This window comes from Myotis nattereri (assembly GCF_964212035.1).
Source record: "Myotis nattereri genome assembly, chromosome: 1".
Taxonomy (NCBI): domain Eukaryota; kingdom Metazoa; phylum Chordata; class Mammalia; order Chiroptera; family Vespertilionidae; genus Myotis; species Myotis nattereri.
In genome coordinates, this window is record NC_138075.1 from 183573539 (window position 1) to 183645627 (window position 72089).

The 72089-nt window shown below is 40.0% G+C and overlaps 1 protein-coding gene across 1 annotated transcript; it reads right to left on the reverse strand.

Annotated features, from left to right (window-relative positions):
- Window positions 1–17985: 17985 nt before the first annotated feature.
- BTC (betacellulin) lies at window positions 17986–58472 on the reverse strand (the record flags this gene model as incomplete). Its single annotated transcript, XM_081087051.1, has 5 exons — window positions 58100–58472; window positions 36448–36546; window positions 27198–27315; window positions 20872–21018; window positions 17986–18079 (listed from the first exon to the last, which is right to left on the reverse strand). The coding sequence occupies exons 1-5, from the start codon at window positions 58155–58157 to the stop codon at window positions 17986–17988; spliced, it is 516 nt and encodes a 171-aa protein (XP_080943177.1). The 5' UTR covers window positions 58158–58472.
- Window positions 58473–72089: the final 13617 nt, after the last annotated feature.

A 72089-nucleotide genomic window follows, 5' to 3' on the forward strand; every position in this document is an offset into this window, starting at 1 on the left:
GTCACACTCACCAAGTGACTGCCTAACTTTTATACTAAGATTAGTTCATCTATACTAGGAAGGTAAATGGAATTAATATCTCAATACATTAGCTCTCTCAGATAATAATTTTGAGTTTTATGTAAGTGTCTCTAGGAACTTTACTCAAGAAGGAAAATAATTTAATGAATGAGAGTTTTAGCAAACCACAGAAAGGCATTTCAGTGTTTATGTTGGGGGCCCTAAAGTAACACAGCTGAGGCACCAGCCACTCTGCTGAAACACTGCTGGCCCCAGACTAGAGGACATTGAGGAGTTTATAGTTTTGAGTCCAAAATACCATGTTTTATCTAACATGAAATGCCATTGATAAGATGCACCATTATTTTATGAGAATTAAGAAAGATTATTTTTAATTAAAAAAACAACTATGACCACTGTTTACTCGATTTTAATTTTAGTCTAGCTGAAAGAAATAGTTTAGATTATTTAGACAGGTTCTTATCATACACATGTATCTATTAAACAAAAACCGTCCAGATCAAAAATTGTCCTAAGAAAGGATGCGTTGAGTCACATGTTAGCCAGAAAAAGGACCAGGTCCTGGGGCATGCAGTCTAAACCACCAGCAGCAGGGCTGGATGGAGAAGACAAGCATGTCTGCTGTCCTAGAGTTGGGGGGTGGGGACTCTTTCATACAATTAGTTTAGGAAGAAAGATGTAATTCATTGTGAAATAATTTAGATTGGTGATAGAGAAGGAGGGTGGAAGATGGTGAAGTTCTGGAATAGGTAAAGCACCCACAAGGAAGAAGTACTTTTGCTGCTGGATTGGTGGTGGGCAACAGGTTAGCAAACTCACGCATAAGCAGGACGCAGTGGCATCTGGTCGTCAGCTATTCTTCCTAGACAATGACTGAAATAGCCGCCTGGAAATTGATTCCGTTTCACTATGGGAATGTGAGCGGTCTCGTGTTGTTTTGTCTCTTCCTCCTTCTCTCTGGCCTGCTATAATTTAACTTAGGACATCTCAGAATTTTTATCTTAGCATTTGCCCCTTTTCATCAAGATCTTTTGCAGAAAGCATCACTGATGAACATCTACATGATTTTTAATTTATGCTTAAATGGCTGCTTTATGTTCAGGGAATTGTCGCACATTACTAGGAAGCCTAATCCTAGAAGGTCGTGTCCCACAGAGGGAAACCTGAGGGTTACAGCAGGTGATGAGATATTTTAGGCCAGTTAGGAATAACAAGAGGGTGAGAAAGAGAAAGAGGTGTCACCAGTCAACCACCAAGGAAGATCTTTAATTTGCTTTGAAGAATAGCTCCTTCTGGAAATGTTTAGGTGGCTAGTTCAATCTGTTGAACAAGCATAATGTTAGCTGGAGTCTGATCCATGGGTTCACATAACTGGAGAAACAACAGATGTAACACTTAAAGACTATAACGATAAAAAAAAAAGTAAAGTAGAATTATTAAACCAACGTATAATGTTTTAAAAAATAATGAACTCATCCCTGCTGGCAGCCAACTAAAAAGCCACTAAATACATTAAATCCTGGTCCTTTGGTAGTGACTTAGAACCAAGGCAAGTAGCTTCTTTCTGACGCTGTATAATAGGTTTATACTTCATGGGGGGTGTTTATGTACACACAGCAAGATGTAGTAATTCTCATGCATATGCCTCACTGTTCTGTTGATATATATTCTAGAGAAATTCTATTGTCTAATACAATTTAAATAAATGAATCTGAAGATTTTTTCCTGGTTGGCTATTTCTTTGGCAGTAATTTCAGCAATTTACCTTGAGTTTTTTCTAGTAAGTTTATAATTATGTATTCATTTATTGCAATGCCTGCCCTTTTCTGGGGTTGGTGCCAAGCATTGAATACTCTTGACTCTGTGGACTACCAGTTACACATTTTGACATTTGAAGTGGGATTAAAGATGATGTCCAATACTGAGTTATCGTTCCAGACAGAAATTAAATAGAAAAAATAAAACAATAAATATGGTGAGTAATTGGTCTCTCATGTTATTTGTGAGATGGGAAGGAACTAAGATAAGTCAAAAAGGAAAAAGGAAAGTGTGGATTACACGGACCTGGTCTGGGATCTTGGGCTAGCTGTCTATAACAGATTTCATCTGCCCTCTTCCTAATAATTTTTTTAAATTTCAAATCCTCTGTTGCTGCACATGGATTGGTTAGAGTACTTGATATGGACCTCTTTATTTCGGTGGTAAAGAATTTTTATGAAGGTGTGTTTTCCAGTATACATAATCTCCTAGTTAGAAATTGTGGTGTTTTAAGTCCTTTATCTCCTTTAATTAATTAATTGGATATTAAAAGCAGAGAAAGATTAGTGCAAAGTTAAGGTAAGGCTGCTGGGAACCCTGTAAGCAAGGTATCAGGCTGTTTCCCATGAAGACTTTTGTCAGTCAATGTGTGTTCCTTAAAGCTGCCTGGTCATATCTAAGACTATGCATGTCTTTTTCAAACATTCCAGTCAAAGCCTTGATAACATAAACAGTTTCCAATTTCCTGTTACAAGGAGAACAGATTCTTATTGAACTTATGTTAATAATTATAGGAGAGTTTTTATATTCTTACACAGGTAAGCTCATATTCAAGTGGTGTAGAAATAGGTTCCACCTCTTGATGAGAAGAAGTACTAAATATGGTGGCTATTTATTTAAGTCTACCACAGCAGACTTAATTATTTATTTGCACATAATATGTGCTACATGAATGTTAGCTTGTATTAAGAATAAGAATCCCTAGCCCAGCTGGTGTGGTTCAGTGGTTGAGCATCAACCTATGAACCAGGAGGGCAGGGTTCAATTCCTGCTCAGGGCACATGTCTGGGTTGTGGGCTCAATCTCCAGTAGGGGCCATGCAGGATTCTCTCTCACCTTTGATGTTTCCATCTCTCTCTCTTCTTCTCCCTTCCTCTTGGAAATCAATTAAAATATTTAAAAAAAGAATAAGAAAATCTCACAACAGTCCAATTAGGCATTTATAAATTATTTTCTGGCTTTTAAGTAAATTGAGACCCAAAAAGTGTAAGTAGCTGTCCAACTTCACTTAACTAACAAATTCCATAATCTAAAACTCAAACACAGAATTTCTGATTCTAACCTCACTCCCTCCCTGCACTGCAGTAAAAATTGCTTTCTTGGAAATTTAAGGTATGATTTTTGGCTAAGTGACATAATGGTGCTACCTTTGCTAATAATGTCCCTTGGTCCTTTCCAAATCAGTGAAGATGACTTTCCTGAGAAGTTTCTGAGCTAGGGGAAACAGGTGGGAATTCTTGTCACTCTGAATTACTTGTGTCAGAATATTTTAACTATAGCACTAATCAATGTATGTTTATTAACAGGAAATAAGTCTCAGATTTGAACATGAGCTATAAGAAGTGCAGAAAAACATTCACTCATCCTTGAAGCACTCTTTATCTTTTAAGAACAAAATGAGACCTTTTGAACATACAAAATAAATGTTAAGATACCGTTATGTAATAAGAATCTCCCATATCAAATGCCAATGGAGAATTACCACCCAGAGCTGAGCTGCACACCCAGATCCGTCTGACTCCAAATCTCTTGTCCTGTCCACCAATGCATGCTACCACCAGAGGTCATTTGCAATTGCTCTTTTATGAGCTTCAGGAAGAGAGAAAAAGAGTTAGAGGAGGGGCTGGTGAAAAAGCACTAACGTGCACAGAAGCCTAGGGTTAGGCATAGCTTTAGGACTCACCTGGTGTATCTCCGAAAGGGAACTGTGGTTCACATTGTCATAGACCAAAGAATTTCAGATCTGAAAATGTAGTCACTAAGGCCAAACAAATCCTTAATATTTAGCCTTATCTTTCTAGTCTCTTTTGGTTTGGTTTCCATGACAACCTACTGGGTAATTTTGTGTATTTTCTGAAGGCAGGTGATTGTTTTTGCTTAGCCAAAGTGGGAGAAAGCAGTCTGAGAGAGGTCATTTAGAAGAAGAAATCTCATTTTATTGTGTAGGAACTCATAAGCTAAGATCTTTAAAAATAACTGAGTTAATTTCTCAGACTTTGTCATAAGCATTAACTGAAACTTAAATTGAAATTAATTATAAGAAGAGGAGGAGGAAGAAGAGGAGAAGGAGGAGGAGGAGGAGGAGGAGAAGGAGGAGGAGGAGGAGGAGAAGGAGGAGGAGGAGGAGAGAGAAGGGAGAGAAAATAAGAGAGCGGGAGGGGTGGAAAGGAAGACAGGAATAAACACAACTGTGCTGTGTGGATATTCTCAGAGGAACTAGCTAAATTCTAGCCTTTTTCCCTGCTTGCCTTCATACTCCCAGGGTATTCATCTATTTCCACTCCTCTCTCCTCCTCTCTCATCCTTCTGCTCCCTGACTTCTGCTCTGTCACTTCAGTGAAGCAGAAGAGATAGGCTGGTGGACTTGCAGGGCCTTTTCCCTCATCACCCCCTCTAAACCCCTCCTGCCAGAGGTCAGTTCCACAGATCTAGAAAGTCTACCTTCCATCTGAGGTGCCTCCCATTGTCTGCTTCTCTGTCTGAGGGCTTTCTTCACATTGAAGTGGATTGCTCTGTCTGTGAGCAGTACATGCCAAAAAAAAGTACAGGTGCTTTAACGTCACCCCAGAAATGTCTGTGGATAAAAGTTCCCTTTTGACACAAATCTTGATGGAACACTTCTAAGGGGGGCTCTACATGGTTCCTCAAATGGATCCCAGTGGGAATCAGCTCAGCTGTCCAAAGCCATAATTCTCTCAGTAATCTACCTTTCTGGAGCTCCTCCCCTTCTCTGTGTTATTTTTCCTACTTTCTTAACTTGTGTATCCTAACTAAATAGTTGCTCCCAAGTCTTCATTTTAAATGAATGAGACTGAGGACACCAAGGTATCTCCTTCTTGGCGTCAACATAGGCAAGAAATAATATTAATAATCATTAACACTAATAATTAAAGCAAAGCAAGTAATATTTTTTAGGGTGGCCACTGCCCCAATGCCTCACTCTGAGATCCATCAGGGAAATAGAACCTCCCTGTGTTTTCATGTAGAATAGTTTGTACAACCACCGGAAGAGCTTAGGAATGAAAGGTCAGGAGAGCTACAGCCAGAAGCAGGTGGTTCTCAGGAACACACATGGAAACCACTGAGAACTTTATCTGCCATCTGTTCAGACATCAGCTTACAAGTGTCCTTAGAGAATAACAGCTTCTGTTTCCTCCCACCTCCCAAATTTTGTGCAGATTCTCATCTGTAAGCAGAAAAGGACAGTAGGGTCCCAGGTATGTGCCCTAAAATGCAGATGAGCATGTAGGAAAGAAGGTTGTCAGGCTAAGGGTATAGCAGATAGTTCAGCACACAGGCACATGCTCTCCAGGATGCCCTGGAGATGCCAGAGCTGGTGGCCGGCAGTGCTGGATAAACACTGACAAACTCTTGCTACCCAATAACTTCTTTTTTAGTCTCCATAAGGACCACCATATCGTTTGACATAATATAACTAAGTAGAGAGGTTGCAGCCAACCAGTTAAATCAAGAGATTTCTACAACAAGCCTGTGTGAAACTTTTATACCAGTCACCTTGATTTCTCCCATGTCCCTACCTAGGGTTCTCCATTAAGTATTTACAAAACATCTCCTAAATTTAAGTCTTTTTCATCACCTTGTCCCACTGTGGCCACCATCACCACTAATGCCTGCACCCTGCTCCTTCTCCCAGTTCTCTATTTAAGTGAAACTAGGATAATAGCTTAAGTCAAATACTAGTATAAAGAGCTGTTTCTACAAGCTTAACTCAAAAGAGCCCACCTGCAATGGGTGAGAAACTGCACCTTTCTATATTTTCTAGAAACTGGATCGTTGCTTCTGACCCATTGAAACCTCTGACTTTTTCTTAGTGCCATCCCTGTGGCATATGCTACCACAGGTCACCCTCTCTGTTCACTCCTTTTCTCTTTTTCTGTAGTTTGTCTTACAATTCACTTTCTTTGTTCCCCTCCCATCTCTGGCCTTTCTTTTGGTCCTTGGCTGGCCCCTCTTTCTTCTCATTAGGTTGCTCCTTTCAAGGGGGCACCTAAACTCTTCTATCTTTATTTCTGTAGAGGTTTTTAAGACTTGGGGGAGTAACATCACCTTGAGAGTCTGATAAACCTAAAGATCCTCAACTCAGCAACATGCACATGATATGTATGGCAGGGGGGGTGTTGATTTTAAATTTAATTTTCTCTTTTGGTTTAATTGAGTATACAATCCTGCCCTAGTCTTCCCTGCCATGACAGTCAGCTACCTTCAACCAGGAAGCTAGATTTCTTGCCTTCATCTGTTTCTTTGTGGTCTGGACACCGAGTTGAGAACGATACACCCTGCCAGTGGCCTGCCACCCTGGTCAGAGGCCAGTTAGAGGCTGAGAGGATAGAAGCCAATAAAGTATGAGAAGTCAAGTCAGAGGGACAGGATGGTCACTGATCCCTAGGATCATGCCTGGGCCAGAAAGATGGAAACATAAGGTCACCTACCTCAGAACTCAGCATGGAAGGCCAGCAGAACACAACAGGTTGGCCAGGAGGCATGCTTCTTGATAACAGTGGGTGCCTGCCAGAACTATCCAAGGGCCCACATGAGGCCTAAGCCCCTTTCCTCATCCCTGCACAGCACCTCAGTGAGAGAAACAGGAAGAAATGGAGACTCTCAGAGAGCCTAGGCTTTGTATTCCAAGGGATCCAGGGAATTTTTGGAAGGGACTCTTAACATTAGTTTAAACCAAATTGGACATTTAATTAGTTTGTTTTCACACTTCCTAGCATATAAATATTCGGGCGAGAAAAACTAATTAGTAGTGGACCACATTAATTTATTAAATATTTTTTCTGCACAACCAATTTGGAGTGTGAGTTGCATTTTTTTACTGAAACATGCACTGATTTGCATTCCTTTTCAAGGACTTCAGAGCATCTCTGAGGGTGAAGATTTCTACTCTATATTCATACATTTGGAAATAAAATACATTTGTGGTTCCACTTCTTTGCAAAATCTGTATTTTCATCCTGTGTGTATAATATATCTATTGCAACCACTAGCAAGACATCTTAACTTAGATGTTCTATGAGCAGCCTGCAACTTGGTGAATGTACAGTGGAACCTATCTTGTCTCCTCCCTAAAGTCAGCTCTCATCTCACCTTGCTCTTGCTGTCATGACAACAGCATTTCTGTGTCCCAGTCTTTCTTGCTCACAAATCAAAGGTACGTTTATTTCCTCCATTTCTCATTTATTCACAATAGTACTGGCTATTCACTCTTTGAAGTGGATCTAGTTTTACTCCTTATCTCTCCATTCCCCCTTTTTCATTATTGCACATCAAGGTATTACTAATCAGGATACAAGCTTCTCCTCATGACCTCATCCATGGCCCATTAGTCCATCACCAGTACTCTTTTTAAAAATTTTATTTTACTAAAAAAAAAAACTTTATTGTTGGACCATTGCCCGTACTCTTCACGATTCTTTTTAAAGGTGTCATCTCATTGTGTCTTTCCCCTGCTCAAGGCTCTTGTTTTCTTGACCTGGACTTTTCTTGAACTCCAGTTTTACATTCCTAATTGCTTGCTGAACCATCTACATAAGGAGATTGAGATTTGATAAAAAAAGAAATAGATTTCAGGGAACAGTGAGGAACAGGGTACCTAAAGGGAGGATGGTGTGAGGGAGAAAGTAGAGAGAGAAATAGTTAGGGCTTGGGAATCCCACTGAAGGCCTGGGATGACCCTGATTGGGTTCAAATTTCTCCCTACTTGTTCTTACCTTAAACAATTTAGAAACAATCCCCAAAATCTTTCCAGAGATGAAATGGGTATACTATAGATGTGTCTATTAAAAATTCACTTTTAGGAAAAGTAAGGGAGTCAGCATCTGAACCAGGAAGTGATGACTAAACTTTATCACCTGGTCACACGCCCATGGGCCACCTATTCAAGGTGGGCTACTGAATTACTAGGGACATCTCCATACAGATAGTGGCCCAGCAGGGAAAGGGTTGGTGTGACATCAGCTTGGACCTTGGAATATCTTCTGGCAAATACTTGCCTATCATGTCCCACCCATTCTTCCAGGCCTCTTCTGAGAAATCCTCCCTAATCCCTTCAATCCCTAGTCCATACTGTCAAGGTATTATTTGTACAGGAAAATGCTCATCTTTACTAAAGAACAAAATTCTTGGGGACATGGACTAAGTCTAGTTCATTCTTCATTCTTTTATTCTGAGTTCTTGGCACCATGCTATGCATTTAGTAAATGCTAAGTATACATTTGATAGATGTATGAACGTATGAAGCTTTTTATTATAGTTATTGTGTATATGTCTCTTACTTGAAAACATTCACTGTCTCCAGTTTTTCTCTCCCCCACCTTGTACTTTGAACACTTTTGTGTGTGTGTGCTCATTGTCAGCTTTTGGAAATATTTAATCAGTTGAATTAGAATCTGAAGGTAGTTTGCAAGAATGTGTTTTATTTAAGCATGTACCTGATGTCACATGAGGTGATGATACTACCATGAAAAAACGATGCTGCTTCTGCAGTGTAATTTTCAATGGATTAGAAAGGTTTAACATTGATATTTCTCCTATGATTAAAAAAATACTATTTCTTAGTTATTGTGAAGGTAAGCATCTGCCTAGTCTATTCTTGAATGGTGACAGATTCTAGAATAGTGGGATTTACTTTCATGAACTTCTGTGGAATTCAAGAGACTCAAGCAATGTGTAGTTAATTTTGCTCATCAGAAAAATATTTTTTTTAAATGACATCAATTTGTATAAAACTTCAGAAACACCCAAACTGTTACCTTTTCGTATCTTGAGTTTGAAGACTTATTTTGGTTTCACCAAGTAAAATATTCTCGAATAAGAGCATGCTATTAAGTTAGTGTGCATGCCATATTGTTCACTCAGTATGTTTTACTCGATATTTCTAATCAGGATACACAAGTTTTTATTCCTATTTTTAGATATTTTAACTTTTTAAAAAAAGAGCTAAGCCTTTAAATTTGGCAGAAAGTTTCAATTTTAAAAACAATTAAATAGCCCTGGCCAGTATGGCTCAGTTGGTTGGGCATCCTCCTGTGTACCAAATGGTTATAGGTTCAATTCCTGGTCAGGGCACATACCCATAGTGTAGGTTTGGTCCTCGTTGGAGTGTAACCAGTTTCTCTCTCACATTGATGTTTTTCTCTCCCTCTCCCTTCATCTCTCTCTTAAAAATAAATAAAAACATATTTTTAAAAATCTATACTAATAAAAGGGTAATATGCTAATTAGACTGGGTTGACTGGACATCTTATGGACGTCCGACTTTCTTCTGGACAAAGCCATGGTGGCAGGGGCTGAGGCAGAGGCGGTTAGGGGCGATCAGGCCGGCAGGGGAGCAAGCAGTTAGGGGCAAGATCAGGCCAGTGTGGGGGAGCGAGCAGTTAGGAGGCAATCAGGCTGGCAGGGGAGGACAGTTGGGAGTGATAAGACTGGCAGGGAGGGCAGTTGGGGGCAATCAAGCCGGCAGGGGAGTGGTTAGGAGGCAATCAGGCTGGCAGGCAGGTGAGTCGTTAGGAGCCAGCGGTTCCAGATTGTGAGAGGGATGTCCAACTGCCGGTTTAGGCCCGATCCTGCAGGCCTAACATCCCCCACAGTTGGACATCCCCCAAGGGGTCCCAGATTGGAGAGGGTGCAGGCCAGGCTGAGGGATGCCCCTCCCCCCTGCGTGAATTTCATGCACTGGGCCTCTAGTAAATAAATAAAAACAATCAAAAAAACAAAAAACCCCACCACTAATTAGGTGGTTGCTATGCAATGTTTTTATTTTATCCCAGTGTTTTAATTTTTAAAATGTTTTAAAACTTGTCAACTACTTAGCTTTAGTAATCATTTATTTACCCAATTGGTTGAGTCCAAAACAATACATTTCTGTTTCTTTCCATTTGGAAAGTGTATAATTTTAGTGCACTTTTATTTCAAAGTCTGAGAGAGCAAAGTTAAGAAGCAGATGACAATGATTTTCTAGTAATTTGATGTGTCAGGGTACTTAAGCTTCCTGAACCTTAGGTTTATCAACCAGTAAATGGATAAAATAATTCTTACTGTGCAAGCTCACCATCAATAACAAATAGGAGAGGTTATTCCTAGTTTCTGGCCTAAGCTACTCTTAATACAACCAATAATTTTGAGTCTACAAGTAGTAAAGTCCAACTCCACCTCCAAAAATAACTAACTTATCTCAGCATAATTTAAAAATGACTAGGCTTTTATTTATTCTTAATAGCCACATAATAATTGTTCCTTAATTTTCTCATTGGGTACTTTCAAGGGGGGAGTTGGGAAGGGAGCAAGAGAGAATATATAGAGAGAAATGAGCCAATTCTATAGGGCCTGTCCCTGAGTTGGAATTCTTCACCTCACCATGGCTTGTTCAGATAAGAGTAGGAAGACATTCTTTCCACAGGGATCATCAATCCCTAAAAATACACAGAACTTTCACTGTGTCAGTGCAATGACTGAACATAAAAATAAATTCCTTGTTTTTAATAAGACTTATTAGAGAATATCAGTATTATCATCACCATCTTCTTCATCACTCTTATTATTGATCTTACTAATAGTAGCTAACATTAATTGAAATCTTATCTTGAGAGTGTGTCAAATATTCCAGGTGCTGGCTAAGCATTTCTTTTTTGGCATTATCTCATCTAATCCACTTAGCCCACACTCTATTATTTTCTTCAACCCGTTGATGAGAATGGCAGAGGGGTTAAGTGACTTGCCCAGGGCCTCCCAGTAAGTGACAGACCTGGGATTGATTCCCAGATCTGTTTGAATAAAGGTCCTGTGCTCATGTAGCCTTTGTATTATAATAGTTCAGCAGCCAGTTTCCCATCCCTATGCCATTTATAGAATGATCAGCAGCACTGGTTTGGTTAAGGGTTCAGATACTTTGACATGTAGTTGGAGTTAGGAGGCAGCAGGGTGGCAGTACAGCCCAAGGCTAGATTAACATTAGAAATAAAACCAACCAACAAACAAAACATACTGGGTAAGTGACTTTTTTAGAATTGTTAGTTCCAGTTCATGGAGTAAACAGTGTTCCTAGGTTGTAAAAAAAAAGAACATTCTAGAAATAGGTTTATTAAAATTAGTTGATACTTTTCAGTATTTCAAATGGTTTTGCAGAGCAATTCAGATAATGGTTCTCTCTCATTTCTTACTAAAAATGAGCATATTACAAATTGCCTAGTTTGGATAATAGAAATATTTTATATTGTGCATACATCCTATAAGAATAATTATATGTGTCACAAAAAGCAATTTTAAGGAGTTCTGTGTTGAAGAATTTTGTTTGACTTCTTTTAAGTAAACTGAAGAAGAATGAAGAAAAAAAAAAACAACTCTTAAAGTACTTCGGTCACACCTTTATTATTTTGTAACTTAAACTTGTGTAAGAATAATAATACATGAAAGAAAAAGTCTTTAAAAACACATCTGATTAGCATTTCTTTTATAATACAAGTACTGACTATAATGATAAATTACACATACCTATATACCCACATTTTAATTTTTCAATAACAAACATTCCTAACAATTTATCTCTTGAGTATAATTACTGAAGTTGTTTTTGGAGCCATATAGTTTATTTAGTTTCTGAATATGGTATTTCAGACTGCTTCAAACATCAATGGCTTTCAGGTCCTTGGGAAGAAGGAGTTTGCAGAAGTGCCAACTAGATATTACTGTAAGATACACATTCCCAGGAGCAGCAGCATTAGCAAACAGGCAGGAATAGACTAATGCACGTTATGTTCCAGCATTATTGCTCAGCTGCCAACACTGATCACATTGAACAGGTTCTTTTGCAGAAAAATGCTTTGAAGCATGAAGGATTCTTTGAAGAAGAACAGATGCCCAAAGGCATTACCCATACGCATCAACCATAGTACAAAAACAAAAACAAAAAACACCCTAAAGTATAAACCAAGATTTTTACACCGAAGACATAGTTATAATTTCTTGCCCTTGAGAACCATTATTAAAATATATAAGTTATTTTGGGTCAAGGAAAATCTGCTGATCCCTCCATATACTGACTTCTGTGAGTGCCCAGCTTGAGTTCTATTCTCCAAGACAGTGGGACAGATTAAAAGTCTGATGACAAAGTCCGCTGGGTAATATACCGTCTTGGATAAGCCTTGTTTAAATTCCATTCTATGAAATATTATACCCACTAGAATATGAGCTCTATGAGGTGACATATTTTTTTAAAGCATTTTTTCATTGATATAGCCCCAGCACCTATGGTCCTTGGCACTTAATAGGTACAAAATAAATATTTTTAATAAATTCATAACAAAATGAATTTCTTTTTTATTCATAACAAAATGCAAGCAGAAAATACTAAAATAAAGATCATGTTAAGGCAATAGTTTGGTCTTAAAGCCATGGGCACTGAAATATGTACTGAACATCTTTCACTGAATTTTGCCCCAACCAGGGCCTTAGCCAAGCAGCAAATTATCTGACCCAGAACATTTTACTCCACACTTTATGTCACTTGCTTATATCATAAGCAATGATATAAAGTGGAAAATGTGAAAGGCCCAAATAATTTACTTTAAGAAAGAAATATAAAGCTCTCTCCCATCACAACTCATCACTTAATAATGTAACGTCATAGGAACCAGGAACATCTCACCTCACAACTCACAGGCCTGTATACTTTACCCCATCATGCCTGGGGTATTCTGGAACAAGGTATGAAACCTTGCTTCCTTCAATTTTTTTATTCCCTTGTAACAACATCTGTTGGTCCTTCCACTGCTAGAATTAAAGAGAGATTCTGAGGAATTTGACAAGGATCCAAGAAATATCTGCCCTTACCCAGAAACTGGGGAGAGACCTTTATCTCCTGGAGCCAGCCCAGTTCAGATGTAATCGCCTTCAGGAGCCTTCACTGACTCCTTCCAAGCTGCCTTAATCATTCTCCTCTCTGATCCCATAATACCTTCCACCTCTTTTTTTTCTATGCTTTTATCTTTATTGCTGAAAGTATTATAGAGGTCCCTCCTTTCCCCCCTCACTGACCCCCTCCACCTGCTCCTGCCCCCTCCCCAGGGCTTCAGCCCCTTTAAGAGAACCAAGTTGAATGGAGATGATCAGTGAGTAGCTGTTCCTCCCACTAAACTGTAAGCTTCCTAAGGGGTCATGTCATTTCTCCTTAGCATTTGTCATCGTGGGGAGCACAGTGCCTAGGATATAGTAGGTGCCCAGTCAATGTTTGCTGAGCTCCCTGCTCCCTCTCTATGTTCTGCAATTATCATCTTGAATGCTGTGTGTGAAAGTAGAATATTGTTGCTAGAAATGTTCCTCTAATACAATTGAAAGCACTATGTGAAAACCATAATTTGATATTCTGTTTGATAGAGGATGTTATTTCTGCTTTAAGAAACTATTGTCCACAGCCCCATGATGCACTAAAATTAGGATCTCTGTTCCAGGTTACAGAAACCCAAATAGCAAGTCAAATGAGGAATTTATTATAAAGATAACATGTCTCATAGAGGCCACAGACAGGAACAGAATGAGGCTAAACTTTGGGAATACATGTCCTAGGGACTCAGACTCTCAGGAAAGTTGAATCTTATATCTCTGGTCTCTCTAATCAGCTTCCTTTGCTTTTCTGATCCACATGAGGAAAAACAGGACTGCCCATAGCTTCAAAATGGGAATGACTCCAACTGGCCCAACTTCATTAAGTATTCCCCTTTGACCAGCCAAATGCTGGAAGTGGGGTCAAAAATATGGGCAGGTTGTTGGGCAGAAAATCCCATAGGTATGTCCACCACACTTCCAAGTTCTTAGTTTCTAAGGAAAACATCTGGTCAGAATGGACTATCTCAAATTTAATAATGGTAGTCCTTATAAAATATAAAGTTTTTCAAAGCATAATATTCAAATGTATTTCTCTTAATAATACATGGTACCAATAGAAAATTCCTGAGTATATATGTGTTTTCTTTGTTTTAAAAATAAATTAATTTTATTATTTGATAATATTGACAATTTATATCCAAGTTCATTTAATATATGCAAAACAATTATAAATACATTTTGAAAAGATACGAAAATCCTCAGTTCTTTCTTGACATCAGACCTACTAATTTTCAAAAGACACGATGAACATCTTAGGGTCAAAACAAAATCCCCCAGTCTGAATTGTCTTGAGAGATTCCTTTGGTCAACCAACATCAGTTCAGGAAAGAAGAAACATTTACGCCTTCTTTTTTGTTTTAAATGCTCAAATAAGCATTGTTTCAAGTGTTCTCAGTATCAGAGAAGACTGAGAAAGAGAAAGGGCATGAACTGAGTCCAGAAGACTTGAAAAGAAAACATATACAACATAAATCAGCTGTATATAATCCTGTTGTAAGAATGTCTAAGTCAGGAGAAAAAAATAGAATTAGAAACATCAGTTGTTGACTTAGCTCTCATTGATATTTGAGCTAAGTCTGTATTACACAGAAGCACAGCCTCAGTCTCTCCCCAAACACAATGTGTAATAGAAAGTGATATACAGCTTCCCCTTTTCTCCCAATTCTCCACTTCACTTTATGCATGGCGTCTACCCTGTGAATAAAATTTACAAAGATTCTGGAAAAGGAGCTGCTGGGATGACAGGTGCTACAGCCAAAGTGCAGCAATTTGGGGACATCTGTTTTTATAAAAGATCTAGCCTGTCAGTGTTGAAAGTTCCATATTCTATGGAATGTTGGTTACATGTAGATTTTGCTTCTTCAGTTGTAAAGAGTCCTTATTAAATTTACTAGGGAGTTAAAGGAGCATTTGGGAAGATGGTGTCAGGTAATAGTTGTATACATGGGATTTCATTGCAACAACATTCCACTGAGAGCAATCACAGGTACTGCTTATTAGAAGGACAAAAACAAGCATACAGTCACAACCAGCTTCTGCCTGGGCTCTGCTATGCTGCCACTGACCATTATCCTGGGGAATAACTAGATCTTCCAGTGCTATTGTTGATACTTCAGTGAACTTAACTGGTGCTTAATGACTGCCAGGCACTTCCTGTCCATAGCTCTACGCATTCTACTAGCTAGGGGGCAAATCTGCTTGCTTTACTAACCTAAAGTTTATTCATGTCTCTAAGCATTTATAAAGGAGCAAAGGAACATAATAAAAGTCAATGCTGCAGAAAGTTTCTGCAGAAAAATAGCCCCAGTATCTCAGAGTCATGACAAAGCACAGTTCAGTAGAAAGTGTTGGGTTATCTAGTGAGTTAGGTTGTACCAACTGTGAGGAGCAAAAATGATGGTTCAGAGCACAGACGTTGAATGGGGTAAATCTTGGTTCCAGTATCAGCTCCACCAATTCCTAACTCTGAAAATCTGGGTTAGATTATTTAACTTCTTTGGGTCTGTTTCCATATATGGGAAATAAGGATTGTAATAGATATCTCAGAGATTCTTGCAAGTATTCAAGGAAATAACATATTTCAAACTCCCAGCACATGGTAAGTGTTGGATAAGTGGCAGATGTATTATTAAAGCAACATCTAGGATCTAGAGTCCTTCCTACTTCTTTTTCTTATTTAACTGGTAATCCTGGTGACAAATCCTGGATTAAGTGGAAGTTTAATAATATTCCCTTCTTAAGTGGGTACTTTTTCCCAATTATTAAATAACAAAATTTATTATTATAATAAAAACAATAGTAAGCAACACAAACTGTTACAAACAAAAGTAAATAACATTATTTAAAATTCATTCTGTTAGCTGTTTTCCTGAGACACATTCTGTCCATTTTCAGTTGAGCATGGCATTTTGTAGCTTGCGACCAGCCTGGAGGTACCTTCATTGACTGTAGGAAACAAAAAAGAGCAAGCATTTAAAAGAAAGATGTACTATGAATACCACCTCATACATATATATCTAGAACCATAATTTTTGTTTTCAATCCATTAGTGTTATCCTGGTAACACGTTCAGAGAACATTGTAATTTCTAGAGAAGTGTTTACTGTACCCCATTAATCTGGAAGTTTCTGGGAAAGGAAATTCTTTGTGATGCTGGGAGATCTATGGAAAGTCACTGTCTCTCTCTTGCTGAAAGTTAACAAGGAAGCACGTGGCCCAGATTGCTACTGGCCTTGGAGGAAGTAATCAAGGATGAAGCCACCTCTTTATTTTATTTTATTTTGTTTTTTTTTTAAATGTATTTTATTGATTTTTTTACAGAGAGGAAGGGAGAGGGATAGAGAGTTAGAAACATCGATGAGAGAGAAACATCGATCAGCTGCCTCCTGCACACTCCCTACTGGGGACGCGCCCGCAACCGAGGTACATGCCCTTGACCAGAATCAAACCTGGGACCCTTGAGTCCACAGGCTGATGCTCTATCCACTGAGCCAAACCAGTTAGGGCAAAGCCACCTCTTTAGACAGTGAACAAAAAGAGAGAAATCATGTTTCCCTGCGTGGGAGTCTCTGGATTGCCAGTTCATGTGTGCCAAACACTTCTTCGTTTTAAACCAGCTTGGTTGTGTTTGGCACTATCACAGCCAAACCGACCTGGTGACTGTTGTTTGCCCGCTCAGAGCCCTTCTCTGCCTGCTGTGCCCTCCAGGGGGCTGACTCTAGCGATTGCATCACAAGGTCTCTCTTGCCTTTCTGCTTCTTCTTGGGTTTAGCTAGTGGAAGGCTACTGCTGAAGATCTGAAGGCAGAAGAAGAGAAAGTTTGGGGTGTTTTTCTCCATTTCCTGCCTCCCACCTTGTTTAGGTTACAGCAGTGGCTATTTCCTTCCACAGCAACAGCTCCTGCCTGGTGGGCCCTCCACCAGCCCACCTCTCAGGGCCAAGAGAACACAACTCCAGCCCTCGTGAGCATGGGAGGGGTACAGCCTCCTGCCATAGTGAGACTCTGGAGCCTCCATGTTCCTGTGAGTTTCCTCAACCCTACCCCCACCCCCCACCCCTACCCAAGTCCCTTCATCAAAATCTTTTTATTGGCTCTAGCTGGTTTGGCTCAGTGGATAGAGCATCGGCCTGTGGACTGAAGGGTCCCTAGTTTGATTCCGGTCAAGGGCACATGCCTGGGTTGTGGGCTTGATCCCCAGTAGGAGGCAGCTAATCAATGATTCTCTCTCATTATTGATGTCTCTATTTCTCTCTCCCTCTCCCTTCCTCTCTGAAATCACTGAAAATATGTTTTTATAAATCTCTTTATTGGATCATCCCAGAGGATTTGTGATTCCTACTGGGAAACTAATTGATACAACATTTAAAGAGCACAGGACAGTGTTTGGCATGTGGTAAATGCTCAATAAATGAAGCTATTAATAGAACATTACTATTGTTATTTCCTCTCAATGTGAGATGTCTCTCCACCTATTCTTTGTGTCCAAAAATGAGGAAGAAAAAAATATAAAATAACTACACAACTATGTAAAATTAGAAAACCGCCCAGCCGGCATGGCTCAGTGGTTGAGCATCCACCTTTGAACCTGGAGACCATGGCTGAGTTCCGGTCAGGGCACATGCTTGGGTTGTGAACTTGATCTCTAGTAGGGGACATGCAGGAGGCAGCTGATCAATTATTCTCTCCAATCATTGATGTTTCTATCTCTCTCCCTTTCCCTTTCTCTCTGCAATCAATAAAAATCTATTTTTAAAAATTAAAAAACCAATTGATCTGGGTACCTTAGAAAAAGTATATGAAAGTCCTCTCCCCATATGCATGTATCTCTCTGATAACATGTGAGAGAAAGATATGAGAACATTTTATTTGACTTCAGAGTCTATGAAAAATTCGATTTATTTTTAGATGTTTTTAAACATAATCAAACTCCAATCAATGATTTATTAGATGCAATTAAAGCCCCATTTTCCCAGATAAATGCCACCTGAATAGTTTCCCATCTACCAAATTTATCACACTCACCATTAAGCAATACTAGTCTCTTGAATATCTTCATTTACAGGAGTTATATCTTTACCAAGATTTGGCATATCTTCTTTCTTTTTCCTTCGAAGGGGACTTGGAAAATGGTGTTAGAAATTAGCATAGGCCTGTTAGTTCATGCGAAGACAAAATTAATCATCAAGAAAGCTGCCTATGATTTTATTTCTACACTTGTTAAGAGTGCATAGGTTCCTTTATTTTCCTTAAATATTTGAGGTTTTCTCTGAAATCACCTCTCTCCCTAGGCTCCATTGATCGCTACAATAAGCAACAGTGGGATAGAGTATGGCTATAGGTAGAAAGAATATGGCACCTGAGTGTTGATGCAGTTTGGTTAGCACAAGAACATTTTCTAAAACAAGTCATTTTACAAAATAGATGGATACAGTATTATTTAGTGTGTATATAAGATATAATACACATTGGAAACAAATGTAAGAAAACCAAGAGCACTTTTGGAATGTTAACTAAGTTGCCAGATACATTAGAAATCTGGACTGTAATCCCATTTTTTTAAAAGTATAACTCAAAATTAATGTGATAAAATAGGCCACTTCTGAGTTCTGTCCAACAAATACTCTGTCCTTTGGGCGCATTATAAAAGCTCCTTTTGCTATAAAGTAGGTAAAATAAAAAAAATAGTTTTCAATTTTATAGCTAGAAGGAATCCTACAGATTATCTGGTTTAATACTCTAATTTTACAGAAAATACAATTAAAGGCTTCAAATGTTATAAGAAAGTTCTTCAAAGTTTCAAAGATACTCAATGGCAGAGCTGGAACAAAAATAAAAGTCACCCTGGAGCTCTGCTTGTGTTTCTCAGCCCTGATGGCTGTGAAGAAAGGGATCATGAGAAGCCCTCTTCTGGTCTAGACTGCAGACCAGAAGTAATTGCAGAAGTTTAGAGGCTGCACTAGTTTCTCAATACAGAAAGATAGCACTGGAAGGGAAGACTTTTTAGCATACCACCTGGGAGTTCTAGTCTAACAAACCATTTGATGGGTTTCCAAAAGTAACTATCTTAAGTAATATACCAAGCTACACTCTCTCAGACAAAAGCAAGGTGTTTCTTGAGTGCCGAAGTTGTGGCATATAATGAAAAGTAAAAGAGAAGAACAAGAGTGTAATTATCTTTCACAAATTAAATTCATTATTTTGATGTGGGGAAAAAATGTTTTGTTCATTTACACTGAGTGGCCAGATTATTATGACCACCCCATCAGTACTTCATTGACACTTCCAAAAAACTGAATATTGAAAACTTCCTAAGCAAATACTCTCAAGGTTTTATTATTATTATTATTTGCACTAGAGGCCCGGTGCACAAAAATTTGTGCACTCGTGGGAGATGGGAGATCCCTCAGCCCGGCCTGTGCCCTTTCGCAGTCTGGGGCCCCTCAGGGGATGACCACCTGCTGACTTAGGTCTGCTCCCCAGGGGATTTGGCCTAAGATGGCAATCAGACATCCCTCTGGCAGCCCGGCAGCCCTAGGGGGATATCCACTTGCCAGTGGGGAGCAGACCTAAGCTGCAGTCGGACATCCTTAGCACTGAGGAGGCAGGAGAGGCTCCCACCACCACCGCTGTACTAGCAGCCATCAGCCTGGCTTGTGGCTGAGCAGAGCTCCTCCCATGTGAGAGCGCCCTGACCACCAGAGGGCAGCTTCTGCATTGAGCGTCTGCCCCCTGGTGGTCAGTGTGTGTCATAGTGACCAGTCATTCCCAGTCCTTCTGCTATTAGGGTCAGTTTCCATATTACCCGTTTACTATATAGGATAGAGGCCTGGTGCATGGGTGGGGGCCAGCTGGTTTGCCCTGAAGGGTGATCCGGATCAGGGTGGGGGTCCTGCCTGGGTGCCTGGCCAGCCTGGATGATGGGATGATGGCTGCTTGCAGCTGGTCACACTCCCTTCAGGGTGGGGGTCCCGCTTGGGTGCCTGGCCAGTCTGGGTGAGGGGCTGAGGGCTGTTTTCAGGCTGGTGGGTGACTGAAGCTCCCAGCCTCTCCTTTTTTCTTTTTTTTATTCTGGGATTAATTTACCTTCTATAGCTGTCACTGGAGCTGAGAGCAGGCTCCAGCTCTGAGGCCGTTGCTGGCTGAAAGCAGGTACCTGGGTTTATTTAGATTCTATAATTGAAACTCTGTTGCCATCACTGGCCGCTCTAAGCTCTGAGGCCGTGCTGGCTGAAAGCAGGTTTCTGGGGTTTGTTTAGGTTCTATAATTGCAACATTGTTTCATACGGACCTGGGCTGCGGCAGGCGGGGAACATTGACTTCCTCCATCACTGGAGTAAGCAAGCCTCATGTTCATGATCACTTCAGCTGCCTGGCTGCCGGCCGCCATCTTGGCTGGCAGTTAATTTGCATATCTCGCTGATTAGCCAATGGGAAGGGTAGCGAAGTTATGGTTAATTATCATGTTTCTCTATAATTAGATAGGATAACTAATTCACTTCATTGTACTGATGGGGTGATTATAATAATCTGGCCGGTCATAATAACCTGGCCACTCAGTGTATTTCAATCTTTCAAAGTTAATTTGTCATGGTGCAGCTTGAGAAAAGGAGTCTAATTTAGCCCAACAAACTCACATAAAATATGATGAACTTTAGGACTAAATAACAGTTTTCTTTAAATTAGGAAATTTATACAAATTTGATTTTAAACTATAATAATTGTGCTCGGTAAAATGACAAATATCATGTGTTTTGTTATAAACAGTTTAAATAAATTATGGCAAACCTGGAAAGTGATTTATTTAAATCAAAGGAAAAACAAAAAAAGTTAGGAAGGAGGGAAGGAAGGAAAGAATGAGGAAGAAGATACAGTTCCTCAGATTTACTTAAAATTAAATTAAAAATACTTACTGACAGCATGTGCAGACACCAATCACCAAAATGATCAATGTCACCATAACTGCTGTCAAACAAATCACCAGAATCTGTCCTGTGTCTCCTCTCAGGTAAAAAAAGTCAACTCTCTCACATCTCGCCCCAGCATAGCCATCATCACAGCTGTAAAAATAAAACAAGAACAAAACAAGGTGAAAATAAGAGTTTTCTGAATCTCTACTATTTCTACTATTTTATGAAGAAACTAACACTGTTTTCATTCTTTGGAATTAATATGGGACACAATTCCTTTAAAATGTTAAATAGCTGTACACCACTATGTTCATGAGCAATTTCTCTTTCTTTGTGTTGCTGAAAATCTGTCATCAGTTTAACAATATTAACACAATGTATAACATAAATAAATAGGGATGTTGACAATTTACTAAACTTTAGTTTGGAATTTTAGATTTTGCATTTGAATAAAGAAAATGATAAAATTCCCTCCACAACATTCCCAAGCTCTTAAATACCTACATGACAAGGGTTTCCCATTTCATCACAGGGTAATACGAACAATTTCAGTGTGCCCAGATTCTCTTAATATAATTTATTTAAAAATTATACTGTTTCATATCATCAAAAATGATAACGTGCATGAACGTTCATAGACATCTACCTACATATAGAAGTTCCCTAAATATTATTCAACAGAATTGCTCTCTCTCTGTGACTTCCACCCATCAGTTCTAGTTCTACTGCTTGCATGCGTCACAGATTAGGTACTGCTCTTCTATTGCTCTTCTAGTCACCGCCTCCCCAACTACACTCCCAAACACAGTAGGTCTTATCCTCTCTGGTTCCTGGTTTCTGGTTCCTTTATCTGATCTTCTAAAGCCACATTCTCAGATCTGGTCATAATTCCCTCTCCTCTCTTCCAAATGGCCTCCCTTTCTCCATGGCCTAATAAAGTGCAGTGACCAGAAATCAACAAGTTATCACTCCCCTCATTCTCTCAACTCTCTATCAATACAGTCCTAAAATTCACCTGAACTCAGTGGATGCCCCAAGTCTGAGTTACAGTTAGGGGTGTATTTGACCACGCCAAGGCTTGTCTGAGCAACACTCAAGAAGCTCCAGGCTCAGTGATTTGGAGACTATTCCTGGTATTCTCTAAAGAGTGCCTGTGATTCAAAGGTATTTAAGAAGTTTGAGGACATTTGAAACTGAAATTATATGTTGTAACATCAATTACTTTTCCCTTTCTCCTTAGACTCATTCAAAATGCAGAGATGTTGGTCATAATTATATGCATCTGAAAAGGGGGAAATTATGCTTCTTGAAAAGACTTCTGTACAACCTCTTTTTGTTTTGTTTTGCTTTGCTTGATTTAGTTTTAATTTTGTAAAAAGAGATGAATTGCCAGGCTGTTCTATGGTTTATGTTTGACCAAAAAGTCAAGGCAGTTAATTCCCACAAAGCCTATATTTCACAAATAAGGAGATTCCCTAAATGCCAAGATTGCAGCTGATACAATGCTACAAAAATTAAACAAAACAAAACAAAAAAACAAGCTTGGCTGGAGTGGCTCAGTTGGTTGAGCATCATCCTGTGCACTGAAAGGTTGCTGGTTCCATTCTTGGTCAAGGTACACACCTGGGTTGCAGGTTCCATCCTCATTTGGGATGATCATAGAAATCAACCAATGGGTTAGTGTCTCTCTCTCTCTCTCTCTCTCTCTCTCTCTCTCTCTCTCTCTCTCTCCCTTTCCTCCCCTCCCCCCTTCCTCTCTGTAAGCATGTCCTCAGGTGAGGATTGAAAACAACAACAACACAAAAACAAGCTCAATCTCAACCCTGAGTTGAAAGGTGAGGCTCAGTGCAGGCTGCAGGCACAGGAGAAAGACACTTAATGCCATCTACTGCACAAGGACCCCAGGACCTATGTGAGAAAACTGCTTCCTTCAAGAGAATTGGGTATCTTTGTTGCAAGGTTAAAATCATGGAAAAAAAGCTTAGAAATATCTCGAAACATCAAAAAAATCTCTGGTACATGGGCCTGGAACTGAGGTGGGGGGGAAATAACTTTTAATTTCATATGTGGGGTGAAGGTTTTTAAGAGTCTTTTTTCAAAGGTCATAATTAAAATCTTACAAATATAGTCTCTCCTAATTAGCTTAAATGTTTCTCTAACAAATTCACTAAAGGTGGCATATTTAAACAAAAACTTTGCCTGTAAAATACACAGCAATTACTTAATGCTCTTTAGAATGCTTTTCTAATTATAAACTTCAGATCCTGTGGTGTAATCACACTTCGGTTGAATTTCTCAGTGAGCAGTAACCCTCCCTAAAAGTTATAACCCAGTGAACCATGCTAGAAGGTGAAACCTTCACCAGTGATAGTGGCTCTCATGTTATTTCACTTCTCATCAAACCAATAATAACCTACATGCCGGTGTTCATTTTAAAAGGTGAAAACGAGGCAAAGGTACAAGATTCCAGTAGATGTTTATTAAATGCTGAATAACTAAACAAATGAGATTTAATAACCATGAAATAAAATTTTAAATAATTTTTAAAGATTCCCATGACCCTTGAGGACTCTGCAAAATCAAATTGGGAATCACTTTTCTGGAATAATCACCAGACACAAATCTAAGAGATTTAGAAGTATTAGCTCTATTGATTCTTTTTTTTAATACATTTTTTATTGATTTCACAAGGAAGAGAGAGGGAGGGAGAGAGACAGAAACATCAATGATGAGAGAATCCTGGATTGGCTGCCTCTGGCATGTGCCCTGACTGGGAATTGAACCTCAGTCTCCTAGTTCATAAGTCAATGCTCAACCACTGAGCCTCGCTGGCCGGGCTCAATTGATTCTTAAAACAACCTTTGCAGTAGTTGTTATTATTAACCCATTTTACAGATGGAGTAACTCAGCTATAGAGAAATTGAGGGAGTGGGGCTGGGGCTCAAATGCAGTAAGTTGCCTACCAAGTTAATGCCCAATCCCATGTAATTCTGCTTAAATGAAATGTGCTGCATAAATAAATAAAAATTATGTATCTGGAAACAAATTATCTCCATTCCAAGAATCTCCAGAAGAGACTAATATAGGATTGAAGTTCTTTGAAGTTCTTTGAAGCACTGTGGTATTTATGTAAAAACAGGAATCCACAAACTCCTGTGAGCTCAAGCAGAAGGAGATATCTCTGGTTCCCAGAATAGCATAGGCACCATGGGCAGGACAGTTTCACTTGAATCCATGTAAGTTACCCAAAAGGTCAGGCCTAGGTTCAATATTTCTCACTCATCTCATGGCACAATTTATGAAACATTTACTCTGTGCTAGGTACCATAATACATATTTTTATTAATGTTTATTTTGCTTAGTTCTCAGTACTTCAGAGGGAGATATTATTATTCCATCTTACAGATGATAAAACTGAGAATTGGGAAAGATAACTGATCCATTGTTAAACTTGCTTATTATTGATGGGAGCAAAATTTTAACTTAGGTGTATTTGATTCCAAAATCTGTGTCCTGCCCCATCTGCTTTCCCACCTCCTATTGATTCAGTATCATTCTACCACTAAGAAGGTGTTCCTGGTTCAGATTAAGGCCTTGGTTTGTGTTTTTTTATATGTTTTTTAAATTGATTTTTTTTAGAGAGAGAGGAAGGACGAAGGATATATATAGAGTAAGATGAATCAGCTACTTCCTGCATGCCCCTACTGGGCATTGAAGCCACAATAAGGGCATGTACTCTGACCAGTAATTGAGTAGGTGACCTCCTGGTTGTGGGTCAATGCTCAACGACTGAGCCACATCACCCGGGCAAGGCCTTGGTTTTGACACTTAGCATAGCATTAGATGGATTATGATAGGAGGACTCAGTCACTAATTCATCAGTCATGTCTTCAGCACCTAGTAAAATCTAGGTGTGATGCTTGGCACTGGAACACAAAAAGGAATAAGCCATGAGCCCTGCCTTCTAGGTGTTCACAGTCACAGAAGTGACATTTACAGAAACCATTTATGCTCCAGGGGAAAAGAGTTTTTATAGGAGTGGGACTAGATCCCAGAGAAAGGGCATCTAGCCAACACCTGAACGTGTCTGAGAAGAGGGAGATAATGCAGGGGTCCAGGAAGAGCTGATGTTTGAGTTGCATGTAAAACACCAGTGAGAATGAGCTTTGCAGATTCTGAGAAGAGCTTGTGTGATATACATGCAGAGGAATGCAGGATTGTAGAGGAACATTTGACTCTATCATGGAGATGTAGTTAGGAAGCTAAAGCGGGATCAGAGGAGCTTTGGAGGCTGAGGAAATGAGTGGGCAGAAGGGAGCATGCTGTGTGTTGATTGATCTCAAGGAGTAGATTACACACTGTGGTTTTCATTTTAGAAGGCAGCAAAACTAAAGAGCAATAAATGTACAGACATAGAGATCAGTTAGAAAAATGTAGTGCATTAATGAGCATTAATATTTAAAAGACTCCATATATTCTCCCAAACCAATGTGCAATTAAATGGAATTGAAAAAAAAATCAGCTCTTTCCCAACACACACACACACACACACACACACACACACACACACACACCCCTTTCTTATTCCCTTTTCCCCCTATAATTATTATCCTTATATATTTATTTTTAAATTAAATTTAAATATAATTAAATTTTGAAGAAGTCCATCACTCAAACATTTCACTAAATTAGGGATTAGAATTACTGTCCTGAGATAATGATTAAAAAACAAACAAACACAAAAACTGTGCTGGGGGAAATGCACAGAATATAAATATTCTATGAATTTTAGGTCAAAATTATACTTAAGAAATCACATTGCTACCCTATGAGGTAAGCTCTAAGAGCATTTTAGAGGGACATCTCTTTAGAAGAAAATGAATATTTAAATTATGCAAAAATGTTTCTTGTGCCTGAGTAAATTAAAATTTGGACTCTTAATGTACTAACAGGTGAAGATTTTTCTCCCAATTCCCTGCCCTATTAAACAACCTTTGGAAATCTATATTTATGGATAAGATGGGTTTCTTTGCACTTAATTGACACCTGCAAAAGTAACTTTTAATTTGGCAGAAGCTCTTTCATATTTAAATGAATTACAAACCACATAACTAATGCCAGAAAATGTTGTTTCCATTCAAAACACATGGGAGATAAATTGAGCTTTTAAAAGCACCCTTTAAAAATTATCTTTATTGTTGAAAGTATTACAGATATCTCCCCCCCCCCCCCCCGTTGACTGCCTCCACCCCACTTCCGGCCCCTCTCCAGGCCTTTACTGCACTATTGTCTAACCATGGGTTATGCATATATCCATATAAGTTCTTTGGTTAATCTCTTCCTGCCCTCGTGTGAGGCTCATGTGATAACCACTACACCACAGACACAAGATGGGTTAAGGGTAAGGAATTATAAGAAGTACACAAGAGGATGTCACCAAAACAGAAGCAAATCCCATGGAGATCCCTGGATTCAAAGTCAATAGTGCTAACCATTACACCATGGGGCCATAGAAGCAACCCAGGTGCTCATCAGTAGATGAGTGAGTAAAAACGCTGTGATACATACATAGAATGGAATACTACTAAAAAGAATGGAATCTTACCATTTGCAATAGCATGTATGGACCTAGAGGCCATTATGTTAAGTGAAATAAGTCAGTCAGAGGAAGACAAATACCATATTATTTCACTTGTTTGTGGAACCTAAAGAACAATACAAATGAGCAAACAAAACAGAAACAGAGTCATAGATACAGAGAATAGACTGATGGTTGCCAGAGGGAAAGGTTGGGGGGTTGGAGGGGGAAGATGAAGACATTCAGAAGTACAGATTGGTGGTTACAAAGTAGCCAGAAGGATGTAAATCTTAGCATAGAAAATATAGTCAACAATATTGTCAGAGTATGTAAGGTGCCAGGTGGGTACTTGATATAGGGGAACACTTTGTAAAGTATATGATTACATAACCACTATGCTGTATACCTCAAACTAACACATAATAAACTGAATATAAACTAAATTGAAAAATAATAATAATAAAACTATAGTGAAAGAGAAAAAAACATTCTCAACACTGGACAGAAACAGTCTTGCTTGCCTAAGTCAGCAGAGGATGGGGCCCTGCCTGCAAGCAAATCAGGACCCTCTGATGTGCACCAGTTTCTCCATAAGCACCTGTGGAAGGAGCCCCTGAAAAGTGGCTGGGGTAGGACCAGGGGTCTCTGTGCTGGCAGGTGGCTTGATTAGCTCAGACTTGCCAGAGCTGCGGAGCCCCCGGCCAGCACCACCCCGCGCCCCTTTGCTTGCAGGCTCAGGGCCTCCACTTACAGGCAGGAGGGTGTCTGCAGGGCCCCCACGAAGCGACATTTCCCATTGATGCAGTAATGCTCATATTTCTTGGGGCATGGAGAGAAGTAGTCATTCCACTTTGATTGTGTGGTGGTAGCTAAAAAATAAGAAAAACTTCAATAAGTCACTCACCTCAAAAACACATTTCTAAGTAGCAGTATACTCTTATCTTTACTGCCAGGTTTTCTGTAGAATATACTCCCATTTCTCTTTTCTCCTCTCTACACTGGGATAAAAGTTGTACTTCTGTGGCTCCAAAATAATGCTAGAGATTGTATACTGGGAACTGTGGTGGGAACATTTCATATTTTAATTAGATTTATGAACATTCTACCTCTCAGAAACGTTGGTGGTGTTTAAAGGGTAGAGCATAGTTGCGGTGAGAGAAAAGGTTACTCTTTTCATGAAGATTATAGAGCCGAGGGGCTGGTGGCATTGAAGAGAGAGGTATGCTTTTCTTTTCCTTTTTAAAGTTGTTTTAATTTAAACACTTACAAAGCACTTACTGAAACCAGATGCTGGCTGTATACTCTGTTTTTATGAATGCATTTAATTCTCATAACATTCTTAGAAGTAAACAGCATCCTAATGTCCTATTTATTAATGAGAGGCTAAGGCACCTTCCAGAGTCACACAACTAGTACTAAGCAGGCCTGGGGAGCAAACGTGGGCCATCTTGCTCCACAGTCCATGCTCTTGACCCCTCCACTCAGCACTCCATCGAGCCAGCTGCTCACAGGTGGCTGTCATCTGCTCTGCACCTGCGGCCCCCAGAAGTCATGCTTCCTGAATGGGAGATTCTCTCTCTCATTTGACCCCTGGAAGGATGCTCATGGCCTGAAGAAGGAGGAAGATTCTGAAAGCTTCACATCCAGGATTTCAATCCTGCACTGCCCTGACCTTCTTGTCTCACCTTTAGGGTAGTGATGGCCTATTTATTCACCTGGGACAGTAACATGTAACCATTTTCTCATCATAGAAAGTTTTATAAATAAGCATTGTCAAGAGGAACAGTACAGAAATACTAACTGGCTGTGTGGATTCACAGCAGACATGTGCTCACAACCAGCGAGAGCAGCTAACTAGCCAGGCCCAGCCCATGGCCGGACTTTCCATATTCATGTCATGACCAGCAGCTTGCAGGAGTCAGACACCTGTGGAGCCAGAAAGACCACAGTGTTTGCTTCTGGAGGGCCTTTCACACTAGGTTTGGTGTGGCACCTGCCACCCCTATGACATCAAACAATCCTTTTATTATTAGCAAAGACTGCTAAACTTCTTCCTTCATGTTATGTAATGAGCACATATAATTGCTCAGGGCCACCAGAGAGAGGAGTCGCAAAGAGCTCTGATGATCTACAGACAGAAAATGCCTGCGATGCCAGGTCACAGTTTTAGTGGGTGGCAGAATGCTGCTGAGGAACTGGCTGACCTGGTTTAGTTGGTGGCTTAATTACCAGCCATGCTCACTGCTGGTCTGCGCCAGATATTTCTGCCATGCATGCCAATCAATGGGGTTCTTACTGAAATTTCTGCCAGAAATAAGTGCAAATTGGCTCAAAGGCAAAGATCTGTGTATTTTGGCAAATAAATTGATGAGTCAACTTCCATTCATCAAGTACTTTCTATCTCCAGAGCCTACAGTAGATATTGGAAAACATCAAAGAAATAAGGGATATCCTATCTCCCTCTCATAATAAACCAAATTCAAGACAAGAATAAGCAAGCAACAAGCAAGAGCAACCATAGTAACTGAATAAATACTTGTGGTCCACTGGAAGCAGTGGAAAGAACACTGGATTGGGAGAAAGGAACTTAGTGTTTCATTTTCAGCTCCGCCTTTCACTAGCCACATGGGTCTGGGAAAGCAAATAAAGCTGCCTGAGCCTGAGTTTCCTCATCTGCAAACTGAAAATGATAACATCTACCTTGTTCAGAGGCTCAAAGAAAATACATGTGGAATTCCTAGCAGAGTGCCTGGACTATACGGCCCTCAGTAAATGGATCGATTGTAGAATCTTGGCAATTCTAAGAAAAATCTTGTTTCAGTACAAAAGTGCTTATTTAATTAAGGGAACATTTCTGGGACATGTAGATTTTTTTATTTAGGAGGAGGTGAGTAAGCAATGAGGTACAGAGAATGTCAAGATCAAAAGGTCAGGGTCAAGAATATGCAAGCTTATGCAAGGGGAAGATTTAATAGGAACCATGGAAGGGGCATGAAGGGGAGCAGACAAAGATGGCTGTGAATAGAAGTTAGAGAACTCAAATTGTCAGAAGTGTTTGCACTGAAATTTAAGGCAGGAGAGAGCTGAAGAAGGTTCTTATGCAATAAATTCAATGGTACATGTAAAAGCTAAATGGGAAGCCTTTTATAAATGTATTAGATAGGAGAGTGCAGACTGGATCTGAGTAGAAAGATACCTGTGCAAGCAGTTAACCAAGGCACAGCTGAGCCACACAGACATATGTGATGCAGTCCTGCCGCAGGTGAACAGTGGGCAAGGAGAAGAATTAAGAAGCAATAACACTTAGTGACAGATCTGCTGTGCTCCAGAAAGGTCTTTTCTACTTTGCAAAACGCACCTGGCTTTAAATGTAAGCTGTATCGTTCTGTGCTCTGACCTCGACTGAGTCACTTAGTCGTTGTGCTTCTTTAAACATAGTCAGAGTTCTCATAAGCACCATGCAGACCAAGATCCCCCAAACCTTCTTAATAGCAGCTGCTGGATGCAGTGATTTGATCAGCCTCGGTTCATCCAGCAACACGCACCTGTGCCAGGGAAACGGTTGCCAGGCCCTGTTTTCATACCTCACAGAGCTCTCTTCTTTGCCAAATAAGCTTGCTCTTAAATATTCACAGCATTATTTGGATTTAAAACAGCTCTATGCCATCAGGCAGAAAATATTCAGTGATTTCTCTATGGAACTTTAAAACCTGGAAGAAAAATAACACACATACTGCCCCCTACCCCCACCCCCTAAAACCAGAGAGATTCTCTCTTTCTCTCTCTTGGAAATTAAAGGCTGACCAGCATTGCCCCTTTGGAAATGCATCTACAATCCCAGTTGCTTTCATCAAAGTTCACGAAGGTCACATTTGAAAGTTGAACAATTGTGAAATCTCACATTTTCTGCCTATCTGAGACCTGATGAGATAGGTGGGGAATGGCAAAATTATACCATTCCAGTCCAGGAATGTGTCTCAAGAAGAAGAAAAAGTCAATCCTATGACAAAAGTAAAATTAGTCCCATGTCCTGGGTTTCTCTTTTGAGAATTGAATGGCATGGTTTTGAACATGTCACGGACTTAAAGCCTCCCTTGATTCTTATGGAGGAATTAATTGATCTTTATTCCTCCCACCTTCCTCTTTTCCAACCCACATGCCAAAAACCAAAACATTCCTCTGGGTGAGTCTGTCTCACAAAATTCCACTGGAAAACTACGTCCACTGGTGAGCCAGGTTGCAGCAGTCTTTTAACTGGATGGGCACAGGTAATATATCTCAGTCTCTTCATGAGACACCATATCCCTAAGATTCTAATGCCAATTAAGTAAGAAACCACAAGGGTTACTGCAGGTCAGTGTATGTCAAAATCTGATTCTAGGAGTAAGCAAAAGGGATCAGAAGTAAGAACCTCTTTCTGCGATCACATGGGCAGATAGACAAGAAGCGTGTCTTCCATGGGTGATATGGATAATTAGATGAGATGTAATGGATTCTCTTTAGCCAAATTCAAGTGTAGGAATACAGCAGGCACCCAAATTACTGTGTTTAAATATGGATTTTGCCTCAATTTGATAGATGCTTTGATTAAGCAACATTGTGCCTTGGTCTTTCTGTACATGATTCTTTCTCTCAAGCCAAAACAGGTTTTGTAATATCTTGGCGATGAAAACTCTTCAGATTTGAAACATTAGTTCTATTTTTCATAAAACCTTCCCTTACTTATTCCAATAGTGCTTAGTACAAATCTAAGTAATGATTTTGTAATGATATTAATATCAGCAGCTCTTCTGAAAACAACTCTAAAGGTAAGGTAAAATTATTGTTACAATGTCTTTTGTAATTGTCATTACAATGTTCATAACCTCATAGTATATGTGACCCCTATTTTGACACATAGTTAAATGTCTGTGTGGGGGACTTAAAACGGGGTGTTCAATACGGAGGTACATGTCCTATAAGTGTTTACAAGGAGAGAGGAAGAAAAACAAATACCTAGAAATTCATCTTCCTACTCAGATGCCTGACCTCAAGATGGAAACACCCAGGGCACAGAAGAGTTTAAGGGGTCCCAGCAGAGTTTAGAGAAACGTTTCTTCATAGTATGTGAAGGAGAGCCCAAAACTTCAAGCTTGTGTCCTTGGCTTCCAGGCATCTTCCCAGTGGGAGTTTCATAATATTACAACTTTTTAAAGCCAAAAGGTGAGGAAGAAAGTTACATATTTTTAGTTATTTTTTCTTATCTTTGTAATGATCTTCCTGAGGAGGGGAATGTAAACTCATGATGTCCTTCAAGTGCAAAATTTGACATTTATCGTAATTGAGGAATCCCATTTGTCTTACATCCAATGCCATTTCTTATAGAAATGTGAAAGGTTGCTCCAAGACAAGAAGAATAGAAAATAGATCTCACAGATGTGCTGTCACCCCTCCTGTGCTGCCAGAATACGCTTGTACAGAGGGCTAATCAGACCCTGTAGCATGTCTTTTAACCTGAGGGCTGTGCTAACCATTCTGACCTGACAGGAGTGGGCCATCACTTAGAGCTGCCCTTTTTATTTCTATACCTCTCAAGGAAGAAAAAACAAATCTAGTGTTGAAGTGAGAATGTGTTTACATATATTTAAAGTTATTCATAGCTGGGAGGCAAATGAAAAGAACAATGTACAGGAGGAATACTTGTATTTCTTTTTGTTTTTCAAGAGTGTAGAGTAGACTATGGAATTCTTATGCCTATGAAGGCTCTTTTGTTCATTCTCCTTTGCTGGTTCTTTCTCAGCTCTTCCATCCTCTAAATTTTGCAATGAATTGGGCCTCAATGCATTGGGCCTCAATGCTCTTTCATCTATTCTCCTTCCCTCACTTCCTCCCTCAATGTTTCTTGGCTTGAAACACCTTTAAGATAACAATTCCCAAATTTATGTTTCCATCCCAGATCTTTTTTCTCAATGCCAACTGCCCAACTAACATCTCCACTTGGATATCTGACTGGCATTGCAACTTAACACTTCCAAAATGGAACACCTGGTTTTCCTCTTCAACTCAGGTCTTTGCTCATGTCAGTAAATCTGTATCTACATTCTTTTTGTTATTCAGGCCCACAATTTTGGGGTTATCTTAACTTCTTTCTCTTTTACTCTATATCTAATTCATCAGAAAATTTAACTGGTTGAATTTGCAGAATTGTCCCTTTATCTCCAATAACCTGATCTAAGCCCAACATCATCTCTAGGCTGGAAGTAGTCTCCATGGCAACCATCTGTAGGTAGTCTTCCTGTTTTTGTCCCTTTAGTTAATCTGCATACACAGAAACCAGATGGATGATATTAAAACTCACTCAGAGTAAAAGTTGAAGGCTTTAACCTTGTCCACAAGACTCTATATTACACTACCCATTAATTCTTTTTCCCATAACCTCTCTGATTTCATCTTTGACCATTGTGTTCATTGCTACATTCTTGGTATCTGGAACAGAGCCTGCTGCATAATAGTTGCCTATAAGTATTGATGGAATCCATAAATTCCTCACTCAAAATAGAAAGTGATAAACTAAACATGGAATGCTTAAACTCATAAAGTCATTTAGAAGTAAGAACTGCTCCTAAACATCATCTTATTTGCTTCTTCATTTTACAAGTTAAAAACTGAATCTTTGAAAGCTTAAGTGATTTGCCCAAGGTCACATGGTTAGTCAATAAAGACAATCTGCTCCTGTTCCTCATTAATTCCTTTCTCAAAAACTTTTGGTCCTTATTTAGACTTTAAGCTATTATTTTTCAAACTTTCCTTCATTCCTATATTCAGCATTCTGATTTTCCCACATGATTTTAGCAGTTTAGCATGGTGATTAACAACACATTCTAGAGCAGTGGTTCTCAACCTTCTGGCCCTTTAAATACAGTTCCTCATGTTGTGACCCAACCATAAAATTATTTTCGTTGCTACTTCATAACTGTAATGTTACTACTGTTATGAATCATAATGTAAATATCTGATATGCAGGATGGTCTTAGGCGACCCCTGTGAAAGGGTCGTTCGATTGCCAAAGGAGTCGCAACCCACAGGTTGAGAACTGCTGTTCTAGAGCCAGTCTCCCTGAATTCATGTTACATGAGGAGGAGCAAAATTTTGCTGTCCCAAAATATGGCTCTTGTGATATTGATTTTAAGCTGGTAATTAAGGGAAATACAGACTCAGGAAGAGCTTTTGATCCTCCCTCTTTATCACCTAAAAGGAATTTTGATAGAGGACATGTTCTAGGAAGGGAGATGTATGTCATCACAGTTTAAACATAGTTTAATATGGATTAGTGAGTGATAGACAGGGAAGAACCCAACAGGCCTGCTTGATCCAAGTCCTCTCTGTGTCCTATTGAGAAAGATGGCCCAGCAGACATTTGTTTACTAAGCATTTGCTTTTCTATATTCATGCAAATTGCCTTCCTTCCCTTTGAAGTCCCAAACCTCAACATTTTTCTTTTCCTTAGGTCCAGAATGGTATATAAGCCTCAATTGCCATAGCAATTAAATTTGGTTATTTTCTCCTGTTAATCTGTCTCTTGTAAATTTGGTTATTAGCCCAGACAGAAGACATTTAAAAAGTGGGAGGAAAATTAATTTTTTGGCCTCTACACAGACTACTCTGCTTACTGTGTAACCTTAAACAAACTAAATATCTTCTCCATACCAAACAAAGACTTAACGGACTAAAAAGGCAACCTCTCTAGCTGCTATGGAAAATAGTATGTAGTTTCCTCAAAAAATTAAAAATACATCAAACATATGATCCAGCAATCCAGTTTCTGGATATTAATCCAAAAGAATTAAAATCAGTATAACAAAGTGATATCTGTACTCCCAAACTTATTGCAGCAGTATTCACAATGGCCAAGATGTAAAAACAACCTAAATATCCATCAACAGATGAATGGATGAAGAAATTGTATTATATACATAAAATGGGATATCATTCAATACTTTATTTATTTATTTTTAAAGTATGTTTTTGTTGATTTTAGAGAGAGAGGAAGGAAGAAGGAGAGAGAAGGAGAGAGAGGAGAGAAATATCGATGTGAGAAACATTGACTAGTCTCCTCCGTAAGCAACCCAACCAGGGACCAAACCTACAACTTGGGCATGTGCCTTGACCAGGAATCAAACTAGTAATCCTTCAGTGCAGGGGATGATGCCCAACCAACTGAGCCACACCAGCCAGGCCTCTATTTTTTTTTAAAGGAAATCCTTCAACATGCAACAACATGGGTAAGCCTGGAGTACATTATGCTAAGTGAAATAAGCCAGTCACCAAAGGGCAAATATTACATGATTCCACTGATATCTGGTATCTAAATGACTAAATCTATGGAAGCAGAGACTAGAATGGTGATTGCTAGGGACTGGGGAGAGGGGAAAATAAGGAATTTTTGTCCATGGATTAAAATTTCAGTTATATAAGATGAGTCATTTCTAGATATCTGCTATACAATATTATACCTATAGTTAACAATACTGTATTGTACATTTAAAAATTTGTAAAAGGGTAGATCTCATGTTAAATGTTCTTCCTACAATAAAAAAAATAGAAAATACATTTAGGATATGATGAAGCAGGTTGTTTAACACTGTCAATCATCAAGTTATGGAATAATCTCCCAACGGAAATGTGAAAATGCCATCATTTAAACCATTTGAAACCTGACTGAAGAAAAGCACATACACACATAAAGTGACCTTGTTCTTCTCCCTACATGGGTGACAAGACCACACAAGCAGGAACTAAGACACGGGTGGATTCCACAGACATTCTCCAGACCGCCAACTAGTGTGAGGAAGAAAGAAGAAGATAGGGCTGGAATTGATGACTCACATCAGGATGACTTGCTCAGCATGTTCCTGGCTCAGTTACAACTTCCTGAAGTCACCACACTCTCAGAAGTTTCCAGGGAACAGGAGGTCCATCTCCATTCTACCCTACATTTGGAATTGGCCTGTGTTTTGTTTTAAATCAGAAACAACCAGTGTAGAAGACCAGACCACATAATCTATAAAGGGCAGACAGAACCTTAGACCAGGGGTCAGCAAACTATGGTCCAAGGGTTAAATCTGGCCCACAGCTTATTTCTCTAAATAAAGTTTTATTGGAACACATCCAAAGCCACACTCATTTGCATAGTGTCTATGGCTGCTTCCACAGTAAAAGTGCAGATTTGAGTAGTTGCAATGACTCATGGGCCACAAAGCCTGAGATAATTATTATCTGGCCTTTTATAGGCTTGACCCCTGCCTTAGACTAGTAATTTTAAGAGTAGCAATTCAAGCATTTCCAGGGGGAAATATGTAAAAATTATTGCTTTCTTTACATGTTTTAAGTTGTGGAATAGGAAAAAAAATAATTTGAATAGAATATGGGAACTTTTTATGAATCTAGTCTAAGATAGCACATGCCAGACCTGGAGCACACATCTGTGACACTAAAGTAGTGTCATGATTAGCTCTGACCAGGTCACTCAGTTGGTTGGAGTGTCCTCCCATGCACCAAAATGTTGTGGGTTAGATTCCAGGTCAGGACACCTATCTAGGTTGAGGGTTTGGAGTGTGTGCAGGAGGCAACTGATCAATGTTTCTTTTATCTCTCTCTCTCTCTCTCTCTCTCTCTCTCTCTCTCTCTCTCTCTCGTCAAAAAACATATCCTTGGGTGAGGATTCCAAAAAAAAAGAATGAAAGCACTAGGATCACAAAGGCCCGAACGTGAATCCTGGATTTACTCTTTGCCAGCTATGTAACCTTTGCCAAATTACTTAGTATTATCCAGCTCATAGGGCTCTTGCGAGGAGTGAATGAATTACTTTAGGTAAAGCACTTAGCACAGTACCTGCTATATTAGTATGTGCTAAAAAAAAACAACTACCTAGTTTTATGATTACTATGTAATCAAAAAACTAAACTTAACAAGATTGAAGATGAAGATGATGAAATACAAATGCATTGCTTGTTAAGTATTACCTGCACAGTCTTCTCTGGCATCTCCACAGAGAAGGCCATCATTCTCAGGACTTCTGGTTGAGTTCCCATCTGCCACAACACAGTGGAGGATCACTAGACCTTCAAGTTCAAAACAGAACCAAAACAAACATGAAGACTTGAATATTTCCTGAATGTGAAATACTCTATCAAAATTATGACCCATTTATAAAAATAACAAGCCTGTGGCTTCCATTTCTAATTCATTATCCCACAGGGAGGGATGTGTACACAAGCCAGCATGTCTCATTCTTTTAAGCTCAGTGCAGAAGACAGAATTTTCAAGCCAGCATAACTATGCACCTTAAGTAAGGAAACTTGACCATAATTTGTGATATAAACTTATCATATAAATGGAAAATAGAGTTCTTAGCCACTGGATGAATTAATAAATGAGTTTCCAGGGAGAATGGGTGATGAACCATATGGCAATGTACTTTCTCCATTCCACACAGACCAAATGTTTCTCAAGCATTAATTATTGAGTTCCTTCCTCTTGGAAAGATGTGGCCTAGACATGCAATTTATAGGAATTATTTTAAAACTTTGTTTACATGAAACAAATTGATAATTTTTGAAGCTGAGTGGTGGGTATATCAAGAGTCACTATGCTGGTCTCTCTACTTTTATATATATATTTGAAAATGTCTAAAATAAGAACTTGAGTGGGCTTTCAGTAAAGGTGGCAGTGTAGATAAACATGGTACTTGTATTCTTCCACAATCACATCAAAAATACAACTAAACTACAAAACAACAATCATTCAGAACCACCTGAAATCTAGTTGAACGGAAGTCCTATAACTAAGAATACAAAGAAGCCATATGAAGAATGGTAGGAAGAAAAAAAAATGAATGGTAGGGTGGGCCAGGGCATGAAATAAGCTAGTCCCACTCACACATGTGGTGGATAAAAATTGAGAAGGAAATCTCAGCTGTGGCATTACCCAGAGGAGTGAGGGATCCCAGCTGCACAACCAGGCTCCCAGCCCAAGGGCCCAAGGTTCCAGTACTGGGAAAAGAAGTGCCAGTAACTTCCGGCTGTAAAATCAGTAGGGATTGTGGCTGAGTGAGAAGGCATTCCTATGAAAGGGCCCACCCATGAACTTACTCAGACTTACTCACTCTGAGCTTGCAGGTACAGCAACTTGAAAAGAACCAGGGACATACTGTGATGAAATGAATTGTCTGGCATCTAGGTGTTGACAAAGGTTATTGCTCTTTTTTTGAGACACTCCCCACAGGGCCAGAAGGCAGGTGCCATATCTGAGTCTCCATCAACCTATCACTATTCACCCGCCATTGTAATTCCAAGACCCTGTCCCACCAACTGGCACACCCAAGCTGATTCCAGTGGTTTTTCCATATAAATGGCCTGTCTTGGCTCATTCTTAGGACTCTTGAGAGATTTTTAAATCTCTCACACAAGCAGCAGCATCTGATCTCAGCATGCTATGTACTCTCTCTAAGTAGCCTCAGGCCTGGCACTAGCAGCAGCCAGCCTTAGTTCTCAGGTTAGCCTTTCCTGAGCACCTCCAAGCCCAGCACAAATAACAGGCATCTGCATATTGCTCAGTAGCTTGTGCCAGGTGGCCCCAGGCAGAACAGATGGTTGCTAACCTTGGCCTACACCTCCTGGAAGGCCCTAGAGCCAGCACACCCAGTGGACAGCTACAGACCACATCAAAGCACCACTGTCCAACCAGCTCCACAAGCGACATACTCAAGGAGTACACTCAGCATGCACCAGACCCCTGCTGAAGTAAGTTCTGCTCCATGGGGTGGGCCCCTGCACAGCTGATCCTCCACGCTGGTCATAGCCAGTCCTTGCAGCTGATTGGCCTAGGGATAAATCCATCCCATTTATGTACCAACAGCAATCAAGGCTCAACTATAAGAGGTGGGTGTACATAGACACACCTCAAGTACCCAGTTCTGGTGAATAGTGGAGGGTAGTGATGGAGCATCTAGGACAATTTCAAGTGTATCAACATTTACATCATGGGGCTGCAGGAAAGACAAGAGAGAGCAAGAAATTGATAACATATTTAATAAAATAATGAAGAAAAACTTTCCTAACTTGGTGAAGGAAATAGACCTACAAGTCCAGGAAACACAGAGAGTCTCAACAAGATGAACCAAAAGATACCCACACCAAGATATATCATAATTAAAATGTAAAACATTAAAGACAAAGAGAGGATATTAAAAGCAGCAAGAGAAAAGCAGTTAGTTACCTATAAGGGAGCTCCTATAAGAATGTCAGCTAATTTCTTAACAGAAACATTGCAGGTCAGAAAGGACTGGCAAAAAAGCATTAAAAGTTATAAAAAAAAACAAGGACCTACAGCCAACATTGCTCTCCCCAGCAAAGCAATCATTTAGGACATATAAAGAGATTCCAAGATATAAAGAAGCTGAAGGAGTTCATCACCACCAAACCAGTATTACATGTAATGTTAAAGGGTCTTCTTTAAGAAGAAAAAAAGAAATATATAAAAATATGAACAATAAAATGTCAATAAATACATATCTCTCAACAATTGAGTCTAAAAGAAACAAAATAAACAAACAAGCAGAACAGAAACAGACTCATAGATACAAAGAACATTTTTATATTTTCCAGATGTGAGGGGGGTTAGGGGGTTGAGTGAAAAAGGTGGAAGGGATTAAGAAACACAAATTGGTAGTAGCAGAAAGTCATGGGGATATAAAGTATAGCATAGGGCATATAGTCAAAAATATTCTAATAAATATGTATGATGCCAGATGGGTACGAGATTTATCAAGATAATGAATTAGTAAGATACATAATGACTAATCACTGGGGTATATACCTGAAATGAACATAATATTGTATGTCCACTATAGTTAACAATTCATATCAAACCTGGATTTTTCTGCTTCCACTGAAAAAGCAGAAAGTCTGGCAACATAGCTCTGAAACTCCTTCATGGCAAAACTGGCTGGAGCTAAGTAGTAGGTGACACCTTTAAATGCCACAGACTCCTTCAAGATTTCCGCACTCGTTATTTGAACTGCCTAGACCTGGACAGGAATTTCAGCTTGTAAACTGTATGAAATGACTCAGAAATTAGATAAATGCCCACAAAAACAACTAATCAATCCTGAAGACTGCTTCAAAGAGGGTACTCCTGTTCCATCCAAAATTCAATACATATATTAAGCACTATGTGTTTGGCACAGCTGCAAGACACTGAAGGTTTAAAGATAACAGAAATTATCACTAACCTCAAGGAGCTCACATTCTGGTAATGAAGAAAGATACACAAATCTTTAAAGTGTAATAAGCACAACAGCGGAGGTAATAGAGGAATAACACAGGATGGAGAATAAGCTCTGCCCAGCAGCAAAGACTTCACAGAGAGGGTGAGGATTTATGGTGAGTTTTTCATGAGGGAATAACTATTTTTTAGCATCAGTTAATGACTTCTATAAAATAAAAATTGTGTAAGCAAGATAACATAATCATAGTATATTTATCTATGGATAATCTTCACATGGCAATAATAATGTAAATACTGATAACAAAAAATTGTCATAAAATCAGGGCCAGTAACTTGCCCACATACACCATTGTGAGAAAACTCGTGATTAATCAGTGTCTATGCTTTGCCAATTCTTAAATGTTTTGATTATGACCTCATTAGTAACTATTCTGGAAGTATGTGAGAAGAGAAACCTAACAAGTAAAGTCTAAACTAGACAAATCAAGAAATAGCATTACAAGTAAATTATTTAGCAAGACATAGGCGAACACAGAAGAAATACCTAAAAGAGTTGAAAATGGCTGCTTCTCAGGTAGAGAGGCAAGAAGGCATGGTACAACGATCTGCTGTTGCTGCTATACACTTCTCAGCACTATATAATTTTTAAAAATTCATGTATATTTATTACACTATTAAAAATAAAGTGAGTTTTTAAGAAAGGGATAAAATTGTAATTAACTTGGAGATGATGATAGATAGATAGATAGATAGATAGATAGATAGATAGATGATAGATAGATAGATTTCAGAGAGGAAGGGAGAGGGAGAGATAGATAAAAACATCAATGAGGAGAGAGAATCATTGATCAGCTGCCTCCTGCACACCCCCTACTGGGCATGTGCCCTGACCAGGAATTGAATCATGACCTCCTGGTTCGTAGGTAAATGCTCAATCACTGAGCAATGCCAGCTGGGCCAGACATTCTAACCAAAAGGTACATTTGTAAAAAGTCTTGCCAAAAATAATACGACATATCCAGCTTGTCTGGAGGGTGGATGGGGATTGTGGTGGAACAGGAGGCTGGAGAGCAAGGAGGAAGCACATGGCCTAAGAGTCAAGTTAATTAGTGTGAATTGTTATGCAGCTAAAATGGGTCATTGAACATACTGAAAATCTTTTCTTTTTTTTTTAGTTTGAAAAGGTTACTTTAATGATACAGGTGAATCAGACACACATAACTCAAAGTGGTGTCACTGGGTATGGAGAAGAAGAAATGATTATGAGAGATATTAACAAAGTAAAATATAAAGGATTTGGTGAATAATAGGATAGGGTGGGAATTGACGAAAAGGGAGCCAGAGTTTGTGGCTTGAGTGACTGTCTGGATTGTCACAGATATAAGGTATGCAAAGAAGACAAACAGGTTGAGGATATAACTGATTTGAAATATAAATCCCATTGTGATGGTGTTAGGAGGTGATTAGGTCATGAGGATAGAGCCTTCATGAATGGGATTAGTGCCCTTATAATAGAGACTCTGAGAAACCCTTTGCTGCTTTGGCCTTATGAGCACAGAGAGAAGATATCTGTCTATAAATAAAAAAGCAGGCCCTCTCCCTACCCTAAATCTGCTAGTGCCTTCATTTTGAAATTTGTAGCCTCCAGAACTGTGAGAAATGTTTGTTGCTTACCCAGTCTATGGTATCCTATATAATAAAAGCTTAATATGCTAAGTGTCCGGTCGTCTGTTCAACCAATCAAAACGTAATATGCTAATGATAGACTAAGGCCACTCAACCACTTGCTATGATATGCACTGACCACAAGGGGGCAGACACTCCAACTGTTGGGTTAGCTTTTGCTGGGGTCCAGCCAATCAGGACTGAGCGAGATGGGCCGGACATGCCCTGGAGCCCTCCCATAGTCCTTCCCTGGCTGGCCAACCTCCTGCATCCCTCCCCAGCCCTGATTGTGTACCAGTGGGGTCCCTTGGCCTGGCCTGTGTCCTCTCGCAATCCAGGACTCCTTGGGGGATGTTGGAGAGCTGGTTTCAGCCCGATTCCACAGGCCAGGCTGAGGGACCCTACTGGTGCATGAATTCGTGCACCAGGCCTCCAGTTTTGTTATAATGGCAAAAATGGCTGAGAGGAGACAGGAATAGAGAGAGAATTTCTACTTTGCACACTCTGAGACTTGAAATAACTGTAGCTTATCTAGGAGATAGTAAATGGATATTAGACCTGGAACTCTAGAGAGAAGGCAAAGCTACAGGTTCTACATTAGGAAGTCATGGAAAAGAAACTGGTATTTCATGCCGTGAAAGTAGGGTTCTCAGAAAGATATATGTGAGAAGAGAAATATGATTAAGGACAGAATCCTGAAGCACATCAATATGATACAGGGGCAGAAAGAGAAACATCTTCAAGTGACTGAGAAGGAGAAACCACAGAAGTAAGAAGAGAGTTTTCCTACAAGAATTTGATCAACGGTGCAAAAAAGATTGATGGGGAATTACAGATAAGAGCTTAAAAACACAAACATTGGATTTGCAACCAAAAAGCACTAGTAATATGTTGCTAGAGAAATAGTAGTGGCATGAAGAAGATGCAAATAATTACAGATTACGCTTCAAAGATGTGGAACTGAAGAAGGGAGTGAGAAGACTAGTCAATCTATATAGGAAAACAATTTTTTCTTGTTGTTGTTTTAAATGTGAGAGAAATGGACAAAAAGAAGCCAAAGGCATAGAAGAAAGGCAAAGGATGAATTACCAGTAGATGCAGAAAACCTTGGAAAGTTTAACAGAAAAGCAGGGACTCTTTAATTACAGAAGTCCCCTCTTATCTGCAGGAAATGTCCCAAGGCCCCCTGTGAATGCCTGAAACCTCAGATAGTACTGAACCCTCTATTTTTTTATGTTTTCTCCCATATAGAGATAAAATCCAATTTAGATAGGCACAGTAAGAGATCAGTGACAATAAAAATAAAAGAGCTACCACAATATACTGTAAGAAAAGTTACATGGCATCATTAAGTAAAATGAGGCTTACTCGAACACAAGCACTGCCGTATCTGGTCAGTCCACTTAATAACTGAGACGGCTCCTAAGTGACCAGCGGGTGGGAAGTGTGCACGGTGTGGACATGCTAGACAAGGGGGTGATGCAGGACAAAGACAGAGGGCAAGAGATGTGAGCATGCTACTCAGGATGGCAAGCAATGAAAAGTCTTTATAGAACAGAGCTTAAATGTATTTTATATTTTGGGTATCTCACCCCATTGCTCAAAGAAATCCAAGTTCTGGTTTAAAGTGAATGGGAAACATCCAAAGGGTTTCTCAGTTTTCGCACTACTGATAGTTTGGGCTGGCTAAGTCTTTGTTGCAGGAGGCTGTGCATTGTGGGTTATTGGCAGTGTCCCTGGCTTTTCCCCTCGAAATGCCAGTAGCACCCCTCCTTTTACTCCTGAGTTGTCACAACCAAAAATGTCTCCACACATTGCCAAATATCCTTAGGAAGAAAATTTTTTTGTGGTTGAGAACAATTATAATTCTTTCCAAATCCTTTCAGTATTTTTTATCCAATATATAGCTTTCAGTTTAAGTCAATTGCACATCCTCAAAGTCTCAAATTTTGACTTCTTAGGGAAAGTACCATTATATTGTGGAAAGATCGCCAAACTCATTATAATTCACTATGTGTTTTTGAGTTCATTAACAAACTATCCTGACCTTTTCCTGAAGAAAAATTAAAATCATAGGTTCCCTGCCCTTCCCATAATGTAATAAATGTAAATAAAATAAAAAATATAGTAAAGTAGTTTATAAAGGAACATACACTATTATAATAATCATTATCTTTATCAGAGAAAGTATGGGTTATATTTTAGAGAAAATATGGTACATAGATAGATATGGAAAACATAAGATTTTCATTCAAGAGAGTGAATAGTCAATATATACTTAATATATATTTAGTAAGAATATTAGTGGCATTAAGATCTTTTACCCATTAACTCTCAACTCCCCTAAAATCATTTCTTGGGAGAAGTAATCGATCCCTTCTTTAATATTTCAGTATAGAGACTTCACTCTCTTCAAAAGCATCCAATTTCAGTGAGACCATTCCTCCATTCTATCAATCACAGTCATTCATTCATTCAAAAATTTATTAAACAGCTATTTCTAAAGCTCTACAAAGGCATCTTGATATTGACCTGTTTTTTGCCTTTCTATAATTTTATTCTGCACATTAGAATCACTTAGAATAAATATAATATCTCTTTTTTTTTTTTTTGCCTGACAGATTCTCATATATTTGAAGCCAGCTATCAAGTTTTCCTGAAAGAATTTCTTTTCTTCAGGCTAAATGCCCTAGTTCCTTCAACTGTATTTTCCCTGACATCATCAAGACCTTCATAAGCTTTGTCACTGCCCCCAAATGCAAGGGTAGAATAAGTGTCATTTCACATGGTCTGGCAAAAACAGACTAGAGTGGGGCGCTTAGCCTTCACACTGTGGGCACCCTATTTCTAATAGTGTAGCCCCAAAGAGTCAGCTTTTTCAGTTGTCCCACTAAATACTGGGGGTTCATTGGGTTACAGTAAAATGAAGTTAGAATGTTTTTGTGTTCCTGGGAAGTACTGTATTGATAGGATTATTTGTTCTGCTTTGTGTCATTTTTATTTTTTTCCTAAAAATAAGGTTTTATACCTGGCCCTTTTAAATATTATTGTGTTGGATTTCACTATTATTCAAATATTTTACAGTCTTTTTGCTTTCTTATTATTTCATTCAATCTTACCTCGCTGCTTCACACGACCTGAAGAATTTCTCAGATGCATTAAAGCAAAGAAACATAATAAAATAAAATAATGTTAGATTAGCTTGTTTGCTAAGTGACTGAACATTGAGCCCCTATTTCCAGGGTTACTTTTTAAATATCAACTCCACTCATAAAATTAAAGACAAAAAGGAAAAGAAACCCTTTCCTCCTTTAGTGAGTCAAAGCTCCATTTACTGTTATGCACTCTGAGATTCTCAAATTAAAAATTACTGAATGTATTAAAAGTATTATCCCTGTCAGCCAGCACGGGGGATGAAGTCATTGGGAACAATGCAGGCATTGAAAGAGACACAGCATGACAAGGAGTATGACCCACTGTCTCAAAGTTACTGCTGATGCTGAGGTAAGTCGTATACCAGCTGGGTCAACTATTTAAAACATCAAATGTGACCAACCTAAACAGTCATGTACGTTGTATTTGCCTCATCTCTGAGCTGAATTTTCCATTCTTAGAGCCAAGAGCATTTTATCCAGGGTTGAGCAAAAGTAGGTTTACAGTTGTTTTTATGGAAAATAATACAATAATGAATCCATAATGATACAGGAATAAACTGTAAACCTACTTTTGCCCCACCCTGTATTTCAAAAATAAATATAAAATTACCACAAAATGTCAATTAATCTATATTCTGATAATTTTGGACATCTTTCTTAGATATCCTCTCGTCTACTTGTGTCTAATAAACCCAGTGATTTCTGATGATATCCTATCAATCTTATTTTAGGATTTGAACCTCACTCCACCCCCACTAGAAAACCTAACTGTAAATTAAAGGATAATGTATCAAGCTATGAATATAAGCAGAAGTTGGAAGAGTATTTCATAGGCACACATTTTTTCATTTATTTTAAAGGGAAGCAGTATAGATTAATGGTACAAGGATACATTTCAAGACAAATGAAAATGGATTTGAATCCTGATGTACCTTTTAATTATGAGCTTTATAATTATGATTAAGTTTTTCAACATTGAACTTCAGGGTTCCCACCCATAAACTGAGGCTCACAATATATAATTTACAAGGTAAACATTTAGCTATGCGCTTAAAGGAATGAAAAAAATAAATTATGAATTAGTAACCTTGGTAATATCTGGCACACTGTAGTCACTCAACAGAATAGCAGCTGTAGGAGACCTGAAGTAAAAAAAGAATTCTAATTACTCTGATAAAACATTCTCCCTCTTATAAATGGCTATTGAAAAATTTCTACATTTATGGTGTGATTTGCCTTCTGTATAAAACACATTTATGAAATAAACTACATAAGATAAATATAGCTACCTATACAGTACACACTAAGCAGTGTGCTTATATGTATGTACTCAGTGAGGCAAAACCATTTGTTGGTCTTCCCACATGCTGTTTCTTTCCAGTGAGTTTTAAAAAGAGATTTGAAGTGAATGCGCCTCGACTGGTTGGTAGAACTATGGTGTCTTCTACATGTGCAGTTCTTTGTACTCTTAGTACAGTTCTGCCAGTGACTCAGCACACTGCTTATGCCAAATGAGATTATTGATTCAGTCAGTTGGTTAAGTGATTCAGTGCCACAAATATAATAGACTAGAGGCCCAATGCACAAAATTCATGCAAGAGTAGGCCTTCGCAGCCCAGATGCCTCAGCCCTTGCAGCCCTGGCTTTATCCAGAAGGTCCGGACAGACAGTCATTCTGCTGTTTGGCACTTGGTTGATTTGCATATTACACTTTTATTATTATAGATAAAGTCAGATCTTAGACGATACTATTTCAAAACCCAGTATATTGTAAATCATCTCTCTGGCTTTGGAAAAATAAAGTTAATAACGTTTTTAAAGTTTAAATCAACATTCTGGGCAATTTTCCCACTGTATATTGTCAAGAATAATAACAGAACCTTGAATATGTATTATAGACAGAGAATTTTCCAAATTCAAAAAGAGATCCCATCTAACATAAAGTTGACAAAATATCAGGGGGCAGAAATGATGTTTAACACTGGGCTTGTGCTTGGCTGAGACAAAAACGGTGAACTAGGTGAATTTGATATTGGTGTTCTCCATCTTTTTCTGTAATTATCATTTCCGTTGCCCTCCTATAAACCAGCATCTTTATACTACTTCAATATTCTCCCAAGGAGAATGTAATTCTTTAATATATTACCATTTCTAAATGTATTTGATTTTAAAACAGATCTGCAAAGGGGAAAAAAATGACTTAATTCAAAAGAGATACATGAGAATCAAGTGTCCCAACCTGAATCTTTTAGAAAGCAGAGACTGAGATACAGATGAAGGGATTATCACTTTATTTGGGAGGTACAAGCTCTGGGCCGTGAGAATGAGAGAAAAGGAAATAAACTGAAAAGAAGGAGGCAAAGCAAAGCAATTTGTGTACCCACCATGCAGGGTGTAGCTCCAAAGTGAAAGCCAGAGACACAAATTTGCTCAGACGACATGTTCACCCATACAGGAGCTAGGCTAAGCATTCGAAAAGGAACTGTGCCTTCAATGAGTCCACAGAAAAAGAATGAAGGAAGACTGTGTCTGTTCCAATCACCTTCATCATTCATTTCTATTGGACAAAATGTCCCCCACTGAGTGCTAACTTCCTCAATCTCTGGTCCCTTAGTGAGTGAGAAGCCAGAATTCATGTCTTGGGAGATAATGTTGTACAAAAAAGGGGGTGACCTGGTATAGGTGGGGAGCAGAGCAAGAGAAAAAGAAGGTACTTGAAGGGGTTTTAAGAGGTGCACAATGTTTGTGTCCCAATACAGTGAGGGATAGCAGGACACCTCATGGAGAGCCATGTTCTAGGACAGGGAAGGATTTTTCTAAGGTCTCTCAAATTGCAGTACTTGGAGAACAGCCTAATCTGTGAAACTGAGAGATAGGCTTTTGGATTTCCAGGACCAAGAAGGGAAGCAGAGATGAGGGCAGAGAAATAAGAAGAGGATCTTCATAAACAGTTTATGTCCATTCAAAATTAGGAAAGTGAAACATGAACTCCTTTCTCCTCCAATGTAAAATTCTATTCCAAATAGTAGAAACAATATCTTGCTGTTTAAGATGGAGAATGATGGATCACACTTTTCCTTAACTCATCAAAGTACTCCACAATCATATTTTTAAAGCCCGGAGAGGAAAGTAATTTAACAACCTGTCATATATAAACTGACTCATATATCTGAAAACTGTCAACACCACAATAAATGCCTTTGCCAGTAAATCATGCTCTTTTTTCCAGCATGATTGTTATTAAATCTGTGACAACAATGACTAAATTGAATGGGACCCATAATAACCTATAGCTAGTTTCTCAGAAATCATTATTGTCAAAACTTGACTTTTTGATTCCTACTCCTTTATGACAGGAACAGATCAGACAATCAGACATTGTAATACTTTAAATGAGGAGCTCAAGGTCTCACTGAATTTCCACAATAGTTCAAAGAGAGGAGGCAAAAAAGAGCCAAGAAAAAGAACAATTTGATCCCAGAGAGGATTATCCAAGTACAAAGTGAGGATGAAGAGTGCAGCTGGCCTTTGGATCTAGCGATAACACAGCCTTTGACCCACGAGGAAGCAGCCATCAGACTCTAATAGTGGTACAGAAGAGAACATAGAGTTTGAAGTAGCTGCTTAACCAACCTGAAAACTACACACAAACCCATCCAGAATTTAGGTCCATAAACCTATTTAGGTTAATCAACCCAACTTAGCATTAATCATTATTATCTTTATTAATAAAATCATTTTTAGAGACAATAAATAAATAAATAAATAAATAAATAAATACATGTCAGGTAGTATCTTTAAAGTACCAGGTATACAAAAAACAAATTCTATTGGAATTACCAAAAGAGGCAATGTGTTAAGTGAAGAAATCATAGGGAAATGTTTCATAGAAGGTGGGAACTAAACAGGACTAAAGGCAATGACATAGAAATGAGTTTGGTATGTTTGGGACACAATGAGTAAAGCTGTTCAGCTGGAACAAAAAAATATACAAACAAGCATTTTAAAAAAGGAACTTCTTGATGTGTATGGGGGAACATGAAATAATTCAATTGATTTTCTTGTGTGACCTATAGTAAGACTCATTAAGAAATGGTCACACCACATATTTCCAGTTGAAGCTTTGTAATGTCTGTTCACCACATTTTGAAAGATAGATTCCCAATTAAGAATCTGAGTGGTCTAGAAACCCATTCAATAAGTATTTGATAGTGGTGAATGCTGTTGAATAGAAATTAGTAAGAAAGAATGGGGTGTGTTTCCTTTGGTATGCTTTGCTAAGGCAAATGAGAAACAGCTTATTATTCTTGTCTGTAGTTTTATCTGGAATATAAATCTCATTTCCAGTCACTCTTTTAACCCTAAATTACAGGATACTTGTAATTTAGTTTTGTCCTAGCTGGTTTAGCTTAGTGGGTAGAGCATTGATCGGCCTGTGGACTGAAGGGTCCCGGATTCAATTCTAGTCAAGGGCACTGGCTTGGGTTGCTAGCTCAATCCCTGGTATTAGATGGTCAATGATTCTCATCATTGATGTTTCTATCTCTCTCTCCCTCTCCCTTCCTCTATGATATCAATAATATATATATATATATATATATATATATATATATATATATATATATATATATAAGAATGTAGTTTTGAAGGCAAAAACTGAGCCCATGGCATAGGATCAGTACTACATCCCAAGACAGCCGTGGGCAAACTATGGCCCGCGGGCCGGATTCGGCCCGATCGGCTGTTCTATCCGGCCCGCGGAGCCGAAAGAGCGGAGGGTTCTCTTGCTCTCCCCTCCGCTCCTTCACCAGCAGCAGTGTTAACATGTATTAGTTCACACAAACACTCCATCCATGCTTTTGTTCCGGCCCTCCAATCCAGTTTAAGAACCCATTGTGGCCCTCGAGTCAAAAAGTTTGCCCACCCCTGTCCCAAGATAAGGATCATGAGAAGGCATGTTCACTGTATCCAGTTTTGAAGGGAAAATCTCAAGTAATTTTCAAAAAAATTCTTCACCATTTGTTTCCCAGGTCTCCAAGTGCCCTACCTTTTTGTTCCTTCCCAGAGAAATCTACTGACAATTTCTTAGTTTGAAATTCTACCTACCAACCTCCAAAGCATTTCCAAAGCACAGTCACATCATCCTGAGTTCTTAGAGACATAAGAACCCTTGGTAGTTATTTGGTCCACCTCCCATCTCACCTAGGAATCACCTCTGTACAACTTCCTATAAGTGCCATTCAGACCACACACATGTGGGAAGCTCGTCACATCCTAAGTCAGTGGTTTCCATTTTTTCAAAGTTCCACTTGGAAGGAAATTCTGCCTAAATTAAGGCGAGAGCTCTGCTTTCTGGAATTAATTAATCCAAGTTATGCTCTCTGATTTAAACTGAGGAAATCTTTGTTGAGACAACTTTTCAACTATTTGAAGTTGGTTCTCATAAACCAAAACTTTCTCTTTTATACCCACCACTCCAACTTCTATTCTCGTGTGTGTGTGTGTGTGTGTGTGTGTGTGTGTGTGTGCGCGCGCGCGCGCGCGCGCGCGCGCACGCACTACTTGCCTTCTTCAGTTACCATCAATCTGCCTCTGGTCTTTTAAGAGTACCAATGATTTCCTCACAGCTCACTCCTCAGCCTCAGCCTCCTTCATTTCTACAGTATTTGATACAGTTGACCTTCCCAAATCTTCCATCTACAATCCACTCTTGGCTTCCTGAATTGTCCATTGATTTTCACTCAACTGTGCTAGCTCTTTTCTTTCATTGTGGTAAAATACACATGACATAAAATGTACTATCCTAACCAGTTTTAAATGTACAGTTCATTGGGATCATTCGTACTGTTGTGCAACATCACCACCATTCATCTTCAGAACTCTTTTCATCCTTGCAAAACTGAATCTCTAGACCAGGGGTGGGCAAACTTTTTGACTCGAGGGCCACAATGGGTTCTTAAACTGTACCGGAGGGCCGGAACAAAAGCATGGATGGAGTGTTTGTGTGAACTAATATAAATTCAAAGTAAACATCATTACATAAAAGGGTATGGTCTTTTTTTTTTTTTTAGTTTTATTCATTTCAAACGGGCCGGATCCAGCCCGCAGGCCATAGTTTGCCCACAGCTGCTCTAGACCCACTAAACAGTAACTCCCCAATCCCTCCTCTCTTGGCCCCTGGCAACCACCTTTCTACTTTCTGTTCTCTATAATTTTGCTTTTGTCTTCTTTTAATATAATGCTATTCAATCTCACAAAATACCCATGGACTCATATGTGAACACATATATACTGAGGATTTATTATGTCCTAGGTACTGTGCTAGATCCTGAAATTTTAATCAGTTAAATTATTTCTTTATATTTTAAGCCCTATTTTTTAGCTAGGTGATTGTCCAAACTGGCTAGTCATCAGAATCTCCTGTAAGACCTCTAACACACATACACACACATCCTATCTAATAAAGAGGGAATATGCTAATTGACCCACACACCATCACAAAGATGGTGGCACCAACAGCCAATAAGGAGAAATATGCAAATTAACTGCCCCTCCCTCAAACATGGCGGTGCCTACAGCCAATAAGGAGGGAATATGCTAACTGAATGCCCACCCTCAAAGATGGTGGCACTCACAGCCACAAGATGGCCAGCTGGGGAGGGTAGTTAGGGGCGACCAGGCCTGCAGGGGAGGGCAGTTAGGGGTGACCAGGCCGGCAGGGGATGGCAATTGGGATGACTGGACCGGCAGGTGAGGGCAGTGTGTATATATATATATATACACTAGTAGCCCAGTGCATGATATCACACACAGTAGGCTGTCTGCTGCTTCCACAGGAGTCAGTGGGAGCCGCACCACTTCTGCGGGAGCTGGGAGGGACCCATGCCACTTCCACGGGAGGCAAGAGCAAGCTGCTGGTGCCCATGGGAGGCAGGAGGGTCCTGCACCACTTCAGGAGGCTGGAGGGAGCAGCCATCGCCCATGGGAGCGGGGGTGGGATGGGGGGTTGGGAGGGAGGGACCTAGAGGTGCTCCATGCGCACTCAGCCTCGGTCATTACTGTGACACCGTATGGACAATTTGTATATTACCTCTTTATATATATATATATATATATATATATATATATACATATATATATATATATATATATATTAAACTTTATTTTGAAAGACAGGTTTCCCCCACTATCTAAAAGTAAAAGTAGAATATTCTTATGAAACCTTTCGTAAGCTAAAATGGCATAAAGTAAAGAAACAATTACCTTAGAGCAAACACATCTTGCTAATGGATGCACAAAAGAAATAGAAATAAAGCACAGATGCTCAGAGACATTGTAAAATTTTATGGCCACTTGATCCTGAGATGCTGAGTGTAGTTCCTGGGTAAAAAGCTTGGGGAAAAGCAAGGGACACCTGTAAATTTAGATTTACAGGAAACTGCAAAGTATAGAGCATTCCCATAGTACACTCTCACTCACTCCCATTTCCTTTGATGTTATCATTTTGCATTATTAAGGTACATTTATCAAAACTAAGATTCAACATTGATCCATTAATATTGACTAAACCCAAGGTTTTATTCTGATTGCACCATTAATGTCCTTTTTCTGTGTCAAGATTCTTAGCAGCCTCTGGTCTGTGACAGGTTTTCAGCTCCACCTTCAAGAGGGGCAGAATCTACATATATTATTTGCAATTATTCTGTTGAGGAAAATGTTTTTCCTTCTCTTGGAAATTCTTTAAACAGTTATATTTATAGGAACATATTAACCAGACTTTAGTAGGTCTGGGGAGAGGCCTGATAACCTTTACTTTTTACATTCCTTGGGAGAACAATCAGATTTGGAGTCCAAAATAGTTCACATCTCCACAGGAAAACACACACACACACACACACACACACACACACACACACACACACACACACACACAAAACAGCTCTCATTCACATGTACCATAAACTCCTTGTCTCTCTCGGGTTAACAGTCTCAGAGACAGTTTTACTTGTTCCTTTCCTTTCCTAACCCACACATGACTTGTCATTCTATCCTATCAATTCTTGCTTAGAAATATTTATTGAGTTTATTCCTTTGTCTTGATTGCCTGGTCCAGACTTTCTGGGCTAGTTAACAGTAGCTTTCTCTTTACTTGCCTCTTATTGCATTAGTTCTCTTTTTCTGATCTACTCTGCACACTTAAACCAATATTTAAACCACTGCATACCCTGTATTATTTCCCTTCTGAAAAATGCCACAATAGCTACCCATTATCCATTAGTATTGTACTCCCAAGAAGAGGTCCTCTGGCATGAGTTGAGGTCCTCTGACATAACATTATTAAGTTAAATAAGGCTAAATGAATTGATAAACCTATGATTTTCCAAAGAGGGAAATATCACATTAATAACTCAACCAACTCAGTCAAGTTGAAATAAGGCAATAAGGCTGAATACAAAGATTGTTCAAATTTTTGTCACTGTTTTGGAATTAATGTTTCTAGTCTACAAGTCAGAATGTAAAGAATAAAAGTATTTCATGGCTATTTGACTTAGCCTTGCTGATAATCAAAGTAGGTTATTACCTAATTGATGTGACCTAAGATTAAATACTCTATCTCTGTCAACCATCTAAAAAATTATCTTATTTAGCAATTAGAAATTCATTTGAGCTACCAAGATTCCCTTTTCAAGATACAAATATGCCTGGGAAAGCTAGCAGCCATTAGCAGTAAAAGCATACCCATTTCCATCAGATGGCTTTCTCTTAAGTTGTAGTCTGAAGCACTCCCGACCAACTGGACTTCAGATTCTTTGTGGACGCAGGGGTCTGCCCGAGCCATTTGGAAGTGCATCATGATCATGGCTTAAGCCTAAACTACACACAGCCCTGATTCCGGCTTGCATGGACCCTCCTGGAAAGACACTGATCCTTATGGAGATGCTTAAGAGCACGGTTCATGGGTATTCATGTCTATATCCTGGCATGAGCTGACTACAATTAAAGGGTGAGAACAAACAAGATGATGTTTTTCCCTCCAGGCTCTCTGTGGACTAAGGGGCACAGGAGTACTGGGGTGAACAATCCCCACAGAGATGAGGCCGTGCCAGAAGCTTGTGCCCCTGGGAGAGACGTAAGTATCCTCTGTCCTCTGCACTTTCCATTTTGGCACAGGCATTGGCAGGCCAAGCTGCAGCAGGGGCATCACAGGGTATGCCTGCAGTACTGGGCTCTCCCAGAATTGTTCGGGCATTCCCACACCACAAGAGAGAATCATGCAATGGCGAAAACTGATTTTGTAACAGTTGTTAATATTCAAGTGTGGCCTGTGAAACCTGAGGTTTTTCAAGTGAAGAAAAAACACATGCAAAAACTCCAATTCTCTTTTAAGTCAAAATCATGTCTGAAGAGGCAAATCCTAAAATCTTCCAGTGTTTGGGGCTTCAGTTACATCATTTGTACAATGGGAATTTTACCTGCTGCCACCTTCTGCTTTATAACTTCAAAGCTAGATATTACAATCATGAATACATTCATGTTTTCTAGCAGAACTTAAAACCAACTTGCAAATATTAACGTCTTAGATTTTAATAAGGAGAACATATTTTTTATTTGAAAACGCACTCATTTTTTTCAAAAGAAAAGTTTTTCCCCTTTTTCATTGGTTATAATTTCAGTGTTAGTGTTATATAGCAAGTGGATGTGAGGGAGAAACAAACAAAAAAAAAAGAATTACAGAGAATGACTCAATTTTTTTAAGATAAAAAACCCACTTTAAAGAAAGTTATTGCCCCTTTACCATATTTCTCAAAGAATCAAGCATCCATGATTATCTCTGATGATAACGTTTGCCTGAAACAGAGATCCCATTACCTAGGAAATGGAAGTTAAGTGATATTGTAAAAAAATTTTCTCTTAAATTTTCCAATGAAAGTGTTGGTTACAGATCACTGCAATGTCAAGTTGGTAAGAACTTTAGTCTCATCTAAAGCAACTACTTCATTTTGCAAATGAGAAAATCAAGGCCCAGAAATAATGTATAACTTGCAGGCATCTCTGAGTCATGGATAGCAGAGTAGAACCAGGTCTCATGCCTGCTCAGTGCCAGTTCTCAAGGTGCTTTTCACTGACACACACACACACACACACACACACACGCTAGTGCATCACACAGTACATTGCTCACATTCCTTTCAAAAAGTAAGTACAATAACATGTGACTTAAATTGGGAATAAGACTTAAAAGTACAGTGAGCGTGAGAGAAAAAGGACCACTTTCTGTGAACACTGATGCCAACAAGACAGCCTTTGGCATTTTGCAGCGAGTGGAGCTTTAGGGGATCTAAAGAGTTCGATTCCCTAAGCCAAACATTCAACAGGGCAGTTGTACATTTAGGTTACTCTGAGTGTACAATAACACTAGGTTAGGGTTTTTCTGCTTTTTAACAGGGTTTGAGAAAAAAGATAAAGCACTGTGTGATAGTAAAGGGGGAAGACTATCCATTAATCGGGAATAATAATTTCTACCACAACATTTCACAAGGCACATCACCCTAATTTAAGGCCTGAATTAGCTCATGCCTGGATCACAGCTGTGAGACAATCAGGTCTCTGGCCCCCAGCACCTCTCCCCCTGCTCCCACACTGCACCCCGCTGACCAGTTTACCTCCTTGAGTCTTTGTTTGCATTATATCATTCCGTATTCAAGACCTATGATGGTGTGGGTTTAACTGTTTATTGATTCATGTCCAAATATTTTAATGTAGCTTTTTTTGGCTCTTCGTCATCTGTCTGCCTCTCATAAATTCTACTTTCTGGCATGCTGATGGACTCTCTCTCCAGGAAAACAATCTTATTTCCATCACCAGCCCTTGTATATCATTGGCGTCCTTTCTCTACTATTTCAAATGCTACCCAAGCTTCAAGGCACCCACTCATGTCCTCCAGGCAGCTGTTCCCCACTACCCCGCCCTCCACTGTTGAAGCTCTGGTGGAGGTAGCTCTCCCTTCCTGGCTTCATGAATTTTTCTCTTATTGTGTCATATCTGTTAGTCGTGTATCCCCAATTCAACATAACATCTTTTAGAGCAGAAATCATGCCTTCGAAATTACATCTTGGAGTTTCTTGAGCCCTCATCCCACTCCCATTTCCATATGCTCTCGCCGTACTGACTGGAGCAGATGCCCAGTAAATACTTTGAGTGTTGGACAGTCCATATGAGTTGTAAGGAGAAAGTTGCACCTTCATCCAGAACTGGCATAGCATCAGCACTGGTCCTGGGCGTAACTCTCAGACCCACTGCTCTTCTTGGAGGCTCCACACCACTCCACCACTAACCTGTTCCTGACTTCCTCCTCTGCAGGGTTTGTTAAATCAGTTCCTTCTCTCTACCCATGGACTGTCCACTTCCAGCCAAGGTCACAAACCTTTTCAGCCACCTCTCTGACTCCAAAGAACAGCCACATGAAAGTTTCCATTTAGGTTCCATTTCTTTTCCCTCCGTAAGAGAAATCCCAGCCCTTCCTAGGCTTGAAGCTGTAGACACTTCAGCTGTGAAGACTCCTCTCCCACATAAATGCCCCAAGCCCAGGTGTCCCTGCCCCACATCCCAGCTAAGCCTGCACAATACTAGTTTTCCTTCCCTCCACCCCCCTCAAAATGACCGTGATGTCGATGGGATGCCTGAAAGTGGTGGGTTTTCCTGTTACCTTATCACATGGGAGGGGCAAGGGAGCCTGGTTTCCAACTGCATACACCTCCCCCAGCACCTGAAGTTCCAGGTTCCTGTCTGCCAGCACAGACTCCCAAGGCGGTGGGGACAGCCTCCAGGGATTTCTGGGCATCCTGCATCTCCTCCCACCGGCCTCTGCCCTCTCTTCCCTCACACCACGTGACCACACCCAGTGGTCCTTAACCTAACAACCTAGATCAGTGATGGCGAACCTATGACACGCGTGTCAGAGGTGACACGTGAACTCATTTTTTTGGTTGATTTTTCTTTGTTAAATGGTATTAAATAAAAAAATAAATATCAAAAATATAAGTCTTTGCTTTACTATGGTTGCAAATATCAAAAAATTTCTATATGTGACACGGCACCAGAGTTAAGTTAGGGTTTTTCAAAATGCTGACACGCCGAGCTCAAAAGGTTCGCCATCACTGACCTAGATTAAACCTTCGAAATAAAGAAAAGTTTTCCCTCTTGCAATTTCTCCTTAAGATAAAGAATATACAGTCACATGCTGCCTAAGGAGGTTTGGCCAACAAGGGACCACATATAGGATTGTTGGTCCCCAAAGACTATAATGAAGCTGAAAAATTCCTATCACCCAATGACTTCGTAGCCAGCATGATGTCATAGAGCAACACATTACTCACCGGTGCATGGTGATGCTGGCATAAGCAAACCTAGTGTGCTGCCAGTCTTATAAATGTATAGCAATACAATTATGTACAGTACAGATCACATGATGATGATAAGAAGTGACTGTTACTAGTTTACGTATTACCTATGCTACACTTTTTATTGTTATTTTAGACTGCATCTTTCTACTCCTTAAAAACAAGTGTCCTGTAAAACAGTATGCTTTGTTACACTAGCAGCAGTCTCACACATTTTGTTTACCAAGCGTCCTGATTGCATGCTTTTCTCTTGTGCTTGATTTAATTTCATGTTGCTTTGTACAGTAACACGTTGTATAGGCTTGGGACCTAGGAGCACTAGGCTATACCATAGGGCCCGGGGGGGGGGGGGGTGCATTAGGCTATACCTTCTGAGTTAGTGGAAGTACACTCCATGGGGTTCACACGATGGTGGAATCCCCTAACAACTCCTTAGAATGCGCATCCCGGTCTAAGCAGCACGTGACTAGATCCCCAGTAAAGCATCTGTGTGTTTCATGGACAGTGCCCTAGGGGGAACATGTCATTTCCTTTTTCTTTGCTGCCCCATCAGCAACAGGAGATCAGGTCTCAGAAGTTGCCTTTTCTCCTCCAGCTCCCCCCACTGCTCCAGCAAGAAATAGGTGTAAGAATTCAATCCCAAGCCTAGGCCAGCTCCAGTCTCCCCAGGAGTAAGCTCTCTCTTACCTCTGGCACACACACCAAGGAAAGACCCATCCACCTTGCCCTGCACTCCCAGCCCACATCTTAAGCCAAGGAATTCTCTTTCCAGCTACTCCCGGGATATCTTTCTCTTCCTCTCCCATGCTCCTGCTTTTCCTCCCACCAATTCTCACTCAGGAGCACGGAGCCCCCCACGGAGCCCCCCAAGTCTTTGAGGGCACCCTGCCTAGCAACCCCGGTCCTCCGCTCTGCGCCAACAGCTGCAGCACCAGCCGCTGGGCCCGGGATCCCTTCCGCCCTCTCGCAGCCCTGCGCGCCCAGGGACAGCCCCAGCAGGTGCCCTTAAAACGTCGCACTCTCCCAGGGGCCCAAGTTCCCTGACCTGCCCCTGTCAGCCCCACGCCGCCCTGGGTCCAGATGCCAGCTCGGATCAGAGTTCGCTCTCCCTGCGACTCCACCCCAGCTTTCCTCCTGGGTCTCCAGCACCCAGTGCGGCCACTTACCCAGGGCCAGGAGCAGCGGCAGGGAGCCGGCGCCGCTGCCCGGGGCGGTCAGGTCCATCAAACCCGCGCTGCAGGGCGGGCAGCCCCTAGACGAGCCTCCCGCCTCCTCCTGCGTCCCTTTTCCAGGCCACGGAGCGTCCGAGGAGGTGCCTGGAAACTAATCCTGGAGCCAGAAGGAAACGAAACTACTCTTCAGGCTGGAACCCTGGCTACAGGGCAGGCAAACACCCAGGGCGGCGGCCTCCGGATCCCCGAGAGTCGCTGGGAGGAGGGAGCCTCCTACTTATTTCTGCTCTTTCTGCACACACCCCACCAGCCAGGCGCAGGACGGCGGCGAGGTGGTAGTCTGCAGGTTGTTCCCACCCAAACTGCCCCACACCCACACTGAGAGTCATATTGGGGCTGCCCTGGGGCCAGCTCAGCCGCTCCACCTGCTGGGTCGCGCCTGACTGTCCCTGTCCCTCCGCCTGGGGGAGTAAACAGGTAGCCGGGAGCAGGGAGAGAGTGCACCGCAGGGGAGTCAGATGTGTCCTACAAGGCCTGCAGGCGGCCCAGGGAGAAGCCTGCTGCCAAACTCTGAGGGAGAAGCAGAGAGTCAAATGTGCTCTGGAATTCCAGCTTTCCTGCAGCCAATTGCCGGTCTCTTGGAGGGGCGAGAGCCAAGCAGGGCTGTGGTTAACCTCAGGCATTTGACAATTTACAAGCCCTCTGTTTACATGTATCATTTGTTGGCTATCTGGGAGTTTGGACTCCCCAAGAGCTACTTTAGAAATGTCATTTATATCTTTATTTATTCATTTATCCATTGTATTTTTTTTACTTATTTATTTAATTCATTCACTCTATTGGATCTGTAAAAATAAGAAGAATGCTTTTTGCCCGTCTCTATTTCATCACACCTCCTCTTTTATGGAGAAGTGGAATCTGATCCAAGCATTTTCTGGAACACAAAGGCATCCTCATAGCTTTCGAAGACAGAAAGCAGCACCCAGCGTTACCTTTCGAGGTTAATAAATTCGCCTCCAAAATAACTAAAGGGTACAGCTGTGTTCAGTCTGATCTACATTCCTCTTGCAAGGTCAGTGTGCGGAAGCGTGCCCCCTCAGTCGAGAAGTTCTATTTCTTGGACATCCACAAGGCCCATATGTAAACTGCATTTACATATGAAATGCAGTTCAGAGGTCTGGTCCTTCCTCCCCATTGCATAAATTATACAAGTTATGATACATTTTTTCCACACCATTTTAGTGCCCCAAAGCAGCCCATATGTCCAGAGGAACAAAAATCAACTGTTAATTTTCAGAATCCCATGCTAGCCTCCACATGGCAGTTCATAAAGTCTTGATAGAGAGGTCATGGGATAGACTATTAATGTACCCAGCTAAAGGGAGAGGAGCACATTAAGCCAAGGATTTGGCACCATCTCCTTCCTCTTCCTTTCTGATAGTCTCTTCTTCCCTGAGAACCAGGGCCCCATGTTAAGGCATCTTTCACACTGAGATGACACCCGAGCCAGCAACAGTCATGCTATCCTCCAACAGAGCATTATTCTATTTTTATTTTCCATTGACACTAATAAACAATAAAGCACACCTAAGTAAAAAAAAAAAAAACAACAACTAAATCTTTGTTCAGTATTGTAAAGTGCCAAGACTTGGTGTAAGTATTCATCATTCATGCCATTCAAATGGTAAATTAACTTTTTCAGGCCATTAGAGTATGAAATAGTGTAATTTAATATACTAAATAGGTCAGATAAATTAATAACCTTCCCTAAGGGCTTCATTTACTACCAGAAATAAAATAAATAACCTGGAGAATATGCCTTCCAAATTTCCTGACACTGGAGGTTTAATCTCTTCAAGGCCAAGAAATATCCTTCCTTCCTTCCTTCCTTCCTTCCTTCCTTCCTTCCTTCCTTCCTTCCTTCCTATTCCTCCCCTCCTCCTCCTCCTCTTACTTCTTCCTCTCCCCCCCCCCCCCTTTTTCATTTATTCATAAAGGAAGGTAAATCTGGGATCAAAGCATAAACTTTGGAAGAGTAGAAGGTAAAAATTCACCTCTCTGGGACCTCATCCACCTACTGAGGTGTGTCTCAATGCTTTACATTGTAAGGTGGGCGGTTGCTAAGAGACATTGGTCAAAGCTACACTGGAATCACCAGGTAGAACTTGTATCCCCAACCTAGGGATTGCTTGAATGTTGTCTTGCGTGTTCTAACTTTAGGCAGGTAAAACCAGCCCTCTCAAATCTGGTATGAAGCTTAAGTGAATTCCTTTGGAGGGCCTGTAGCATCAGTCTTTTCTCTTCCTACACAGAGCAGTCTTCAGCAGGAACACCCCTGCCCCACCCCTCTGGGCAGGACAATATTTGGTTCTTTGTGGAGCACAACACAAACAGAAACACATGTGGTGGCAGAAAGGAGCATTCTAGTTCAGCCTGTGTTCTGTGTTCTCCAAATTATTACTATAAGGCACTTGGTAGTATAGGACGACTTCCTCTTGGTAATTTACATTATTTAATTCAATAAGAATGGATGAATGAAAAGAAATATGAATAATGAAAGACTCTTAAAATATGTTTTTACAGTAATGATAAATATTATGCATTATAAATTATTAAAAAGTAGTAGTATAATATATGTGGAGAGCTTTCAAATATTCTATTTGAAATTATTGAATTATGTCTAAGGAAAAACCAGTAAAAAATTATTCCAAAAGCTGTAGTTAAGGAATTTTATTTTACAATGTAGTTTTTCTGGGAAAGGGGATTATTATTTTTTTCTTACCTATTTTATTATACCTTTCTTTTCAGTCTTTTAGGGATTTTTTTTCATGTATGCCTCAATGCATTTGGCTTGCTAGCTTTCATTTTTAAGTAACAGATCAATACAAGTTTAAATCTCAGATATAATCTTTTCTGTAATATTATATCTATTAGTTTCAGCTCACTCTTATGATCTTTTTCTTTGACCATATTCATACATACTCCAAAAAATAATTTTTGAATTTTTTTTTTAATATGAGCTTTTGTTCTGGCCCTAGTTGTAGACTAAGTAGAAAAGCACTTAAGTGACATCACTTTAATGCTATGATATGACAAGCCCCAAAACATCCATACCTAATGCACCTGCCACAGTGGTTTTATCCTCTCCTACATGGTTCCAGATTCCCATCGATACAGACAATCCTCTGGGTGGGACAACAGAGGTGGAATATGATGTAAAATTGGTTTTGGAGTCTGCTCAATCTGTTTAAATTGGAGCTGTGTTCCAGAAAACCTGGGTCACAAGCTACTCCCATTTCTGAGCCTCAGTTTTTTCATCTATAAAATGTGATGGGAATGATTTGCACAGTTTTCATGATTTGCAAGGCTATATATCTCTAAGGAAAAAATCTTGCACATTAAAAATTATTCAGTGTATTATAGTTGTTATCTATATGTATAACAGTCTAAGCGACCGAACGACTGAACAACTGAACAACCGGTTGCTATGATGTGCAGATGCTCAACGCAGGAGCTGCCCCCTGGTGTCAGTGCATTCCCACAGCAGGAGCGCCACTCAGCTGACAGACAGGTGCCAGAGGCAGGGCTCACAGCTGGCCACCGCAGCCCAGAGACTGCAGCAGAGCTGCAGCGAGCCTATCAAGTGGTGGTGGCAGCAGGCACAGTGGGGATGGGATGAGCTGGAGCTGCAGGCAGGAGCCACAGGTGGCGCTGGACTGCTGGTTTCGGCCCAATCCCTGCAAGCTATGTGAAGGGACCCTACGGGTGCACCAATCCATGCACCCGGCCTCTAGTATTATTATAACAAGAGAGACTTGTTAGAGGTGGTCGCCATGGAGACTACTTCCAGCCTACATTGGATGTTGGGCTTAGACCAGGGTAATGGAAATGGAGGGACCATTATCCATATATTTGAAATACAACCAATTGGATTTTCTGATGAATTGGATGTAGGTAAAAGAGAAGTCAAGATGACCTCAAGATTTTTGACCTGAATAACAAAAATACTGTAGACACCATTTACTGACATGAGTATATGAGTAAATGAGGGAAAAGGCCAGATTTGAGGGGGAATCAGGTCTTCCATTTTGGAAGTGTTAAGTTGAAGTGCCAGTTAGATATGCAGGTGGCCATGTTAGTTGGAGAGTTAGCATTGATAAAAGAGGTCTGTGGTAGAAACATGAATTTGGAAATTGTTACCTTGAAGGTCTTTCAAGCCAGAACACACTAAGGGAGGATGTGGGGAGAGGAGAAGAGATGAGAGAACATCCAGGTCCAATGCATTGCAAAATTTAGAGGTTGTAGAAGCTGAGAAAGAACCAGCAAAGGAGAATGAGCAAAAGAGGCATCATAGACATAAGAATTCCATAGTCTGCACTCCTGAAAAACAAAAAAAGAAATACAAGTTTTCCTCCTGTCTTTTGTTCTTTTCATTTGCCTCCCAGCTATGAATAATTTTAAATATATGCAAATACACTCTCACTGCAACACTAGATTTGTTTTTCCTTCCTTGAGAGGTATAGAAAGAAAAAGGGCAGCTCTAAGTGATGGCCCACTCCTGTCAGGTCAGAATGGTTAGCACAGCCCTCAGGTTCAAAGACATGCTACACGGTCTGATTAGCCCTCTGTACAAGCGTATTCTGGCAGCACAGGAGGGGTGACAGCACATCTGTGAGATCTATTTTCTATTCTTCTTGTCTTGGAGCAAACTTTCACATTTCTATAGGAAATGGCATTGGATGTAAGACAAATGGGATTCCTCAATTACAATAAATGTCAAATTTTGCACTTGAAGGGCATCATGAGTTTACATTCCCCTCCTCAGGAAGATCATTACAAAGATAAGAAAAAATAACTAAAAATATGTAACTTTCTTCCTCACCTTTTGGCTTTAAAAAGTTGTAATATTATGAAACTCCCACTGGGAAGATGCCTGGAAGCCAAGGACACAAGCTTGAAGCCTTGGGCTCTCCTTCACAGACTAAGAAGAAACGTTTCTCTAAACTCTGCTGGGACCCCTTAAACTCTTCTGTGCCCTGGGTGTTTCCATCTTGAGGTCAGGCATTTGAGTTGGAAGATGAATTTCTAGGTATTTGTTTTTCTTCCTCTCTCCTTGTAAACACTTATAGGACATGTACCTCCGTATTGAACACCCCGTTTTAAATATTTTACATAGAGATTGAACTATGTGTCTAACAAGTGCTCACATAAACTATGAGGTTATGAACATTGTAATGACAATTGTAATAATATTTTACATTACCCTTAGAGTTGTTTTCAGAAGAGCTACTGATATTAATATCATTATAAAATCATTACTTAGATTTGTACAAAGCACTATTGGAATAAGTAAGTGAAGGTTTTATGAAAACTAGAACTAATGTTTCAAATCTGAAGAGTTTTCATCACCAAGATATTACAAAACCTGTTTTGGCTTGAGAGTAATAATCATGTACAGAAAAACCAAGGAAAAATGCTGCTTAATCAAAGCATCTATCAAATTGAGGGAAAATCCATATTTAAACAAAGTAATTTGGGTGTCTGCTGTACTCCTACACTTAAGTTTAGCTCAAGAGAATCCATTACATCTCATGTAGCTATCCATATCACCCACGGAAGATACTGTCTATCTGCCCAAATAGTCAAAGAAAGAGGTTCTTACTTCTGATCCCTTTTGCTTACTCCTAGAGTCAGATTTTGACATACACTGACCTGCAGTAACCCTTGTGGTTTCTTACTTAATTGGCATTAGAATCTTAGGGATATGGTGTCTCATGAAGAGATTGAGATATATTACCTGTGCCCATCCAGTTAAGAGACTGCTGCAACCTGGCTCACCAGTGGACGTAGTTTTCCAGAGGAATTTTGTGAGACAGACTCACCCAGAAGAATGTTTTGGTTTTTGGCTTGTGGGTTGGAAAAGAGGAAGGTGGGAGAAATAAAGATCAATTAATTCCTCCATACCCAGAATCAAGGGAGGCTTTAAGCCTGTGATATGTTCAAAACCATGCCATTCAATTCTCAAAAGAGAAACCCAGGACATGGGACTAATTTTACTTTTGTCATAGGATTGACTTTTTCTTCTTCTTGAGACACATTCCTGGACTGGAATGGTATAATTTTGCCATTCCCCACCTATCTCATCAGGTCTCATGACAGGCAGAAAATGTGAGATTTCACAATTGTTCAACTTTCAAATGTGACCTTCGTGAACTTTGATGAAAGCAACTGGGATTGTAGATGCATTTCCAAAGGGGCAATGCTGGTCAGCCTTTAATTTCCAAGAGAGAGAAAGAGAGAATCTCTCTGGTTTTGGGGGCAGTATGTGAGAGTTATTTTTCTTCCAGGTTTTAAAGTTCCATAGAGAAATCACTGGATGTTTTCTGCTTGATGGCATGAAAATGTTTTTAAATCCAAATAATTCTGTGAATATTTAAGAGCACGGTTATTTGGCAAAAAAGTGAGCTCTGTGGAGTTATCAAAACAGGGCCTGGCAAGCATTTCCCTGGCACAGGTGCGTGTTGCTGGATGAACTGAGGCTGATCAAATCACTGCATCCAGCAGCTGCTGGTCAAGGCACTCTTTGGGATTCTGGTCTGTGTGGTGTTTACACACTGGCTACGTTTAAGAGGGCACAGCTTACATTTAAAGCCAGGTGTGTTTTGCAAAGTAGAAAGGACCTTTCTGGAGCACAGCAGATCTGTCACAAAGTGTTATTGCTTCTTAAATTCTTCTCCTTGCCCTCCATTCCCTGGCTACAGGCCCACATCATATATGTCTGCGTGGCTCAGCTGTGCCTTGGTTTTCTCCTAATCCTGGCATCTTCCTACTGTGATCCGCTCTGCACTCTCCTACCTAATCTACACTAATAAAAGAGAAAGATGCAAATTGACCTTAGCTTCACAATGCCCACCAGCCAATCAGGAGTGAGTATCCAAATTAACCCAACAAAGATGGTGGTTAATTTGCATACACAGGCTCCAAGTGCCCCAGCTGCACTGGGCCTCTGGGCAGCATGGGAAGGCAGAAAGGCAGCTCCAGGCCTCTGGGCAGCATGGGAAGGTGGAAAGGCAGCTCTGGCCAGAGCAAAGGCAGTGGCGGCAGCCAGGGGAAGGAAGGCCCATTCTTGCACGAATCTTCAGGCCTCAGGTACATTTATAAAACACTTCCCAGTATAGCTTTTACATGTACCATTGAATTTAATGCATAAGTACCTTTGTCAGCTCTCTCCTGCCTTAAAGTTCAGTGTAAACACTTCAGCCTACTGACAACTTGAGGTTTCTAACTTCTATTCACAGCCATCCTTGTCTGCTTCTCCTCATGCCCCTTCCATTGTTCCAATTAAATTTGTCCTCTGCATAAGGCTTGTGTGTTTTTGACCATGAGCTTTAGTTCTTGACATTCTCCTAGTCTCAATGGCTTGCCTCCTCCTAAATAAAAAATTAAAAAAATTTATGTTTTCCAGAAAATTTTCCTTAATTAAATAAGATCTTTGAACTAATATCAGATTTCTCTTAGAATTGCCAAGATTTCCAAGATTCTATAATTGATCCATTTACTGAGGGCCGTATAGTCCAGGCACTCTGCTAGGAATTCCACATGTATTATCTTTGAGCCTCTGAACAAGGTAGATGTTATCATTTTCAGTTTGCAGATGAGGAAACTCAGGCTCAGGCAGCTTTATTTGCTTTCCCAGACCCATGTGGCTAGTGAAAGGCGGAGCTGAAAATGAAACACTAAGTTCCTTCCTCCCAATCCAGTGTTCTTTCCACTGCTTCCAGGGGACCACAACTGTTTATGCAGTTACTATGGATGCTCTTGCTTGTTGCTTGCTTATTCTTGTCTTGAATTTGGTTTATTATGAGAGGGAGATAGGATATCCCTTATTTCTTTGATGTTTTCCAATGTCTACTGTAGGCTCTGGAGATAGAAAGTACTTGATGAATGGAAGTTGACTAATCAATTTATTTGCCAAAATACACAGATCTTTGCCGTTGAGCCAATTTGCACTTATTTCTGGCAGAAATTTCAGTAAGAACCCCATTGATTGGCATGCATGGCAGAAATATCTGGCACAGACCAGCAGTGAGCATGGCTGGTAATTAAGCCACCAACAAAACCAGGTCAGCCAGTTCCTCAGCAGCATTCTGCCACCCACTAAAACTGTGACCTGGCATCGCAGGCATTTTCTGTCTGTAGATCATCAGAGCTCTTTGCGACTCCTCTCTCTGGTGGCCCTGAGCAATTATATGTGCTCATTACATAACATGAAGGAAGAAGTTTAGCAGTCTTTGCTAATAATAAAAGGATTGTTTGATGTCATAGGGGTGGCAGGTGCCACACCAAACCTAGTGTGAAAGGTCCTACAGAAGCAAACACTGTGGTCTTTCTGGCTCCACAGGTGTCTGACTCCTGCAAGCTGCTGGTCATGACATGAATATGGAAAGTCCGACCCCGGGCTGGGCCTGGCTAGTTAGCTGCTCTCGCTGGGTGTGAGCACATGTCTGCTGTGAATCAACACAGCCAGTTAGTATTTCTGTACTGTTCCTCTTGACAATGTTTATTTATTGAAACTTTCTATGATGAGAAAATGGTTACATATTACTGTCCCAGGTGAATAAATAGGCCATCACTACCCTAAAGGTGAGACAAGAAGGTCAGGGCAGTGCAGGATTGAAACCCTGGATGTGAAGCTTTCAGAATCTTCCTCCTTCTTCAGGCCATGAGCATCCTTCCAGGGGTCAAATGAGAGAGAGAATCTCCCATTCAGGAAGCATGACTTCTGGGGGCCGCAGGTGCAGAGCAGATGACAGCCACCTGTGAACAGCTGGCTCGATGGAGTGCTGAGTGGAGGGGTCAAGAGCATGGACTGTGGGGCAAGATGGCCCACGTTTGCTCCCCAGGCCTGCTTAGTACTAGTTGTGTGACTCTGGAAGGTGCCTTAGCCTCTCATTAATAAATAAATAGGACATAAGGATGCTGTTTACTTCTAAGAATGTTATGAGAATTAAATGCATTCATAAAAACAGAGTATACAGCCAGCATCTGGTTTCAGTAAGTGCTTTGTAAGTGTTTAAATTAAAACAACTTTAAAAAGGAAAAGAAAAGCATACCTCTCTCTTCAATGCCACCAGCCCCTCGGCTCTATAATCTTCATGAAAAGAGTAACCTTTTCTCTCACCGCAACTATGCTCTACCCTTTAAACACCACCAATGTTTCTGAGAGGTAGAATGTTCATAAATCTAATTAAAATATGAAATGTTCCCACCACAGTTCCCATTATACAATCTCTAGCATTGTTTTGGAGCCACAGAAGTACAACTTTTATCCCAGTGTAGAGAGGAGAAAAGAGAAATGGGAGTATATTCTACAGAAAACCTGGCAGTAAAGATAAGAGTATACTGCTACTTAGAAATGTGTTTTTGAGGTGAGTGACTTATTGAAGTTTTTCTTATTTTTTAGCTACCGCCACACAATCAAAGTGGAATGACTACTTCTCTCCATGCCCCAAGAAATATGAGCATTACTGCTTCAATGGGATATGTCGCTTCGTGGGGGCCCTGCAGACACCCTCCTGCCTGTAAGTGGAGGCCCTGAGCCTGCAAGCAAAGGGGCGCGGGATGGTGCTGGCCGGGGGCTCTGCAGCTCTGGCAAGTCTGAGCTAATCAAGCCACCTGCCAGCACAGAGACCCCTGGTCCTACCCCAGCCACTTTTCAGGGGCTCCTTCCACAGGTGCTTATGGAGAAACTGGTGCACATCAGAGGGTCCTGATTTGCTTGCAGGCAGGGCTCCATCCTCTGCTGACTTAGGCAAGCAAGACTGTTTCTGTCCAGCGTTAAGAATGCTTTCAATAGCTTAATTCATTTCCCATCTGTTTCAAGTACAAAGAAAGTCTTCTTGCATTAGTTATATGGGTTGTCATTAATTTAAATATGAAGGAGTTTTTGCCAAATTACTAGTTGCATTTACAGGTGTCAATTAAGTGCAAGAAAATTAGTCCTATTTATATTTGCAGAGCTTGTCTAGTAGAGCAGGAAATTGGGAAAAAGTTCTCCTTTCAACTTAGGAGTTAAGTATCCAAGTTTAATTTTCCTGGGGCACAAGTAACATTTTGGCATAATTTAAATATTCATTCTCTTCTAAAGAGATGTCCCTCTACAGTGCTTTACCTCATCGAGGAGCGAGATGATTTTTTAAAATTTATTTTTATTTTTAAAAGTATTACAGATGTCCCTTTTTTTCCCCATTGAACCCTTCCACCCCACATGTGCCCCTCCCTGGCCTTCATCACACTATTGTCTGTGTCCATGAGTTATTCATATCTTATATAATGAAAGGCTAATATGCACATTCTCCCGTCGACTGGGAGTTCCACCAGGGGGCAGGGGCTGGGACAGCCAGCCAACTGCCTGTAGTCCCCCCTTTCAACGGGCCCCGCCTCTGATCGCCCCCCCCCCCAATCAGGGGCGAGTCTGTCTGGCTAACCTCCCCTGTTCCTCTCCCTGGCCCTGGCTGGCCAGGCTTGATGGGCCTGATCAGGGCAGCCCAGCTGGACTCCACCTGTGCAAGAATTTGCGCACCAGGCCTCTAATATGCACGTAACTTCTCTGGTTAATCACTCCTTCCCCACTCCTCCACCTCTCCAACCCCCTCCACCTCCACCTTCCCTCTGAAATTCGTCAGTCTGTTCCATGCTTCTGTGTTTCTGGATCTATTGTGTTCATCAGTTTATTTTGTTCATTAGAGGATTTTTTAAAGTATAATTTTGACCTATAATTCACAGAATGTTTATATTCTGTGTAGTTCCACTAGTATACATCTTTTTATTGTTGACACTGTTACAGATGTCCCCCATTTCTGCCCCCTTTTTGCTCAGCCTCTGCCCCTCCTCCCTGGCCTTCACCACACTGTTGTCTATGTCCATTAGCTATGCATATATGTGCATTGGCTACTATCTTCACTTTCTTTTATACAGTTCCCTTCTCACACTCTCCCCTCTGACACGTACTATCTGAGAACAGAGATTCCAAATTCTAGTTTAGTGGAAAGTATGAAACATGAACTTCTTCAAAATTTAATTATTTTTAAATTTAATTTAAGAAGTAAATATATATGGATAATTCTTAGAATGGAATAAGTATTGTTAACAGTGTGTGTTGGGAAAGATTGAGCTAACTTATTTATATGATTTTATCAACTTCAGAGAGAAGAACAGGGGAAGAGAGATAGGAACATCAATGATGAAAGAGAATCATCCATTGGCTACCTCCTGCATGCCCCCTGCTGGGGATTGAACCATCCACCTAGGCATGTGCCCTGACCAAGAATTGAACCATGACCTCCTGGTTCATGGGTTGATCCTCAACCACTGAGCAGCACTGGCTGGGCAATAGAGCTATTTTTTTTTTATTTTCATTGAATTGTTCACTGGAGAATATATTGAGTTTTAAAAATATTAATGCCCTTAACCTAAGTACATTTTTCTCACATTTATTGCTCTTTAATATTGCTGCTTTCTAAAACAAAAAACACAGTGCCTCCCTAAGATCAATACATACCTGCCCCTTCCATCTGAGGTGAAAACTCATGTCCTTGCCCTCCAAAGCTCCTCTGATCCCTCTTTAACTTCCTAACCACATCTCCATGATAGAGTCAAATGTTCCTCTACGATCCTGCATTCCTCTGCATGTATATCACACAAGCTCTTCTCAGAATCTGCAAAGCTCATTCTCACTGGTGTTTTCCATGCAACTCAAACATCAGCTCTTCCTGGACCCCTGCATTCACTCCCTCTTCTCAGACATTTCAGTGTTGGCCAAATGCCCTTTCTCTGGGATCTAGAAAACTCACTTCTATGGAAGCTCTTTTCCCCTGGAGCATAAATATTAGTTTATTTAAATGTCATCTCTGTGACTGTGAACACCTAGAGGGCATGGCTTGCGGCTTTTACTTTTTGTGTTCCAGGGATAAGCGCCATGCCTAGATTTTACTAGATGCTCAAGAAATGACTAGTGAATAAATGACTGAGTCCCTCTATCATGGTTCATCAAATACTATGCTAAGTGTCAAAACCAAGGCCTTAATCTGAACCAGGAACACCTTCTTAGTGGTAGAATGATACTGAATCAATGGGAGGTGGAAAAGCATAGGGAGCAAGACAGATTTTGGAGTCAGATAGACCTACATTAAGATTTTGTTTCCACCAATAATGAGCAGTGTTGACAATGGGCCAGTTACCTTTCCTGAGCATCAGTTTTGTCATTTATCAAATGGGATAACATCATCCTCTGAAGTGTTGAAAACTAAGCAAAATATAGCAGTAAGCAAAAAACACTTACTATAGTAAGAGCAAAGAGTAGATGTTCCATAAATTGTACCATGAGATGAGTGGGTGATATTGAACTTAGGCCTATCCTTTTAGGTGACTTGATGTAGCAAGGATTTAGGCAAAACGGTCTTGCCTGTGGTGCCTATGCTAATCGGGGAACCAGAAATATCTCCTTTTGCCTGGGTTTATAGGAGTTTGTGGATTCCTGCTTTTATATAAATACCACAGTGTCTTTCAAATAACTCCAATCCTTCTATTCACCTCTTCTGTATTTTCTTGGAATGGGGATGATTATTTTTCCAGATGCATACTTTTTATTTATTTATGCAGAATACTTCATTAAAGTGGTATTACATGGAGATTTGGCCATTACTTTGGGAGCCAATTTCCTGCATTTGAGTCCCAGCCACATTCACTCAATTTCTCTACAGCTCAGTTTCTCCATCTGTAAAATGGGTTAATCATAGCAACTACCACAAAGATTGTTCTAGGGATGAATTGAGTTAATACATTAAATTTCTTAGAAAAGTGTCTGTTGATTATTTCAGACCAGTGATTCCAAATATGAGTTTGCAAAATCCTCAAGGGTCACAAATATCTTTAAAAATTATTTTAAATTTTATTTGATTGATTTTTATTAAATAAAAACTCATTTATTCAGAATTAATAAACATCTACCAGGAACTTGTACCCTTTGACTCATTCTTTCCCAATGAAATACCATCAATGTGTAGGTTATTATTGGTTTGATGAGAAGTGAAATAACATGAGAGCCACTATCACTGGTTAAGGTTTCACCTTCTAGCATGGCTCATTGGGTTATAACGTGTGGGAAGTATTTCTACTGAGAAATTCAACCAAAATTGTGGTTAAACCACTGAACCCAGACCGTATCATTACAAAAGCATTCTAAAAGAGCAGAAGTAATTGCAATGTATTTTTAGGCTAAGTTATTGTTTAAAAATTCCATATTTAGTAAATTTGTTAGAGAAACATTTAGGCTAATTGAAAGAGACTATATTTGTAAGGTTTTAATTATGACCTTATAAAAAGACTCATTTAAAAAGTCTTTACCCCACATATGCAATTAAAAGTGATTTTTCCCTAGCTCCAGTCTTAAGTGCAAGAGATTTTTGATATTTTAACATCTTCCAAAGCTCTTTTCCTATAATTTTAATGTTGAAGTGAATATAACTAGCTATCTTGCAGGAAGCAGTTTTCTCTCATAGGTCTTGGGGTCCTTGTGCGGTAGATGGCATTAGGTGTCTTTCTCCTGTGTCTGCATTGAGCCTCACCTTTCAGCTCATGGTTGTGACTGAGTAAGTATTTCTTCATAGCAGTGTATAAGCTATGATATTGGCACCAAGTGATCTCCTTACTTGTGAAATATAGGCTTTGTGGAAATTAACTGCCTTGGTTCTTGTCAAACATAACTATAGAACAGTCTGGCAATTGATCTTTTTTAAAAAATAAACTAAAAACAACGCAAACAGAACAAAATTAAATAAAATAGAAGATTAAATACAAGTCTTTTCAAGAAGCCGAATTTATTCTTTTGAGATTTAAATATTTATCTGTAAGACCAAAACTCTTGTTTTGAATGAGTCTGAGGAGAAAAAAAGAGAAAATATTTCTTAATTTAAAGGCACTGATA